This window comes from Lycium ferocissimum, chromosome 11 (assembly GCF_029784015.1).
Source record: "Lycium ferocissimum isolate CSIRO_LF1 chromosome 11, AGI_CSIRO_Lferr_CH_V1, whole genome shotgun sequence".
NCBI lineage: Eukaryota > Viridiplantae > Streptophyta > Magnoliopsida > Solanales > Solanaceae > Lycium > Lycium ferocissimum.
The window spans coordinates 28256986-28329074 of NC_081352.1; the positions used below are offsets into that span (position 1 = coordinate 28256986).

General features: G+C 33.5%; 5 protein-coding genes, 1 non-coding gene and 1 pseudogene across 7 annotated transcripts in view; 5 read left to right on the forward strand and 2 right to left on the reverse strand.

Annotated features, from left to right (window-relative positions):
• Positions 1 to 381: 381 nt before the first annotated feature.
• Positions 382 to 5817, reverse strand: LOC132036851 (putative disease resistance protein RGA3). Of its 2 annotated transcripts, none has more exons than XM_059427248.1 (3): positions 5541 to 5817; positions 2110 to 4310; positions 382 to 1658 (listed from the first exon to the last, which is right to left on the reverse strand). In XM_059427248.1, exon 2 carries the CDS (start codon positions 4303 to 4305, stop codon positions 2953 to 2955), a length of 1353 nt encoding a protein of 450 aa, XP_059283231.1. In that variant the 5' UTR covers positions 4306 to 4310; positions 5541 to 5817; the 3' UTR covers positions 382 to 1658; positions 2110 to 2952. The 2 variants fall into 2 exon arrangements, with proteins under 2 accessions (XP_059283231.1, XP_059283232.1); XM_059427249.1 differs by having other exon boundaries at positions 5530 to 5817.
• Positions 5818 to 16315: 10498 nt separating this feature from the next.
• On the forward strand, positions 16316 to 18150 carry LOC132037150 (protein S40-6-like). Its single transcript, XM_059427614.1, has 2 exons — positions 16316 to 16692; positions 17411 to 18150. The coding sequence occupies exon 2, from the start codon at positions 17436 to 17438 to the stop codon at positions 17823 to 17825; it is 390 nt and encodes a 129-aa protein (XP_059283597.1). The 5' UTR covers positions 16316 to 16692; positions 17411 to 17435; the 3' UTR covers positions 17826 to 18150.
• Positions 18151 to 22053: 3903 nt separating this feature from the next.
• LOC132037118 (autophagy-related protein 8C-like) lies at positions 22054 to 25792 on the forward strand. The gene is made up of 5 exons (XM_059427579.1): positions 22054 to 22172; positions 24079 to 24134; positions 24216 to 24268; positions 25078 to 25196; positions 25523 to 25792. Exons 1-5 carry the CDS (start codon positions 22082 to 22084, stop codon positions 25627 to 25629), a joined length of 426 nt encoding a protein of 141 aa, XP_059283562.1. The 5' UTR covers positions 22054 to 22081; the 3' UTR covers positions 25630 to 25792.
• Positions 25793 to 27125: 1333 nt separating this feature from the next.
• Positions 27126 to 27197, forward strand: TRNAG-UCC (transfer RNA glycine (anticodon UCC)). Its single transcript has one exon. It is a non-coding gene; the product is annotated as a tRNA-Gly (tRNA).
• Positions 27198 to 41080: 13883 nt separating this feature from the next.
• LOC132038196 (uncharacterized) lies at positions 41081 to 42293 on the reverse strand. Its single transcript, XM_059428905.1, has 2 exons — positions 42144 to 42293; positions 41081 to 41353 (listed from the first exon to the last, which is right to left on the reverse strand). Exons 1-2 carry the CDS (start codon positions 42291 to 42293, stop codon positions 41081 to 41083), a joined length of 423 nt encoding a protein of 140 aa, XP_059284888.1.
• A 7286-nt stretch (positions 42294 to 49579) lies between these two features.
• LOC132037008 (5'-adenylylsulfate reductase 3, chloroplastic-like) lies at positions 49580 to 55611 on the forward strand (annotated as a pseudogene).
• Positions 55612 to 68580: 12969 nt separating this feature from the next.
• The window catches only part of LOC132036196 (peroxisomal membrane protein PMP22-like), a 6505-nt gene continuing 2996 nt past the window's right edge, over positions 68581 to 72089 (forward strand). The window contains 2 exon segments of the mRNA XM_059426464.1: positions 68581 to 68662; positions 71994 to 72089. The exon segment at positions 71994 to 72089 is cut by the window's right edge and continues 3 nt beyond it. Of these exon segments, the coding sequence (XP_059282447.1) occupies positions 68591 to 68662; positions 71994 to 72089 (168 nt within the window). The 5' untranslated portion in view covers positions 68581 to 68590.

The following is a 72089-nucleotide window of genomic DNA, read 5'->3' on the forward strand; positions in this document are numbered from 1 at the left end:
TCAAACCTCTCTATAACAACATCGTTTGTCCCGATAGTTTTTGGGCTGTAGCGAAATGCTGTTATAGAGAACATATAATATAACATAACATGAAAGATTGGTTCCAGAGAAAACATGGTCGTTCTAGTGAAATATTGTTATAGAAGATGACTATTATAGAGAGGTCTGACGGTATTACTACTCTAGTGAAAGGAGAAGCGTTTCAGCTCTTGTTTATTTAAAAGCAGGGTGCATTATTGACTTGAAAGGACTTGCGAATCGAGGTAAAGCTAGTGCACAATTTCAAGCAAATTGCAGTAGCGCATTGCACGATATTAAAGTAGAGTGCTTGTGTTTGAGCAAGGAGTAGAATAACACACCAATAGTACCATTACGAAATTCAAAATATAACTTTATCATCTCAGCAATGATGCCTTCTATAAGTGAAATTGCCCTAGACCAATGAACTTGTCTAATGACAACTTGAAACCAACAAGAGCACAATGCTGACTGACTTTCACTTTTGGAATGTGCGCAATCTTATACCAGTCTTCTCCTTGTCCTGGCTCGCAACGCTTCTCCAATATTGCACAACCCAAAATGTTCAAGGACTGAAGGTTCATTCTCTCCATACACTCTGGCAGTGAGGCAAGATTATCACACTGTAATATGTTCAGTTCCTTGAGAGACGTAAGTTCTCCTAACCACTCGGGCAATAAAATCAAACTTGGGAATCTACATACAGAAAGCGATTGCAGATTCTGGACATTTCGTAAATCCTCAGGCAATTGCCACAAAGCCTGAGGAACAGTGTCATCTCGAGGTTGGAACATTGGCAGGCCGTCATCTCGCGATTGGAACATTGGCAGGCCATCAAGGTGAACACGATGAAGGGAATTCAGGTGTTTAATCTCGTGTGGAAAAGAAATCAACTTTGGACACCCAAAAATTTCCAGTTCCTCCAGGGAAGCTAGGTGCCGGAATCCTCTAGACAAATATCTCAATCTATTAGAGCAGTTGATTGACAATTTACGGACTGAGGTGAGGCCTTGCAATCCCTGCTCTGGTAGAGACTCTAGTTGGTTGCAGTAACCAATATGCAAGGACTTCAATGCAATGAGGCTTGCCAGGCTGTTCGGCAGTACTTCCAGCTTTGTGAAACCCCCTATTGACAATATTTCAAGATTGGTGAGGTTTGTTAGCACCTCTTCAGGGAAAGAAGTTAGTTCCTTGTTGTTAGTAATTTCTAAGCAAGTAAGATTGCAAAGATTAGAGATAGAGGCTAGAGTCATGTTTGAGCATTTCCTATTTCTCAATTTTCTGAGTGATAGAAGACGCGGAAATGTCAGCAAAGGGCAATCTTCGATCCATAATTCATGAAGACTTGGAAAATGTTCTTCACCTTCTTCGATTGAAACTCCTTTTAAATTCGGGAGGTTGCACATCTCAAGTGATTCCAAGGATGGGAACTTTCTTAATCAGGATATTCCGCTTTCACGGTCACTGTCAATGTACTCCGCATGACTTCCCCTCAGTGAAAGAAATTTCAAACAAGGAAGTTGAGCTAGTGGAGAGAGATGTGAGCAGTATTTACAATCATGAAGATAAATGGTAATGATGGTTTCCAAAACTGAAGCCCTCATCCAACTTGCCAAGGATGTACTTCTGAAACCGGATACCTGTTAGGACCGAAACAAGCAGATGTCATGCTAAAGCTAACAAAGAAAATCTCCAAAGACGATAAATCAGACAACAAAAGAGACACAATAGTTTAGCGTGGTTCGGTCAAACGACCTACATCCACAGGCAGAGATGAGCAATCCACTATATAAAAGAGTACAAAATATCGAGAGAAATATAACCTCACAAAATTCACTCAGAAAAAATAGGTTAACACAAGTGGCAGAGTGACATATTGTGTCTCACAAGTTCTCCCCTAAACAAGACTCCCAAAGCACTTAAGCTACATTGTGGATGCTGCCAAGTGAGAAGGAAGGGGCCTCAATTTATAGAAGTCCAAACCTTTTTCTCCAAGAAAAAGGATTAGTCAAATATGAAAAATCTATATTTCCTTTTAGGAAAAAGAAGACCCAATTATGTTAAGAAAATCAGGGAAAACACCTACAATACCTTCAAATGCTGAAGGTTGGAATGAGGCTCTAGCGCTTCGAGCACCTGCAGATCAACATCCTTTGATGACTCACACCCATTGGAATGGTTCCAGTACAGAGCTAAACTTTGGAGGTTTTGCTTTGAACTTAGAGCTTCTTTCGCCTCCATATGATTTTCAACCCTCTCAAGGTGTTCAATAACTAGTTCTCCCTGAAGATTCAAGTCTCGCAATTCACTAAGCTTGGAACATCCTTTCTTCCCTACAACAAACTTGTTTAAAGTCTTGAGGTGTGTCAATTGTCCTATATTAGGAGGCATGTGACTCAATGGACAGTCTCTTAGCCGAAGATGTCGAAGATTTCTCAGATATTTCAGATCTTTTGGTAAAAGACGAAGTAAGCAACAATCTTCTACACTTAGCATCTGCAAGTTCTGAAGAGAACATATACTGTGAGGAAGACTCTCAATACATGTACTGAAAAGGTCCAAATACCTTAAATGTATTAGATTTCCGATTGCAGATGGCAATTCCTTTAACTGGACAGAGCAAAAAATCAACACCCTTAAAGAACCATACATTGTGATTGTTGAAGGGTTGTAAGGCATAGTACTTTTAGGAAAAGCAAGAAATGACTTATCTTCTGCATGTATTGTTGCATGGCGAATTCTGCTCGCCGATATCTTTTCCCCTCCTTCAAGTTTTGTTGCATGAATTCCATCATCCATTATAGATTGGGCCAGGTCATGAACAAGATCGTTTATCTTAAACAACATCCTCCCATCTGAATTTTGTTGAACCTCATGGAACAAAGATCTCCAGTATAATTCATTCCATACTTCATTACCCCTATCCTCAGGTTCCTAGTTTCCCTTGGATGAGATAAATCCGTTGGCCATCCAGAAATAAATTAGCTCTTCTTTGTCAATTTTGGAGCCCTTCTCAAATATAGCACAATAAGAAAAACAGTATCTCAAATATTGAGGAAGGTGAAAATAGCTCAACCTTAGAGCAGGCAAGATTGAACTTTCGTCTTGTGGCAAATTCCAAAAATCGCTATCTCTGACAAACAACCATTCTTTTTCATCACTCTTAAAGCGCAAAAGACTTCCTAGAGCTTTAGCAGCCAAAGGCACCCCACAACACCTTCTTACAATCTCTTTTCCAATATCGACAAGTTTGGGGCTTTCTTTTCTATCGAGGCCAAATGCACGTTGCCTGAACAACAACCAACAGTCGTACTCCGACAAGCAGGATAAACGATGTGGCTGTACTGTTCCCATAATTGAAGCAACCTTTTCTAGGCGAGTAGTGGTAATAACTGAAGTACCTCTAGATCCAATTGTTAGTAAGGCTTTTAATTTATCCCACTTCTCTTGATCTTCATTCCAAACATCATCCAAAATGAGTAAATATCTTTTCCCTCTCAACAAGGTTATGAGGTGACTTTGTAAAGAAGCTAACTCAGAATCATTTATATCTTTCCCAACTATGGCTTCTAGGATTGCTCTTATCAACCTCTTCTCGTCAAAATTATATGACACACAAACCCAAATTTTCAAATCGAAATGTTCGTGTACCCACACATCATTGAATATTAATTGAGCAAGAGTCGTCTTTCCAAGACCCCCCATTCCAACTATAGGGAGAACCAAAAGCTCTTGAAAATCATCGACGTGCTTCATTAAGATTTCAACAATCTTCCTTTTGTCATCGTCCCTTCCATAGACTTCTGCCAGAGTTAAAACAAAGCCACTTTCACGTACTTCGTCTGTGGTGGATTGTTTCTTCGCGGTCACAACTTCAGACAAATGGAATTTAATACGTTCCTCAGCAATTCCATCTAGTTTCCTGATGGCATCTTTAACCTTTTGCCCTATCTGACGACGAAACAAAATATTCTCCAAGGAAAAACCAGATGGCATGGAAATGCATCCAATGCTTCGGCCTTTTTCCTGCAACCTGATGGCTTTCGCTGCACATTCATCCAAGACATCATCAACTTCATAAGCAGCACAGTTTAACTTCTGCAACCAGTTTCTTATTGCCTTTTCTTTCAGTTGCTCCTGATCAGCATCCTGGAGGACAGCATTGATTGTCGATAGCAAGCTTGAAAGCTTTCTTAATTCTTCATCGACGCCATAAAGCAATCCTAGCTCCTTTTGAATAAAATAGCTCAGATTTTGTAATAAGACTTCTATGAAAGCTTCTGCCATGTTGCCTTGCAAATCAAACCAAGGGAATTTTTAGTAGTTCAAATATCAGTAGGAGAGCTTTCAGAATTGTTCAATTAAACAGAGAATTAATTTTTTGTGTTTTACACCTGCCATAAGAGGAAATATTGAGGAATTTGCACATACCAGTAATCACAGTATCTCATGATTCAATAATAATCATGATATACTACACTATATACCAAGAATAGTGTGGATACCATCTAACATACCTGGTCACAGTATACTATGATTCAACAATAATCATGGTATACTACACAGTATTCCAAGAACATTGTGAATATTATAGAACCTAAGAGTATGAGGATAGTGTGTCGTTCATAATTTTAATTATTAAACGACGACAATAATGCGGGAAAAAAAGGTTGACAATAATGTAAAATATTAGCTGAAGCAAGTGATATAGAGTAGGAATTGGTATATTTACAAAGGAAAAAATGATTTCCACTCATAAGTTAAGAAGGTCATTTACTCTTTTTGTTGGAAAATTCTTTCATGGAGAAAATATATTTTGTCATTCAATGCAACCACTGTAAATGAGTTCTTAATGAAAAACATTTCCTGGGAAATACTTTTTCTCTTACTTAACACACTTAGCTTCCTTTTTCTTCCTAACAAATTCTTCACGACTCAATAGAGCAAACCTAATTTTGATTTTGTTTTTTTTAAAAAAAATATAGGTTCTCTTCCATTGTTTTCCTGAAAAAACAAGTTCAATTTTGACTGGCAGCTTGCATGTACCTCAACTAATCTATCACACCACATACTATTACTCACAAGCACAGTACTTGATGAGCTCACAGCAGAGTAATTCAAGATAAAAAACAACAACATACCCAATGTAACCCACAAGTGGGGTCTGGGGAGAGTGTACGCTGACCTTACCCCTACCTTGGGAGTTAGAGGGGTTGTTTCCAATAGACGCTCGGCTCAAGGAAAAGCATATCAAAGCAGGTCGAAAAAAGAAATAACGGTATTGATCAAATCATGACAAAATACTATAGAAAGCACGACAAAATATTCTGAAAAAAGGAATCAGTAACTTTAAGATATTAACATAATTTAATCAGGGGAAAGAAATCAGAAATGAAAAAAGTAAAGAACTAAATCACAGATAAACACCTTCTAGTATCACCTCAAATTTCATAAAGTCGAAACTAAAATTTCAAATATTCATGAATTATAAAGTAACTTTCTTGAACTTACCAGAGAATTACCTATTTATTATGCTTCAGATATAGCAAATATGTTTAGCTTCTTGAATTGAAACTCTTAAAAGTGAAGTAGGATTTTTAGCAAGTACTAAAAATCCTTTTTTTCTCCTCCACCTATAATAAATTATGATTTATTTGCTCAAAGGTCAAATAAACATAATAGTACTATTTTGGATTGATCTTGGATCTTCTGCCAAGTATTCTATGATATTTTTAGAGGATTTGAAAAACAGTTGATTTGGTCAATTTTCCAAAGTAGAGTAACAGCCGGTTCTGTTTGAAAAGTATTTTTTGACATTTGTAATTGAGAAAATTACAGTGAAATATCATTTCGCCGTCTAGTTTACAAAATATGTATAAAATGTATAAGTAGTATATAGTTTATACTAAATATACATATATTATACATACCTATACATATAATATACATACCTATAACATATAATATACATACTTATACACAACATATACAACTGAAGCGTCTAGGCGGTGTATACTTCAGCCATACTTTGGTAAACTAGTTGGCCAAATGGTATATTTACATAAGTTTTTCATAGTAATTTGTGTTTGGCTAAGCAATTTAAAAAAAAAAATTGTTAATATTAAAATAATAATTTATGTTTGGCCAAGATTCCAAAAGTGAGAAAATTCACAAATAATCATTTTTATAGCCTATGATTGAAAAATAACAGCATATTCAAAAGTCGTTGAAAAATACTAAATTTTTTAACATGGAAACAAAATCCTTTAATTGCCAACATTTTTTTAAAAAAAGTACCAAGCAATTTAATCGACTATCATGTTTGTTACTCTATTTTTAAAGTTACTATATCAAACTTACAATGAATAATTACTTATCATTATAAATCAATTTCACCTAATGGTATGAAAGATTTTATACACTATTAGTACATAGAATTTAAACTCGTGCTTATTTACCAAGAAATTAGTTGAATCTTCCAACCAAAAGGATTTAAAAGTTCAATCATTAGTAAATGTCGCAATCAATGATCTATAACCTTTATTATAGAAATTACATACTAGTAATTAAAAGACCACATTCTATAATAACCACTAATTAACAAGTTGAACATTTCCTAATGAAAGGGGAAAAGAAAGATTTGTGTAAGTGGTGGATGAGTGAGACTTGATGGGATCGGGAACATTTTCAATGAAGACAATGGCCATCTGCATTGAGTCCCCACTTATCTTCACAAGGCAAAGACAAGAAGAAAAGTACAAAAAGATGAAGAAAAAGAAAATCTCTCATATTGTGCCTCATTTTCACTCAATCAATCAATCAGTTCCACAGCCAAGAAGTGTGGTGAGACAGATATTATCCATTTCTTTATCTTTAATTAGAAGTTTTGGGCGAGTGTCACGGATATGAAAAAAATCTTGACAGAAAACACTTCTTCCTTTAATAAACTTTATACGACATAAATCAATATTCATCGAGATCTGTTGAGAATATAATTACGTAAATAAAAGTGTGCTCTTTCTAATAACTTAAGTTTTTAGATGAGATGTCATACTCTTCAACACGATACCAGAGCAGTAAGAGGTCCTAGAATTGATTCTCACCGCCACCCATTATCAAAAAGAATTTCAACATTTTTGGCCATACTCTGCACGTAAGGGGCATGTTGAGAATATAGTCTTAAATAAATAAAAGTGTGTTCTCTCTAACAGTTTAGCTTTTAGATGAGATAATCATACACTTCAACAAGATCCAATGCAATTACCCTGTACCGGCGGAAAACAAAAAAATCAATCAATCAATTCAACTACATAGGTGAGAAAGAAAAGTGATCATGTTCCTCCACTTACAGTTTTACAATTATGTTAAAGTTGATGACAATTTCCTAGTTGTGGTGCTTTTCCTATCCAAGATGGCATATTGTATCACATTCATTAGCTTAGTTGAATGTTGTCGTGAACTTGGACATGTAATCAAATTGGTCAAAATCCCTTATTATCTTGTTTATGAATCTGCTAATCTATTGTCTGTTGAAAAAGCTGATGAAAGGAATTAATATGACTCATCTATGTATCACTTTAACTATATACATCAGTGTTAATATTGAGGCTAATTCTGATAGACTATGTAAATATTCATTAGAAGATTTTGTAGTCTACTATTTTAGGTTAGCACATTTTGTATATTGTGTAATCTCCTATTTTAGGTTAGAATATTATTCTCCTATTTTGTATATAAACCAATTCAAGTAATGAAAGGAGACAAAGGAAAATATTTAACTACGTGGTATCGAATAGGGTTTTAACTTTTCTTCTTCCTCCTTCCGCTACACCCTAAATCCCTATTTTTTTTTTCCTCCCTAAGCGTCGCCCCCTCTTCCTTTTTTTTTCCATGGCCGACGCAGCAACCACCCCGGCTTAAGCCCACGTTCCACCGGCCTCGCGGTCTCGATATCAAGAATCACATCTCTCGTTACTGCGAGATGGAAAACTCACGATATGGTACATGGGCGAGCTTTTTTCAAAATTCATGCTCGTTCTCGGTGGTCCTTCATCACATCATTCCTCGCCACGGGTAAGGAGAAGCCGCCCAAAAGCGATGAGGAAATTGACATGGACCACACGTTGGCCTTGGCAGGTGATGGATTTATTCGACGATTTCGAATGATGCGTTAAACACTATCCTCGAGCCGGATGCCTCTTGCCATGGAGGCTTGGGACCGGCACGTGATATCTTCCAAGATCATCAAACTTCTCGTGCGGTGACTCTTGAACAGAATTCACGGCCGCTCGTATGGAGGGATTTTCCCGATGCGCCTCCGCACATTGTCAACGTCTCGAGCACTTGCCGATCGACGGAAGAACGTTGGGGCTCCCGTGACGAATAGCCGCCTTGTCCTTATTTGGTCTCGGGTCCCCACTGCGGCACAAAGGGGTTGGGACCTGGGTCGCCATGCAAAGCCGCTTCCACCATTCACCGAGGCTCGGTGCTTCTTTGTTTTGGAAGAACGTGAACTTGCGGCCATGGTTTCTCACGGGTCCGGCTCGGTACATGGTGGCCTCGGTCGACGACACGCCACCCCCTCGATAACTCGAAGCTCGCGACGAGGGAAATCAAAAAATTCCCGCGGCCACCTCCGGAAGCCCGGCCGTAGGGGCTCGGGCCGCGGCTCGGCCCGGCGGCCAAATCACCCGATGGCGGCGGTGACCGCCCGGCCGGCGGCGGTCGGCGGCGGCGACGGTGGACTACGGCGGTGGCGGTCGACGACGGTTGTGCCGCCGGCGAGGGGTCCCCCGGCCCGGCGGCCCTCCTCCCCTCCCCCGCGCCCGCGGCCTCTTGGGCTCGTCCGCCGCCCGATCCCGCCGCGCCGCGGGGTATTTTGGGCCTCGCTTCCGGCTCGGCCGGCTAACGGCGGCGGTGGCTTCTCCCGGGTCGTATGTGCCAGCCGACATTGAGTCGCAATGCACGCCATGACCTTGAACCGCCGACCAAAATTGGTACATGACATAGGCGCCTACTTCTCATATGACATCCTCGAACGGTAATCTCTCGTCTTATTTTAATTTGAGCAATCAAAATAATGGTATTGTTATGGGAAATGGTCATTCGATCCCAATTCGTGGTTGTGGTCACACTAGTTTGCCTCCCCCGAACCCCCCTTTATCCTTACGAAATGCCTTACATGCTCCTAAACTCATTAAAAATTTAATCTCGATCCAGGAAGTTTACTACGATAATTACGTGTCCGTTGATTTTGATCCATATGGGTTTTACGTGAAGGATTTTCAGACGGGGATGCCACTAATGCGGTGTGATAGTCGGGGAGATCTTTATCCGGTTACCACCATCAAATATCCAACCACTTGCTCCATCAAACTTTGGCGTTGTCTTCTCCTTTTTGGTACTCGTTTGGGTCATCGGAATTCTATCTTAGATTGTCTTAGGGTTCGTGAAAAGCATTGAATGTAATAAATCTAGTATTTCTAGTATTTGTCGTTCTTGTGTTCTTGGTAAACACATTAGGTTGCCGTTTGATTCATCTATTTCCGAAACTTTGATGCCATTTGATATTATTCATAGTGATTTGTGGACCTCTCTAGTGTTAAGTTCATTGGGTCATCGATATTATGTTTGTTTATGGATGATTTTTCGAAATTTTTATGGACTTTTTCCGTTGGCTAAGAAATCCGATGTTTATCCGAAATTCTTAGCTTTGAAAACCCACATTCACACTCAATTTGAACGTCATATTAAAAATGTCCAATGTGATAATGGGAGGGAATATGATAATGATCACTTCGGAAAATTTTGTGAGTCTAATGGGATGTCATTTCGTCTTTCTTGTCCACATACGTCTTTACAAAATGGGAAAGCCGAAAGAAAAATCCGTTCTATCAATAATATCACTCGGACTCTTCTTGCACATGCTTCTCTCCCTCCTTCGTTCTAGCATCACGCCTTACAAATGGCAACATATCTTCTTAATATTTTACCAAGTAAATTATTAGGTAACGTTTCTCCTCTTCAAGTGCTCTACCAACGAACGCCATCTTACTCTCATCTTCGGGTTTTGGATTTTTATGCTATCCCTATTTTCTTCTCCAACTATCCACAAATTGCAAGCCCGATCTACACCGTGTGTGTCTTTTGGGGTATCCGCGAATCATAGAGGGTATAAGTGTTATGATTTATCGTCCCATAAAATCATTATTTCTCGTCACGTGATTTTTGATGAGAATGTCTTCCCCTTTTCCAAATTACATTCTCCCACTTCTATTAATTATGAGTTTTTGGACGATGGCATTTCCTCATTGTGGTTGCATCACTTGGCTTCTCCTACCCCCCCCCCTCCCACCGTGACCCGGCCGGCCCCTCCGTCCGCCCCGGCGCCGGCCCGGCCCCGTCCACTCCGCCGGCCCGGGCCACCGCCCATATCCCCTCCGCGGTCCCCCTCCCCCACCGTCACCCTAGCCTTCCCCTTCTCCCAATCCGTCCCGAATGGTGACCCGGAGTCAGCATGGTATTTTTAAGCCAAAAAGCCTTTTTAACTTAAATACCATGGTTATGAAATCCCCTCTTCCTCGTAACCCTCCGACCGCCCCGCGACCCGAATTGGAAAATGGCTATGAATGATGAATTTGATGCTCTTATTAAAAATAAGACGTGGGAGTTAGTTATCCGTCCACCTAATGTGAATGTTATTCGTTCTATGTGGATTTTCACTCATAAAGAAAAATCTAATGGTGACTTTGAGAGGCATAAAGCCCGTCTTGTAGGTGATGGTAAGACTCGACGGGTTGGCATTGATTGTGGTGAGACCTTGGTCCAAAGTGGTCAAGCGGCTATGATCCGTACAGTTCTCGGTCTTTCCCTATCAAAGAGGTGGCCTATTCGTGACTTGATGTCAAGAATGCTTTCTTACACGGTGAGCTCCAGAAACGGTTGTATATGCATCAACCTCTCGGGGTTTCGTAGATCCCGCTCATCCGGATTATGTATGTTTACTCCGTAAGTCCTTATATGGGCTTAAAGCGAGCCCCGAGAGCATGGTACAAGCGTTTTGCGCATTATGTCTCTTCTCTTGGTTTTTCAAACAACAGATACGACAATTCTTTGTTCATCTACAAGAAGGGGTCCGAGATGGCATATTTGCTACTTTATGTTGATGATATTATTCTTACTGCTTCCTCAGATTCTCTCCGATGCTCCATTATGGCTCTTGTTGCCTCGGAATTTGCTATGAAGGATCTGGGTCCTTTGAATTATTTCCTTGGCATTCATGTCACTCGACATAAGGATGAAATTTCATTTTACTGCCGCAACGCAAGTATGCCACGAAAATCATTGATACGGGGATGTCTTCGTGTAAGGCTACTTCTACTCGGTTGATACTAAACCGAAGGTGAGCGGCACGTCGGTGCTCCTTATGATGACGACTCACTATCGCGGTCTCGCGGTGCCCCCGCATCTTACTTTCACGAGGCCGGATATCTCTTATCTCGTTCGGTATGCTTACACGTACATGCGCGCGACGGGTTCATACGCATGCACTTAAGCGTATCATCCGATACATTCGGTGGTACAACGACTATGGTTTGCATCTTTATCCGTCCTCGATTCTGCATCTTCTTTCTTACAACCGTGCGGATTGGGGGCCGCCCGACACGCGTCGGTCAACGTCCGGTTCTTGTGTTTTTCTTGGGGATAACTTGATATCGTGGTCTTCGAAACGCCAACCTACCCTCTCTCGCTCGAGTCTTTGAGGCGGAGTATGGGGGTTGCTAATGTTGTCTCCGAGTCCTGGCCGGCTTCGCAATCTTCTGTTGGAATTACATTGTCCTATTCATAAGGCTACTATGGTGTATTGTGACAATGTGAGTGCCATTTATCTTTCAGGAAAACCAATGCAACATCAGCGCACCAAGCATATTGAAATGGACATTCACTTTGTTCATGAGAAGGTTGCGCGAGGACAGGTTCGTGTCCTTCATGTTCCATCCCATTAACAGATTGCCGATATTTTCACCAATGGACTACCACGAGTCTTATTTGAAGATTTTCGGGCGTTTCAACGTTCGTAAGCCTCCCGTTTATTGCGGGGGGTGTGATAGACTATGTAAATATTCATTAGAAGATTTTGTAGTCACTCTTTTAGGTTAGCATATTTTGTATATTGTGTAATCTCTATTTTAGGTTAGAATATTATTCTCCTATTTTGTATATAAACCAATTCAAGTAATGAAAGGAGACAAGGAAAATATTTCTTACAAATTCGTATAATTAAAAGTGATTATATATTTTAAGTGATTAACTTATCTACATAATGAACGTGATAACACGCGCAGAAGCTTTTCCAAAACTTAAGCCGTCGAAGTGTCTAGAATTACTTTATCATATATTCGGATATTTAATGAAAACATGACATAATTCAAATATCTAAATAAAATTTAATATAACAAATTTAAGAGGTTGTCTATAATATTCCACCTTAAAATATTCACCACATGATGGGACATAAAATTGGACCATGAGAGAGCACCTTGTTTACATAGAAATTTTGTTTGGTAGGCCTCCATTTATGCTATGCAAATGAAAACCTGACACTACTGGCATAAATTAGAAATACATCTTATACATATCTAGTTGCCTTTTTGTCAGAGTAGTAGGTCAAAAAAGAAAAGTAAATTCTGAAAGGATTATGAAATGATTTTGAAGTAGACTATAGATGTAGAGCCCGTTTGGATTGGCTTATAAGTTGCTAAAAATAGCTGTTTTCAGCTTTTTTGAGTGTTTGGTTAAGCGAACAAAAAATGCCCATTTTATGTTTAAAATAAGCCTAAAAAAAAAATAATTGAGTGTTTGGGCTTTTAACTAAAAACGTTTATAATGTTGAAAACAACTTATAAAAAAAAAATAAGTTTGGCTACCCCAACTTTTTTTTTTTTGACTTATAAGCTGTTTTTTTTAAGCTCATCCAAACAGGCTCGTAGACTGCGACCTACATTTTTTACTTTCGTTATATTCCCTCCGTCCCATAATAAGTGTCGCCTTAATAAAAAACACGCATATTAAGAAACCAATAATGCAATATGAAGTTTACCAAATTACCCCTATATAATAAAAATAAATTACTTTTACCTTTTGATTAAAGTATGCACAAGAAGTAAACCTTTTGATATTGGGAATCCAACAATACCAAGTTACTATGTGGCTTTTTCAATCATTATTTAGATGTTACTTTATTGTCTAAGGGTAGAATTGAAAAAAATTTGTCAATTTATGCCTTGGTTTCCTAAGGTGACACTTATTATGGGATAATTTTTTTTGCTAAGGTGACACTTATTATGGGACGGAGGGAGTATATAACTGAATATAAATTATAATCATGAGGGACATGAAACATTTGAGAAAAATGTAAATCGATGAGTCTACATTTAAGTACACGCAGTTGTGCTAAATTCTTTTAACGCAGAATACTTACACAAACTTAATGATTATTTTAAATCAAGAAATTTAATCGTCGTTAAACTTATATTAAGATAAAAATGTAATCACTTAACTATAATTAAGTGAACAAATTTACTTGATATGTATGCGCTGAAAAGACTCCATCCCACAACCATTGACATATCTATGCTTATTGCGTCTAGACATATACGTTCAATAAATATACTTACTTGCATTTAATGTTTATATGCAATTTAACAGTTAAACTTCAAGTCTTAAGAGCTATAAATAAGCTAACATATATTATATTTTAAGTGGGGTACAAATTACGTATAATTATTTACTTGTATTCGGTGTTTATACTAAATCTAATAATTGAATTTTAAGAGCTATAGATAAAGTGAAAACACATAATTTAGTGCCATAAAATACATATAAAGTGAAAATACATAATTTATGGACATATTATTACAGTTCGTCTTGTATATGTGTTTGGACATGGGACTTCGGAAATTTTAAGACTTCACTTCATGTTTCAACTTTCAAACTGATGTTTGCTTTGGACCATTTCCAAGCAGTGTTGGCATATTATATGGGTACGTATTATTTCTTTTGCAAATATTATTTATACATATATTTAATAAAAAAGTCGATGAGATAATACTCCCTCTGTTTCTAAATAAATGGTGTTTTAGGTTTTTCTTTTTGTTTCAAAATAAGTGGTGCTTTAGGAATTCAAGAAGAAATTGATCTTATTCTTTCAAAATTACCTTTACTTACATAATCAAGAATCATTAAATAGTCTTTCTTTTCTTGGCATATAATTAGGGGTAAGTAAAAACACTCTTAATTTTTTAGGAGTAAACACTTTCTTAAAGGGTGTGCATCATTAAAAAACACTTTCTTAAAAGGTGTGCATAATTAAAAAAAAAAAAAAAAAAAGAGTTGCTAAATTGCCACACCAATTTGATCCAAATTTGGCCACACTTATATAAAAACCACCATAACTTCTATTGTACAATTTTAAATTAAGATAAACTTTGAGAAGAAAAGATATAAATGACATTAAGTAAGCATAAATTATTAAATTTGACCTAAATAGTCATATGAATTTACTTCATTTGGGCCATTATGACCAAAATAGTGTGACAAAAAGACCTTATCGTAAAAAAATCACTTACTATAAAACATGGAGTATCAATAATCCGGAATCTCATGACACTTGTTATTGTCTTTCCAGAGTCAATATTTGAGCAAAAACTGAAAACAAGCAGCAGTGAAAGTTGAGAAACAAAGAGTTAGGACTTAGGAATTAGCAATGACTAAAAAGAGATGAAAGAAAGTTCAAGTCACAGTGTCACACTTTAAAGGCCATGGGAAAAAAATGTTAATGGCCAAAAATAAACTTCAACTATCATTTTTTGCTAGTTTTAAGTCAATTATCAGTTGTTCATTTTTATTATCTGAATTATTATTATTATATATGTATTAAAACACACCTCAAAGTTGATTAGGTCAATTGTCAGTTGTTCTTTTTTTCTACATAAACTATTAACTAAAGTGTGCTTTAATACATAGATGTTTAATACATAGATGATAATAGTTCAGGTAGAAAAAGGAGAACAACTGATAGTTGGTATATGAAATTTGCGAAAAAATAATATTTCATGTGTGTTTTTACCATTATTTCAAAAAAAAGAACACCACAATTGATATGACCAGATTCCGAATTTGAACTTTATGAGTTTGAATTTAGAATTTCAGCACATTCCATGGGACTTTTAAGCTTGAAATCCGTTATTTATATTTATTCACTAAATACTTTACACAATATTAACGTTTAAGTTAAAACTATTAAATCGGACAAATCCAAAATTTATTCACTAGATCCAACCTGCACAAATCCCTATGCATCAGCTGACTAGGTGTTTAGCATATTACAAAAATATTTTTTATTGGTGTTTATCTTTTTCACCGTCGCTGACCATTTTCCCCTGGTTTTTTGTGCAAAGCTTAGTTGTTTCATGAGTTGATAAGGGTAACCTAAATCAGTGAAAGTTTCCCAAATCCTATTGTTTCTCTCCATTTTTCCAAATCTAATTTCATCAGACTCCATTGTGCACCAAGTACATTTAAATGTTTTACCCCCCCCCTCGCCCCCGCCTACCCTGCCAACAAACAAGATTTTTACGCAAAGCATCACACGTTCACACAAGATTTTGGAGAAAGCCGTATTCAAAAAACGTGTGATGTAGGTATAGCTCACTCTGACACAAGCATTAGTCATTACTTCTACGCATCCAACATGTGAATTATAAGATGCAGAGGGACAAATTAATTTAAAGCTTCTCCAAAGCTCTGAATATTGACAAGAAGAAATAAAATATACATAAATTCTTTTTATATTTTCTACTAAAATATAAGTTACTAATGATAAAATTAAAAGACTTGAACATTACTAGGCCTAAAGTAAACGTGCCAAAATGACCAAAAAAAAAAAACACTTAATCTCACTTATTGATCTCACTCATATAACAAAGTTTACTCCTTATTTTTTCGCCAGATAGAAAAATCCTACTTCAATATTTTTTTTTATATATATATATAGTACTAAAGTTTTCACTGAAATTGACAAATTTATCGTCTTGTGAGATTTCCATGGGCCCCTTAATTTACAACTTATATTAAACGGTGGGCGCTTTTGGATTTTCATGTTCCAAAATATTCCAAATATTCCTTCCAGCATTTCAGTTATAAACCATTTTTAGAAGAGAAATGTAATTGAGAACACATAGTGGAAACTGAAAACTTTTTGAAAAACATCATTGTCTTTTTAGTTTCCAGTTTTATTCTCTCTCTTTTTGCCTTTTTTCTTTTTGATATAAGCACTTGAAAATCTGTGTACCTTGTTTGGAATTTTGTAAAAGCCATAGTAAAATAGCTTCTGAGGTTTTTTGGAAGTTGCTCTTCAATTCTGATTTCCCTTTTTTAGCAAAAAAGTTTCCCTTTTTTGGGAGTTATTTGGCCAAAAGTAAAGAAGGTTCTTGATCTTTGATGATTTCCTTGAAAACCAACTTTTTTCATCAGAAAGAGAACTAGGCCTTTACCTATAAAATATTTGGGAAATTTGCTAGCTTGTTCTTGGTATTCAAAGAGGGACTAAAGTTATATACATCGTCAGTGAAAACATCTTTTATAGTATCGGCGCAGTTCAACTTATTATACCAGGTTGGTTACTAGCATTTTTATATGGTTATTAGTCCATGTTCAATATAATAATCTATCTGTATTGTATAGTAAATGACTTGATTGTTATTTTGCTCGGGCTGTTTAAATGTCGCTGCATTTGTGTTGGATCCTCAAAAAATTGAATATTTTTGGAGTGATTCGGCACGCGCGTCGTGGCATTATATGAGATGTTGATCTCTTGAATGAGTCTTTAAGTTCTATGTATAGTCGGTGTGATAATATTTACACTATCAGAATATGTTATTCGAATTCTTCAAAAATGTTGTCGCAATCGTATCTGGTCCTAGAAATAGAAATGCACTATTTTTTAAGAGCCCGGTACACACTCGACAACATTTTAAAAGTCTGAGCAATATAACTTGATTGTGTAAATACACCAGCAATGCATAGCACTTAAGACACATTCAAGAAATCATTCTTTTTTCATACTCAATTCTTGAAACTTTTTCATAACTATTTTGATTTATTTCACTTGAGCTGAGGGTCTTCCGGAAACAACCTCTCTACCTTCACGAGGTAGGAATAAGGTCTGCGTACACTCTACCCTCTCTAGACCCCACTCGTGGGATTACACTGGTTATGTTGTTATTGTAATTCTTGAAATATTGGGAGATTTAACTCATGATGATAGTCTCTTTTTCTTTTAAATTTCTCCTAGTGGCAACAACATGACAGAGTTTTATTATGTTGGCTCCAGAACAATACAAAACAGGGCGTAAAATATGGATGGAGATTTTCAAGAAGAAGATATATGGAGTCATCATGTTATGAAGAGGAAATTATCCACTGCTCCAAAGGTGATTCCAAGAGCTAAAAGTGCAATTAGCAACCATGAATCCAAAGTGCCACAACAATCATCAGTTCCTGTTGAAATCCCTGATTGGTCCAAAATTTATAACAAGAAATCAAGTAGTTATAATGGAAGTGTTGATGAAGATTGTGGTGATTTTGGTGATGGAATGGTACCACCACATGAATATATAGCTAGGAGGGTTGCTAGAAGTCAAATTGTTCCTTCTTCTATGTGTGAAGGTGTTGGGAGGACGCTTAAGGGAAGAGATCTTAGTAAAGTGAGGAATGCCATTTTAACCAAGACTGGTTTCTTGGAATAAAATTATCATCAACATCAAAATCATTATAGTAAATTTTAGTAGCATTCAACCAACAACAATAGGAGGCAACCCATCTTCATCTTGTGTCATTGTCATTTTTAGTATCGCCAGAGTTGTCTTCGTGTAACCTATAGGTTATAGGTTCGAGCCATGGCATTAGTCACTAGTGATTGCATCAGAGTAGGTTGTGTACATCATACTCCCTTGCCCTTGTGGTTCAGCCCTTCGCCGGATCCATATGAACGTGGGATGCTTCGTGTACCAAATTGTCCCTTTTTATAATATTTCTTATTAGCAAGGCAAGAGGTTGTCCCTAATTGAGCTAGTGATTTTCGAATACTGAATAGTTTAAAATTCATTTTTTTCCTTCTTATTTTGGTTCTCTTCTACTTTTTCTTTCTTTCCCAATTTTAATTTGTATATGCCATAGTAGCCACAAAGATTCTTGAAGAATAGTTACTATACGGAAGGGTTGATGATATTGTAGAAGATGAAGATTGTGATCATGATTATGGTGATGGAATGGTACCACCATATGAATATACAACTAGGAGGTTTTCTAGAAGTCAAATTTCTCCATTTTCTCTGTGTGAAGGTGTTGGGAGGACACTTAAGGGAAGAGATCTAAGCAAATTGAGGAATACCATTTTAACCAAGACTGTGTTTTTAGAATAAAATACCATCACCATTACGGTAGATTTTAGTAGAATTCAACCAACAATAACATGAGGCAATCCATCTTCATCATGTGTCATTGTCATTTTTAGCAATATGATCTTCTTTATTAGAGAAATTTGAGTCTTGAAGCAACGATAAAATTATCTTCATCTGACTTATAGCCTTATAGGTTATAGGTTTAAGCCATGAAATATGCTTGCGTCAGGTAGACTGCTTATATCACACCCGTTAGATGCAAGCCTTCCTCGAATGCGGGATACTTTATGTACATAGTTGTTTTTTTTATTATTTTTCTTGTTAGCAAGGTAAGAGGTCAGTGTCCGCATTAGAATAAACTGTCTACATCGGGTGCAACCTTTTCCTTGGACTCCGTGTGAATCCGAAATGCTTTGTGTCGCCAGGCTATCCTTTTTATGATTTTTCTTATTAGCAGAGCAAGATGTCACCTCATTAGCCGGGCAAGTGGATTTCGAATATTGAATAGTTAAACTCCAACTATGTCATTTTTTCTTTCTTTATTTTGGTTAACTTCTCCTTTTTCTTATTTTCTCGATTTTAATTTGTATATGCCATAGCGGCACAGAAGCAATTTTGGGTCTTATAATTTTAGTGGAAGACAAATGGCTAGAGTCTTGAATTTTATCAGGAGACCGGAGGAAGTTTCTTGTTATGTATGTTAGGAAAAAGGCCTTTTATATATCTTTGGCTTAATGCAAATGCGGCTCTCTAAACTTGCCTTTTTTTTTTTTTCCTTTTTGACACCTCAACTAAGTGTTATTCCTATTTAATCCCTGAACTCGTCCTCAAGTGGGTCTATCGAACCCCCTAAATCTGATTTTTGTTAGAAGCAGAAATTAATTTGGGGAAACAAAGGTGGAATAATATTTAGACATGTGGTAAGCTATTCTTTAGGTCCATGGATATGTCTGTTTCTGCTGGTTCTATTCTTTCACTGTCAGCTTAATTAAGAGCTACTCTTTTTTCCCCTCTCAATTGTTGTTAATCTTAGTTAAAAAATGGCATAATGAAATTAGAATATATATTAGCACGTTGCTACATTGAAGATGGAATACTATGTAAATTGGATTGCGTTTGATAGATACACTTGAGGACGAGGGGTTTAATAGGAACAACACTTAGTTGAGGTGCCAAAATAATAAAAAGAGGCAAGTTTAGGGAGCTGCATATGCATTAGGCCTATATCTTTCTGTTTGTTGCGTTATTACTTAGGGAGTACATATTAAGGATGAGGACGCTTGGCAGGCGGTTGATCATGAAAATCAAATATTATTCACTTTATTTGAAATTCTGAAGTGGGAGTTGAAGATAGAGTTGTGTTTGATTATAGCTTTTGCAAAAAATATTTGGTTGTTTGAATGTACTGAAAGTGAAAAAAGTGAAAACATAGTTTTAGGTGTTTTCCAAATTTTAAATATAACTTTAAGTTGTATTTGGAATTTTCATGGCCAAAGGCTGATTTTCAAATACAATGAAAAAAAATCCGAAAAATTTGAATTACTCTTACATAAAATGCTAAATGCCAAATGTGTAACACATCATTTTTTGATACCAAGAAGGGTTGTGGTGTGATGGGTAGGATTCCTCCACCTTTAATCAGATGGGTATGAAAAAAATTAGCTCCCCTCCCCCCACCCCTCTTAAATGGGTCTTACGTTGTGGAAATCTGGATTATTTTGGGTCGCAATACGATTATCAGACAATGGGTGGTAAACAAAAAAAACACCATTTATGATCAGTGGAGAAGCCAGATTTTCACTATGGGGGTTCAAAATATGAAAAAGTAAATACAGGAATAAGTCAAAGGGGGTTTAACGTTTAATGTATATAAATAAAAAATAATTCTAACCATATATAAACACTTTAATTTTCCATGGAACGGGTTCAAATGAACCCCCTCGACCCTTCCTCCCTCCGCCCCAGTTCATGACACTAACCTATATGTTTTTGATTGACCAAAAAATTGATTCTAAAAAACAGTGTGAAAACTACTTTATTCGTTTCAATTTATGTAATAGCATTTGACATGAAATTTAAGTGAAAAAGAAAATTTTCTAAAATCTTTGGTCTAAAAGAAATCATAGACGTTCATGTGATTATAAATTACTCCCTCCGTCTTAATTTAAGTGTCTCACTTTCATTTTTTATATGTCCCAAAAAAATGTTTCTTTCCTTTTTAGCAAGTTTTTCAATTTCAACATTATACATGGTAAGCTTCAGACCACAAGATTTAAAAGACTATACACATTTTTTTAAGAACATAAGATTCAAAAGTCTCATTTTATTTCTTAAATTCCGTGTTCAGTCAAATTAAGACACTTGAATTGAGACGGAGGTGTATTTTATTAATGAGTAAAAGTCCATTTTAATAACTTTTTTTCAAAAAAGTGGAGTAGTTCTTTATTCAGCATTATTTGCCTTTAAATTCAACTCTTCTTTTTCTCCTTTTTTTAATTGACTAAGGAATTCATTAAAATAGACTAAAATAGATTCTTTCCTTGGACATTTTAATGAAGGAATGCTAAATCAAATCGGTTTGGTCCATCAGATACGCAACCGCCACTGCACGCAAATCAAACATTGTCGTTCCACCTTTTAAGATATCTCTACGACGTCGTTTAAGGTCTCACTGAGCCCTATAAATAAGGTTTAATAGTATCTTTGGTCCTTGAATTATTGATTAATTCTAAGTTTGATTCTTGTGATATCTGACTAAGTATGTTTAACCTTCAATTAATTAAAGTATACGCTTTTGATCCCTTTGCCTGTAGATATTCATAATTTTTTTCACAATTATTAGTCGTTCTATCACTTAGGACCCATTCGGCCATGAGAATTATTCACTTTTACGAATTTATTTTAATTTATTCGAAATTTGAAAAACCAGCTAAAACATTATTTTCACTTTCAGAACACTCAAACAAACAAATGATGTAGTCTTTTGCAAAAATTATAACAAAACACAACTCCAACTTCAAAAATTCCCAAAAGAGTGAAAAATATTTTAGTTTCTATGGCGAAACGCCTACTTAATTACCCATTTATTTTATTAAATATATTGTTACTCCATATTTGACGGTAATATAATTCAAGGCTAAAAACACACTTTTTAATTTAATTAATTGAAGGTTACAAAAAATAACAAAACAAAAAAATGAAGAAAAAAAGGTTAAATGTGCTTAATTAAATATTACAAGGACCAAATTTATAATTTATGAATAACCGAGGGACCAAAAATGCAACTCCATTATCCCTATAAATAATTGCATTAAAATTCGTAGTTGAAACAAAATCATTCCTTTACGTGTACGTATCAAAAAAACCTAATTTTGTTCTCTGTTGAATAAAGTTGGTAATCATCGGTTCTTGATGATTTTGTTCATAATTATCGGTTCTTGATTTTGATGTGAAAAAAGTTCCAATTTGTTTTGAAAGATACCCTTTTGCGTGAATTGCTGTTTTGCTGCTTATATAAGTGTGTGTGTGTGTGTATATATATATATGTATGTATGTGTATGTGTATGAGTTTCTATGTTTTTAATTATTTTGGTGTGATTGTGATGTTTTTTAGATGTCTGAAATTTGCAGAAAGAGATCAAAGTTTGAGTATTGCAATGGCTAAGAGTTCTTTCAAGATTGAACACCCTTTGGGTATGTTTCATATTTGGCTTTTGTATATGTTGATTGTTTTGATATTACAAGTAGGTGTATGTATATATGTGTATACTTAGAGCCAGGATTTTTGATCTAGCATTGTCACTAATCACATAAGGGTGCTCAATCAATCTATTTGTATTATACTACTAATAATTTTGATATATAAAATTATAGTGCTTCGTTAGGTCCCGCCGTTGTATACATATATGTGTGTGTTTTGAGTGTGCCTGCACCTCCAAATACCATATCCGCATATGTTGGCAGGTCCTAGGATATGGGCAGTCTAGTGATGTGAATGTGTTGTAGTCTCCTAGTAAAGTAGTATCTATTTGGATATTTTTAGATGCTTTTTTAAGGGCAAGTGTGTATGTGTTGTCGAAAAGCACATCTGGATTACCTGATTTTAGAAGTATCCTTGTGAAGAAAAAGAGCATCGATGGATACATAATGAAGAGTAAGTTAGGATTTTTTTTTGTGAAAGCACCTTCAAGCTAAATATTTGGAAAGGCAACAACCAGATGTCAATGAAGTTATGAGTTGTGTCTCCTGAACCTATGAATATATCTGGTCCATGAATTCTGAAGCAGCTCTATATGCATTAAATTAGCGTCTGTATGTTCTTCTCTGCCTTTGCATTATGAACGTTGAGATGCTTCTAGGATTTGTTCTTGAAATGTTTTCTATCTAAACCCCTGCTTGCAATAATATCTATTTGTTGAATATCTGAACTTTATTCCATTAGTGGGGCACTAATATTTTGCCTGACTACCCGCAAGGGTGGTTCAGCTGGTTGAGCATGGGGCTTCCATAATGGAGTTCTCAGGTTCGAAACCCCCTGCCTACGACAGCAGGGGATTTGCCTTTTGGGTCGAGCTCGTTGCACGGGTTTGACTAGTGCGGGTTATATCTCCTATGTGGTTTGCGCGCCTATTGCATAGGAGCGGGGTTTACCTTGTGAGCACCCGAAGAGTAGCGGCTGCGGGTTCCCTTGTCATAAAAAATGTGCCTGACTGCTTCTTTGTTTGTTTTGCATGTGGATATCTACACCGAAGAGGAAAAAACATAGTTTGGTTAAGACTAATTAGAATTAAGACTTATTTCATCGCCTTTCCAGAAAAAAAGACTTATTTCATCGTTGTTGGTACATTTACAACAAATGTGGTGTTTGCTCTAAGTCTTTTTAGTTTGGTTAGATATTTGTTTGCCAGTCTGGGATTAAAGAACAACTTGTTTTAGAGAACATCTAGTTTGTCTTAATAAACCAAATGGAGCGGAATGAATATAGATAATGTTTTAGCCAAAACCAATTATTTTGGGATTGTGTCATAATTGTTCCTTTGTAGTACTTACCTCATACTTGATGTCTTTACATTTCTTCTCCGTTTCTTTAAATTACTAAACTTTCACGGCATTTTTGCAGATTTAGCTAAAAATGTAACACAATAAAAGCAAATTATAGTTGAGATATGTGTGGCATTTAGAAAGTCTCTAATTAGCCTTAGACGGCAATATTTGTACAATGACTCGGAAGACCTTGGTAATAGGAGTAGGGTTCTACCTGCGTAGAGAGAACACCAGATCTCGGTTGTTCTTAACAGCAATGGCTATTCATTTAAGTCTTCGGGTAGCACTACTAGATCTTCGACAAGGTGGAAATTCTCGTATTCCGTATGTACATGTTCCTGTGATGCTTTTCTTTCCATATAGTTTCTAGAGATCAGGTCTGTTACCTGTTCTTATGATGTATTTTTCTTGGTCTTCCGAGCATATCCTTATTTAATTGAGTTGATAACTTTTCCAGTGCCCCTCTTCCTTAAAAAAGTCCGGGAATGAGACAAAAAAGGATGATTTTATTGTGTAATTTTGCTGATGTTTTCAAAATTTTATTCTCTTTTAATAGAGAGAAGGCAAGCAGAATCTTCTCGCATCAGGGAGAAGTATCCTGAAAGAATTCCGGTATGAAATCTGTTGTTAAAGGTCTTGCTCTTCACTTATATTTCAGTGTTCTTATTCCTCATTGTTCTCGTTCCTATCCAGGTGATTGTTGAGAGAGCAGAAAAGAGTGATATCTCAGACATTGATAAGAAGAAGTAAGTTACTTCTGCGCCTTTCCATTATGATGGTTGTTGAGAATCAAGTGCTCAGTTTTGATACATTTGTAACATCGTTTTTATGTTCAAAACCAACTATATATTGGTTTTTGCATGCAATTTGCTTGTAGTTTACTATTCCTTCCCACCCTACCCCCACCCCCTGACTCGACTGATGAGTGTTTGGATGTGTGGATATTAACATGGTAACTTAGGGAGATATATCGTGTGATTGCCGCTTGTAATAACAAAATATGGCAGAATTTGTGTCCAGGAATTGATTATAAAATCAGAGTTTTTTGTTGCCAGGAAAGTTAATAATATATGATATTCTAATGTAGTTTGTCATGGTTGAATTAAGATTATGAGTTATCATTATGATGGGTGGATTGCGGTTGTGCTGGACACAAATTTGAGAGACATATCTTGTGAATGCTGCAGTTTTCTGCGTTTATTGGCATGCATGTTTTTGTAGTACCAATTTAACAGAGTTTGTTGCCATTAAGGTTGATATTATAAATCATATGCTTCTCTGTTAAAATCAAAGTTTAAGTATGTTCTTTAAAGTAATTTCTAGTGTTCATGGTCCCAATATGAGGTTTCTTTTCCGTAGATACTATCTTTTCCTGACTCTATATCTCAATGCTTCAGTGTCATGATATTTCTGCAATAAGCTTCAACACGTTGACAGAATTAGTCTCATATGACATGATTGCATCGACTATTGTTCCTACATATAAGTAGATCCAATAGGACTATAGCTGCTTTAGTATTGTTTGTTTATTTATTTATCTTACATTGTAATGTAGGTACCTCGTCCCAGCTGATTTGACTGTTGGCCAATTTGTTTATGTGGTTCGAAAGAGGATCAGTCTCAGTGCTGAGAAGGCCATATTTGTCTTTGTCAAAAACATTCTTCCTCCAACTGGTAAGTAGATTATTAGCCTGTTTGGCCAAGCTACCAAAATTTGCTTATTTTGGAAAGTGTAGCCGTTAGCTTTTGGCTAATCAATTTTAAAAATACTTTTACTAATATTATACCAGTAACTTGTGCTTGGCCAAAGTTACTAGGTGCTTCGGGGGAAAATTTACTTTTTTAGCTGCTAAAAACAACTTTGCTACTACTAAACACCTCTAACTCTCTAAAATAAGCAACCCATCCAGAAGCTTTGACTAAACAAGCTATACGTGTCACTAAGGTCTCAATATTTGTCTGAGACGTTTGTCCTGATATATCTTCTTCCCCCATTGCAGCTGCTCTGATGTCTTCAATTTACGAGGAAAACAAGGATGAAGATGGATTCCTTTACATGACATACAGCGGCGAAAATACATTTGGGTTCCTCGAGCTTGGGAATTAATATTTGAAAAGTTTACCGTCTGAACTGTAAAGCTGCTATTTCTTTGATTAGTTCATGGATGTTTTAACTGGCTCCTGACTCTTGTTTTTGTTGATGGAAATACCCATAAAATGTACAGATGACAAGTCTTTTTTACTTTTATCCAATATCTCTTTTATCTTCAGTGGGATAGTTGTATGACTTCATGCTCTTTGATTTTATGAATCAGTCCAAGAAGAAATCCTCACTACTTACCCTCACAAATTCTTATTAATTGGCTTGTGAAAATGACTTTGATTGCGTTTACTCCTGTTTATTTTGCAACTCCATTTCTTTATTTGGGTTGAATCTATGGTTCATGTATCAAAAATTACCTTTCACCTCCTCTAGTTTTGAGAAGTGATCCAAGATCTCTAGCTTTGATATAGGAATTAGATTTAATAGTTGCATAAACATTGGCCAATATCTTCTGTTTTAAGTACCAATGATATGTTGGGGAAAAATAGATTTTGGGGCAATCAGATAACACCGGCTTTTTAAAGAGATCTCTGTCGTAGAGGAATTTAAGCTCCTTCAAGATGTTTACAAAGCCAACGGAATTTAAGTTTTAGCAAATTTGATATTTCCACAAGAATGACAATGTGAATCTTTTGAGAAGAGAAGTAATCAGTGTTAGACAAATATGTTGTACTTAGGAGGCAAAAGACAGGTATTTAATATTTATAAAACCTTTTGGGTATATGTTAAGATAGTTTTCTTAACGAACAGACATGACCTTAAAAGACATCATTTAACTGAACTAAAAGTCAAACTTGCCTTCTGTTCTGTGTCAACTCTTAATAACTATCTCCACTAGCATGGTACTCACATATACGTTTTCCTTTAAGAAGTACGGTATGAGAAATGCTTAGGTAGCTTACAAACTTCCAATATAATAGAATTTCTTTTATTAAAAAGAAAAACAGAAAAGGACTATATAAGCAAATTGATAAATTTCACACAGAAGACTATAATTAAAGACAAGATCTTCAACTAGAGGAGTTCTTTTGGCATTTGTTCTTGACTCATTTGATGCCCATCAGCCCATGGAAGTGCTATTCTACTTCACCTTTTGTGCTCCAGCCAATGCTAGTGCTTTGGCCAGGGCCGGATCCAGCTTATCGGGTGCCGGTTTACAAGAATCCAATAGCTTTTGCTCAAATCTTACATATGTATTAAAATATTCACTAAATACTTATAAATGTTTGAATGTAAACTCAGTTATTATCATATATTAACTTAAAATTGTTGTAGGAACCCATAAACTTTAAATCTTGAATCTGCCTCTGAAAGTTGGCTTTCAAGTTCTTTTGATGATGAATTGATAAGGTGAAACTCCACCTTTCCCCTAGAATCCACTCTGAGCCGGAGGAGTGACTAGTCAAACGTCTTTAGTAGCTGAGATATTGAACGAACATTTTCTTCTTACTCTCGTTTTATTACTCTATATTGACTCCTAATAAACAAGTGTCATCAAAGCGTTTGTAGTCCAACGGTTAGGATAATTGCCTTCCAAGCAATAGACCCGGGTTCGACTCCCGGCAGACGCAGTTCCCCACTTTTTTTAATAGTCAAAAACTCAAAAATAATCATCTAGTAGTATTATTTTTGGACTGAACTAATTTTTCAAAACCAGGGGATATTATAAAGAACCATTACTACTCTGTTGTGGGATGATTCGAACTCAAGGAGTAAAGTGCATAGTTTGTGTCCGCTTTAAATTTTTGCATGTGTACCTCTTTCGGGACAACTTTACATTCGGTGTCTGAATTCAGGGTTAACAAAGTCTAACTTTGGACAGAAATGGCCAAAGTGCAGCAAGAATAACTTTAATCCAATCATTTTTAGCTGAACTTCCGTAAAATATGATTAAACTTCAGTTATATGTAACTCAGACACTATGTTTGAAGTTTGGTTTTGTCAAACCTAACTTCAGGTACCACATATTTTAAATGATGGTCTCAAAACAAGCTCCCTATGAAATTTCTACAAACTCAAGTATCTGGTCCTTCTGAAGTTCGTTGGGCACTACTATTCTATGTTCTTATTTTGGGACTTTTACAGAAGTATACGAAATAAAACTCATATTTATAAATAACTATTCATATATATAAGATTTATATGAATACCCTTAGTCCCTGCAACCAGTGATGGCGAAACAAAAAGAATCTTAGTAAGATTGTAATTTAATAGGCGTTTGAACATAAAAAATATGTATATTGAAAGAAAGAAAATAGGAGTAGTATTTAGAAAGAAGTTAAAAAGTGTATTTGAAAATCGAGTTATGTTTAAACATACATTTAACTTGAAAATTCTTTGAAATTTTGGAGCGGAAGAGAGTTAACTTGAAAAACTGGTCAAAGTAACTTTTTCAAACTTAAACTCATCTTCAAAAGAATTTGAAGACACCAGTCCAACATAGAACTGAATGTTGTTCTATTCTTTTTTCTAACAAAAAGTAAAATAAATTTTATGGACGCGTAAACTTTATATATATATTTACAAAAAGTTATTTTTTGACCTCTATATATCATATAATTTTTTATATATATAGCATAATCTTACGACTAAGGATGTTTCACTGATCATTCTTCAATCTATATAGCTCCACCAGTACTATGTACCTGCAGCTCTTTCAGCATTTCCGGATAAGAAAGTATGCCATCATGGTCTTTATCGAGGTTGTTGAAGCGCTCCGCGATGAATTTGCCAAATACTTCTTCATCTTCGACGAATCTAAGGATTGTGGCACCGTCCAAAACCTCTACACTCATATTTTTGTGGAGTTAATTTATAGGTTGAAACACAATGAATATAATGAGTTGTTTGTTGTCTTGTGCTGATATGGAGAAGACTCATGCTTCATGATTCTATTTATAGGATGGTAAAAGAAGCTTCGAAGATCCTAAATAGTTTTATGTTAATAGTTTGAAGGGAAGACTACCAATTTTGAGTTGCTAGTTTCCACAATGCACTAGTAAATCTTATTTTATATGGGAGTGAACCAAACTCGTAAAGTAGGATAATTTGTGTATTTTGAATTCTTGTGACTATAAGGTGCCATTTGGACATGGTTTGAAATCCCAACTCATGCCTTTTTGGATGATTTGGAATTTCATCCCATAATTTGAAACCATGAGATGAAATCGCATGTCCAAATGCTGATTTCAAACCATGATTTCACATCGCATTGTAGTTAATCGGTGGCCAAGGAATGAGCTGAATTTACCGCCGAGGGGTTCAAAATATAAAAAAAGTAAACATACGAAGAAGCCGGGAGTTCAACATCTATTATATATACATAAAAAATAATTTTAACTTTGTAAAAACTAGTTTTTAGGGGTTCGGATGAACACCCTCGGCATAGGTGGTCCTGGCTCGCTTATTGTATTTTTCTAAATTACGTTATCGTTATAGTGACTTATCATTTGTTCAAATGGCTCAAGGGGAAAGACTAGTGAAGTCTTCACACAGGCCTCTAAAAAATTAAGGCTCCCAATTTTTTAATTAAGTGTCAATTTCATGATTTGAGCTTTGCTTAAACAATATTGTAGTTTGTAGAAATATATATATATAAAAAAAAAGTAAACAATAAAAAGAAAAACTGTTTACTTTGATTGTAAAAATATTTTAGAATTTTGCATTAGCCTACTCATATCTTCATATTAGTAAATAAATTTTATACAACAATATCCTACAGATTGTATTGCTAACGCATGGTTAACATCTTATTAACTTAAATTAATACTTACTAATATAAATGATAGCAATAATTTTATTAAGTGAAATTAAAGACTTTATGTTGTTAAGGATATACACTATAAACAAAAGTATGAAAAAACGTATAGGCTTATTAAAAGTACCTTTTTTTTCCTCTTTATATGGTTGTTTACTTGTGTTTGTGATTTTGTATGAATATTTCTCCAGATTACCTTAGTCCTCCTGCCTAACGTGCATAATTTGTTTGTTTTGGAAAAGGAGATGAATACTCTACAGCTCACTATTTCACAATTTCATAAAGAAGTAGCTGAGATTTATAATGCATTTGTTGGCCAAGTTTGTTTCGCCTTTACGCTGTCCAGGGGAGGAATGTGTCTCGTGAGCCCCGTGTTGAGTTGTGATCTCGCATTTGGATTTACGTGTGTGACAATTGTCGGACTTTTTTTTTTTGCCTTCTATAGTGAGGTTTTCCTCGTTTGTATGTTGGCATCGATGCTGCGCCTAACATCGATATTTGGAGAGATAGAAAAGGAAATAGCAAAGAAGGCTATTCAAATTTTGGAATCGAAGAATGATCATCAAAGTCAAGAAGTACACAAACAATTAATTTTTTGTATTTTATGTTAGAGAGGTCTTAAGAAAAAACAATATACTTGTAAATTTAAAATATGTATGGTGATTACATCGCTTATCATTCATAAGTATTAAAAATTGATAAATTTAGTTGTCTTTAAATTTCAATTGCTAATTGATTTTCCTTTTTGTGTAGATCGTGACTAGTTGCACATGACGCCAAGCGGTGACCGCTTGGTCGAAAATATTTTTTATTTATATATACATAAATAATGGAACCAAAAGATATGTTATTTATAAAAAAAATGAGAATTTAAATGCTTTCCAAGTTTGACGTAGGCCTTTAGTTTTACTATTGAGGTCGAGTGTTCAAATACGTCAAATTCTTAAACTTTTAAAAATAAAAAATTAGCATTGTTTAGATAATATAACGTCTTGATCATTTGAAGCCTACCCAAAAATAAAATTTCTGTAAACCAACATTCAAATTCATATTGGTGCAAAAAATAAGTTATTGTCTTTGATGAGCTTATGAGTGGTTGTTTTATGACTTGCATAAAAAAAATTATTTAATAATATTTTCAATGAGTGTATTATAGATACGTTTCAAAAATGGAAGCTCATCGAGGAGAGTTGTATTTTATACTTGAATTGTGTTTTTCTAAACTATGATGTCATTATAGCGATTTATAAGTTATTGTCTTTGTTGAGCAAAAATAGTTATTTTGTGACTTGTAAAAAAATAAAAAAAATCAGTAATATTTGTAATGAGTTTATTACGGCTACGTTTCAAAAATAGAAGAGAGTTGTAGTTTAACATTTACGAGCGGGTGAGGGGATTCAAAATATACAAAAGTAGACATAGGAAGAAGCCTAAGGGGTTCAACATCTATTATATATACATAAAAAATAATTTTAACCTTGTAAAAACAGTAGTTTTTTTTTTTCCGTGTCGGATTGAACACTTTATAGTGAAAAGACTGTAAATTTATCTACATGTCTCCACCATCAACGCGGATGTCGACTTTCTTTTTATATTTTCTTATATAGTTGAGAAATCATGACAACACCAAATAAATATTATGACATATTTAAAATAACAATACTCAGAAGTTTTATAATCACAAATATTGTGACTAGGGGTGTACAAATAAAAGGAAACTACCAATTTTGAGTGGTTTGTTTGTAGTATGGTTTTAAAAAGAAAAACCCCACCATCATTGGTTTGATTTGATTTTAAATGTAAGTCAACCAAACTAGTAAAGTAGAAAAATTAAAAAATTTTTGTACATAAGAATATTTATTAATAATGTAATTTATAAATATTTCTTAAAACTTTTTCATATCTTTTTTTAACATATTATTTCAATGGATTTTTGCATTTATCTAAATGTTTGTCATGTTAGTAACTCCTCAACAAAAATCAAATCAATAGTAATGCTAACAAAAGATATCTAAAACTAGAATTCTTAGATTTATATTTTCTTATATAAGTGTGAAAATACATAACTTAATTTTTTTTTTTTTTAATATTTAGTCATATAATTAATACTTATTAGCCGTACTTATTTTAGCATGACTTAGCACTTTTAGATTATGATCGTTTTCTATATGCATTATACATAGCCGTATTTATTATAGCAATGACTAAGTACTTTTAGATTAGAATTTTATTTTATGCAATTTTGGTTACTTTTTTCTTTGATTATTTTTGTGCAATGTCATTTCTCATCTCACATTTTAGATAGTCGTAACAAGAACTAAATACATTAGGTTAATATTTATGAAGTTTAATTTAAGTGTTGTTTGGTTTATAGGTTTTGCAATTTTTGGTTTGAAATTTGAAAAAAAAAGTATCTCTTTTAATTGTTAAGTATGTCAAATAATTTAAACTACATGCAAATCAAAGTACAACATATTATAGGTAATATTTTTGATTTAAGTGACATTTTTAAAATAAGTACACATATTTAGTCTTTTATTTAAATACATTACATACATCTTTATTTAGGACCACAAGATTCAAAAACCTCTCGTTATTTCTTAAATTCCGTACTTAAAAATAAGATATTTAAATTGGAACAGAGAGATCGATGTCTTTTGTTTATAGCAATGGAAGACTATCAATTTATTACTACCTAATAAAATCTTTTCGTAAGAGACAACACAACTCATCAATGCGGATGTTGACTTCTTTTTTATTTTTTTTTTTTATAATTGAGAAATTCGGAGAGGCTGAAACTCGGAAATTTTATAAAGTAATGAGTGTATTTCTTTTTCTTTATTTTTTTTTTGTTGGAGTTGCCTCTTTTTTTATTTTTTTAAAAAATGTTTTTATTATCATTTTTTTTTTTGTTTGTAATTCATTCGATACACTCATATACAATATTATACAACATTATCCATATACTCATGAAAGAAAAATACTAATTAACAAAGAATAAAACAATTCATATACACCTATATACAAATACTATACACCCATATACAACATTATAACCCTTATATCCATATACTATACATATACCCCGTGTGCAATATTTATCACATATACATTCATATTCAATCTATGATTATATACAATATGATACAATATTATAACTCTATCCGTATACATATATACAATATTATACAATATAATACACCCATATACAATATTATATAACATATATCCATATACACCCATATACAATATTATACCCCTATATGTTTATATACCGACATACAATATTATACACTCATATACCATCAAATCGTTTAAAAAAGAGGGGAAATAAAAAAAATAAATAAAAAAAAATTAAAAGATCTTTTGGGAAATTAAAAAAAATAATAAAAAAAAAATTAAAAAAAAGAAGAAAAGAGCTGGCGAACTCCCTAAAAAAAAAATTAAAATTAAAATTGAATAGAACTCCAAAAAAAAAGAAATAACTCCAAAAAAAAAAAAAAGGAAAAAGAAAGGAGGCAGTGGAGAGAGAGGGGGAGGAAGAGGGGAATGAGTCATTTTTTGAAAAGTAACTCTTCCACCACCAATGTGAGAGAGTACTTATATACTCATGAAAAAAAAAACTAAAGCGGATTTGATATAGTCTTTAAAACTATCTTAACAACTCAAGCATACTTGCAAATTTTCATTTATATATATCTTTGTTTATATAGGCAACCATCATACCCTTTCAAAAAAGGCACCTTATCGTCGGCGAAAGACACCTTATTTCGTGAATAGACAAATAACTCTTCCTCCACCAATGTGGTACTTATATACCCAATTTGATATAGCAAACTATCTTAACAACTCAAACATCAGAAGGTGCATTTATATATATCCTCCAAAGTACAAGAAAACAACATGAGATGATCATCTAATTAACCTTTTAGGTAGCATAATTTTGTTAATTAAATCACCAAGGAGTGTGGTGAGATGAATGAACTCCTTCACGGTTAACAGGCAACAGAGCCACAACCATAATAGGTTTGAATCTCCTTTAGTGAAAAATTTAATATGTAAATAGAGCAAAAAAATAGTGATAAGGTTTTCAAACATTGCTTTAGGTTGTCGGTTTGAACCTTTTAATTCTCCTTCTTATCTTAGTGATAACATGAGATCTCAAATTCAAATAATTTACATATCAGATAAGTAAATTTCAAATATCGTATGGTTAAACAAAAAGAGTCATTTTGGAAACAAGAAAGCTACAAAAGCATTATCTGGTACACATTAGTATTGCAAAGGAATCTTTAGGGTATGTGTTACCGTTTCAATTCTTTAACCAAAATCATCAATAAATTATATAAGCTTTTACACATTCGTTATTCTTTAACTAGCAGAAAATATAGAACAATTAGGTATCAATGGAGAGAGAAGTGAATACTCTCTTAATTGTTTTTTTACATTTGTAGTCAAAACTAAGAGTAAGTTGAAATTAATTAACATTTATATGCAGATATACTCGAATAATAAACTTTTTTGCTTCACCGTGGAGGCCAAAATATCATAAGATTATGTATAGTTAAATCAAAAGATTATTTGTATATGCGAAGTAACTATATAGGCGGAGTTCGTAATTTGAAATTCAACGGTTCTAAATTTTAGAATGGCGATATTACTTATTAATAAGTGAAGTCCGAATTTATTTTTTATACATATTTACAACTTGTTTGGATGGTTAATGTTACCTATTGTATTATATTGTCACGTTATACAATGTTTGTTTTCATCATTGTTTAAAACTTCATTGTATCATATTGTCAAATTTGTTTTTAAATAACGACCGATTTGATATGATAACGCCTTTAAATTTTTTTCTTCTCATCTTGCCCTTACTTACTACTCCTAATAATCCTATTTTACCCCGTACCCAACTAACTCTACCCCGTACACTATTTTTTCTTTATAATATTGTGACCTTATTCTTCATAATGATGTTATGTGACCTTATGATGTATTTTGTCAAAACAACACAGTATAATTAATACAATACAATACGATACAATATATGAGAATTTGTATAATGACCATCCAAAGTTCCAAAGAAGCTAATAGTGTAATCTTGATACAAGTACCAGATTCATAACAACTATCGTAACGTTACGTTCTAGGCTGGGGTAAGGGCTGCAGGTCCAAATAATCTTGACAAAGCTTCTTTCTTTATTTTCTTGACCTGTCCATTAAGTTCATCAATTTCTCCTCTCTCAACCAGCAGGTCTTCTGTGTCGAATTCTATACATTCATTTATCTGCTTTAGGGTAACATTAATATATTTGATGAAATCTTTGAATTGGCCATTTTTGTAACTCTTAATAGCCTGTTCAAGACGATAAGCCGTATCGTTGATTTTTGTGGCACAAGTTTGATAACCGTCGTACTCATCTCAAAATAACTCATTTGCTGTCTTTTTGGCGACATTTTGGGCTGTTTGAAGGGAGCTTTCTAAATCATAATCACCCAAAGTTATTTGAGGAATAATGGATATTAGGAAAATGCATATGAGCAGTGAACTAATGGTACCAAAAAGACTCACCATATTTTAATTTTAGCTTCTCTTTTTGTTTTTTGCATTTTTGGATTTGATGAAGCTATTGTTATTTCTCATATTTACTTATAGGAGTAGTACTTACTGTTTAATAAATGCTGCATTTAATAATAGTAATTAAATTTCATCTAACCCCAACCTATTATAAATTAAATGACTTTTTCCGTTACAAAATATGCATGTCTCTCCTAATTGAAGTAGGATTGAAGAATTTAAGTTTTTGGTTACAAGTGATAAGTAAATGCATTATTAATATACTAGTCAATTTATCCGCGCTTGATTAGAGATTAGAAAAATCATGAAACATTAGAGATTAGAAAAATCATGAAACAATCTTCTATAAAATTTAGTCGAGCTATAAAAGATAAAAACAACTATAGTGGAAGAGGAAATGTTTAAGTAGGTGTATATTAGAATGTGCTATAGTGGAAGAGGAAAAGTTAAGTAGGTATATTTAAAGACTAAATTGTGCAAAATATTTGTGGCTATGTATTTAGAGACTTTTCGAATAAAATTAAACAACCAAAAGTGGAGGCTTTTATTTAAATACATTTTACTGTTTTATTATATATATATATATATATATATATATATATATATATATATATATATATATATAAATATCTTCTTTGGGTTCCCTATCGATGCGTGTATGCCTTCGCTTGCAAGCAAGCGAAGTGGAATCACAAGAAATTTTCATACACCTAGGCCTAATTCCATCGATGAATCATTCGAGAAGGAATTTTTGCGAGACTTTGGTCGAGAGGCGCGGCACCCCTTTCAGTTCATTGCCGCGCAAAAGGCGCTGGTAAAAAAGAAAATAGAGGGGTTCCCAGTTACCAAAGACGCGTCCGCGAGTGCTTTCCAGATTATGAGCTATATATATATATATATATATATATATATATATATATTTACCGTTATTAATTATCAATAGCATTTACTATAAGTAATTAATACTCTTAATATTTATGGACATTTTTTTTTTTTTTTTGGATGTACCTTATTTCAAAGAGCCTAAAAGTCTTTAAATGTAGCTATTCAGCTTTTTTTCTTCTTCCACTATAATATTATTTATTAGATACTAAAAAATCATTTTGATCTTTTTATGACATCAAACCTTTTCATTCTCCTATAATTATGTATTTATTACTACTATTTTACGTTTTCTAAGCGCAGTATATAACAAAAATGTTTTCTTACTTCTACGCAACGAAGGAGAAGACAATTGTGTTCACATTTGTTTTAGTAAAAGCAACTTTGTAGAGAAGCAACTTTTAAGTCTTAATATATTCAGTTGTGAAGCAACTTTTAAGTCCTAACCAATGTATAATGTAGCTACTACAAAACATATTCATATCTCTAGCTAAAAATGGTGAATTGGTGTTTATCTAATTATTTATATTATAAAATTTCCATAATATTAGATATCTGAGAAACTACATAGGTGCATGAACTTATAGCTTCAAGTCGTACCATCTTAGTTATTGAATGGAATGTAGGTAGTTTAAATAATGTCAGATCCCTTGTTGGAACCGTCTGACTTAAGAGAATTTACTGAAGTTTGAATATCTTCGACAACCTTTTGTCCTCCATCAAATATGCTTACAAAGCATCTACCAAAAAGAAAATCAAAGTATAACCAGAAATCACAAAAAGAAAAAAAAAAAACTTTTAAATCAACTACTTTATGCGAGATCCGACATTTGTCAGGTCTAAGTTCATGTGAGAAAAAAGTGTCTTACTCAAGGATAAATGATTTGTAGACCGAATCAAAATGGCTCCTCTGAGCATAGTCTTTTCTGTCAAAATCAACAACCGACTCTAAACACATGCTACATCACCTTTCTAATGACCACATCACATGAAATGTAAATTGTAGAATTAAAAAGACGCCAGCACGAATATATCCATACTTGCACCTATTAAAAAATAGGAGATTACTATTATTTCTAATGAAAAAGGAACAGAAATATCTATGCATATATAATAAGCATTTAGCTGAAAATAATAAAGCATGAAATCCACTTACACTCCGAGTGGTAACAAAATACTAATGTTTCCAACGAATCCTTTTCGCACTACTAATATAATTCAAATGACGCAATTCACTGAACCTTTTTTTTCACATTATAGCAACTCTAAATAGCTATTTGTGTTATTCATCTGTTTAATTCTTTGTCATTCTTATCAAAGAGCTTAAATTTTAGTTTTTCATTTGGAAAGAAGAAAAGTTAAAAGTACAATAAAAGATGAAAAGTCAACAAAATCAAATTGTATCCGTTACCTCCGTAAGTAAATGATGCATGGATTTTGTATCCTTCTTTCTTCTTGCCATGTTTCCTTTTTCCTTGAACATGCAGTAAATTTGTACATACTGTATAACATCTCACCACATAAAAGTTGAACCATATCACCCGGTGCTAATATATTCTGAATATTATTGTGCTATCGCTCCTTCTTCCCTTTTTTGTTTTCTTTCCTCCCTCATATTCTTCCTCACACCATCATAGGCAGTATTACGAAGAGAATAGTTATAAACATTTGGGCATGACCATATTTCTTTGTAGAGGAATTTGTTGAATTGGCTTAATCCTCACCGAATGCCATATACAGTAGTTGATGACATTTCATTTCTTTTTTCAATTAAATTGTGGATCATTTACATTCTAAATGAATATCACATTTATTGTATGTTGAATTCAATCAAATAAATACCAAATTCATCCACGTTCTTTATACATTTATTTCATTTAGCAGGTAAAATGGTAGGTTAATGACTTTTGAGCTTTCTAATGGAGGATATATAAATCGGTTGTTTTTATTTTTCCAGTTCAGAAAGTTAAGGAGAGGACTTTTCAGTTTTTTTTAAACATGGCACATTTAATAGAATTAAGAGAAAAGGTCATAAAGATCATCCTTGATTATTGCTACGTGGGATTAATTGCTATATTTATTCTATGAGAAATTTATAATCCATTAAGTTAGTAAATTATGTACAAAAATGAATTAAAAAATGCAAAAAAACCACAAAAAAAGATAAATAGGAATGGAGGCCATATAGAGGTGCCACATCACCTTGTCTATGCATAGCTTTATATTATATATAGATAAGTAAAAATTTAATAAACCTCGTTCACACGTACCATTTAGAACTTTTCTCCATCCAAATGTAAATCATCTTATATATTACTACTATTTATTTAAAACAATAGAAGTCTAGGACATTGAATTAGGCTAGCATTTTGAAGGGCATTTTCAAGGGTCATTTGCACTTTTGCCCTACTTTCAATGAATGGCTAGGCCAACCCATCTTGGTGGCTCTGCTGACTAATATTACAACAACTATGTGAACTCTAATCCATTCACACACCCTTTTTTTGTTCTCTTAAACTCATATAACATTACAAAAAGAAACTTGAGTTAGCTACGAACTTTGGTCTATATGTCGCTAAGTCGCTCGTAGATAACAATTATCTCTGTCGCTACTAATATGTTGTTAAATAAAATTAGCTACGAGTTTTGCTGTTTAACTACAGAATTTACCCGTCGCTATTCCTATTTTTTTTAGTAGTGTTATTTCTTTCATATATCATGTAACCAAAGATGAAAACAACACAAACATTCTTCTTTAGCTCTCTCTCGGTCTTCTTTTCTAACTCGTCCTTTCTTAGTCCATATCTTCCCAACTCTCTACCAGAAGAAAATGTGAAATCTAGCAGAGAATAAAAGACATTCAGAGCAACATTTCCCTATAGTGAATAATTAAAAAGCATATGATGAAAGCACAAGGTCATAAAGTGAAATGTTGATTGACTTTTTACTTTTTCAAAATATGTAGTTATATACCACGTTCGGTTAGATTATGATTACGATTATCAATATACTTATTTTATAAGAATTTAAGTTAGGAATTGTTAGAAAAGACTTTATACATTAAGGAAATTTAATTCCTTACTGAAAAATTTCCTTTTCAATTTATATGCAAAAGTAAAACTTTAGGAATGGAAGATAATTTGATTCCTTTGAAAACGTATTTTCCTCTTTTATTTGTGTTACGATTTTGTGAAATTAAAAACAATTTATTCCTTTTTGAAAGGCATTATCTTTTCCAAGTTTGTCAGTTTTGTTTTAAGTTACTATGTTTTTATCGATAGAAATTTTCCTAATTTTTAGGATGTTCTATTATATTTACTTAAATCTATATATTTTTCAATAAGGTTTTTGACAACAAGAACCAAAGTAGTGTATTGCAAACACATGCCTGACATTTTGTTTACTTGAAGTATCCCTTTTTATAAAAACAATCAGTGCACAATTATTTTAACCTGCTTCACTCTGAAACAAAAGTGGACACTTTTTTTTATCCGGAAGGGTATTTGACTAACTATACTCTTATTTATGTCTAAGTTATAATTTCTCTTCATTAAATGTTTACTTTATTTATGTGTCATTTTCATTAATGACAAAATTCTAGTAAGGGCAAAATGGGGGTAAAGGCATGAACAAGAATACAAAAAACTTCATAGCTATTGTTAAAAAAAAAAGGATAATCAACAACTTACCTGAATTGCTCAAGTAGGTTGTCTAGCATTGCTCTTTGTTGATGTATAGTGTCTTCTCTGTCTTCTATATGTAAATACTCTCTTGTAATCTTGCAATATTTTGCCTAATGACACTAGCACACCCACCATAGGATCTCCTCTAATCAAAATTGATTCATAGATTCGGTTATCCAGAAAGTTCCTTTTTTCTTGATCATTTTCGTATAAATTCAACCAATCTATGATTTCTTGTCTCTCATACATTCTTGAAATTCCACCAAATCTCCCATATTCATTATATGGAACAAGTTATCGAAACACACAATCATGTCTGCACATTGATTTTCGCCTGGATTTGCAAGCCCCGCATATTTGCTCCCCTTCAAAATTTTCTCCTAAATCTTGCTTTACATTATCTTCCTGATTTTCGGGTTCTTTGTATAATTTGATCAACATCAACCATTATTCCTTCAAAATCAAACAAGTCCATCATTGGATCTTCTTTTTGTTAATCATTTCGAACATTGCATTCAAATCATTATCATTGAACTGGGGGAATCAGGGAGATCCATTGCGATGGATCTGTTTAAGCTAATTGGATTCTAAGAACAGGAGGTTATGTCTGTTGGGCTTTGTAAAGTTCACTTTGGTTTAAATAAAATCATTTATTTACAAAAAAAAAATTGATATACAATAATAACCGGAAGAAAGAATGATTATCGATATTTAAGCTTGCGGCAATTTTGCAAGAACAACTAGAACAAACGACTAAAGCAAACAACAATGTGGGACACACATCTGTTTAAAGCACTGGCATCCTTTATCTAGTAAATACAATAAGAGATAATTTTTCTAAAAAATGTCATCACATTAAAATTTTCTAAACTGCTTCCCATAACTTTTCAAATAGGAAACAAGTCATCTCTACTCTATGGAAATCATACTATATGCCATAGATGTCTAATGTTTGAAGTACAATATGAGAGAGTAGTTTAATTCTTCTAAAATGTCTGACTTTATCATTATGGAAAACATATAATAATCTATAATTCTTCAAAATGTCATCACAATTAATTTTCTAAACTTACTTTCTATACATTTTTTCTTTTAACACAGGCCTAGCTCTTAGTGAATAAACAAGTGTTTGAGGGCATGTTTATGTATTATGCCAATTCATTAACATGTCTTGTTTAGATCTGGTGTTATTACTTCTAGAAAAAAAAACAATAGCATGTGGTAGTTAATTCTCGAATTACCCCAACTTTTCTTACACACTACTAGTGTTATTTTGTTTTGGACATATAAAATTTGTATATGACCTATGAAAGCATTCTCCGGTGTAAACTTAAGTGCTTATTCGACATACTTTTGCATCAATATAGCTGCAAATATTTATAATTGTGTATTTTCAAGCACCTACCATTTTAAAATGTAAAATGTTGGGCCTTGAGCACGGGCCATGTTCCACTAGTCTAAAGAGAAAAAAAAAAACACAAGTAACTGATGTACATACGACACGATACAACATAAATTAAAGCATGTTTAATCAATTACGTATTATTTAGTTTAAGCAGCAACACGAGTGATTATCATCAATTCCCTATCAACAGCTTTCTTCAAGAAACTGTCCTCCTCAAGTACCATTTGAACTGGCAAGAACCCCAAACCGTTAGCCATCGCCACCATCATCTCCTTCGTCTCTTGTTTAAATTCCTCCAAATCCACTGTCCCGTTTGAGTCATGATCGAATTGAACAAAGATTGAGGTATAAACTCGTGAAACCTCGATTGGATCCGTTTTCACGTCGATACCGAAATGAGTATCGAAGATCCTCAGCCCCTGCAACCAGTGGCGAAATAAAAAATCTTGTTAAGAATATCCAAGATTTATACTCACTCTGTCCCAATTTACATGACACACTTTCCTTTTTAGTCAGTCCCAAAAAGAATGACACATTTCCTTATCTGACAACAATTTAACTTTAAACTTTATCTTTTACGCTTAATGAGATGATTGATAACCATACAAATATCTTTGGCTTGTTTTAAACCACAAGATTCAAAAGTTTTCCTTTATTTTTTAAACTTTATTTTGATAGGTACTTCTTTTTAAAAGTGTTTTTAAAAAAAGTGATATAAGAGGGTATCTGTTTGTGTTTGATGATTATATTATTTGAGAAGTGTCTTTCCGCCAATATTTTTGGAAGAGCTTTTAAGTTTCAAATTACGAAAAATAAATTTTATTTTGATAAATTTGAAATTTTGATAGTAATCCTGTCCTAAAAAAGACAAAAGCATTTTTTTTTTTTTTTTGGAGAAACTACTTTTTCAATAACTTATGCCTAAAAGCTATTTTTTCAACTTTTGCTACACTCAAAAACATTTCTTTCTTCTCAAAAGCTTGATCCAACACCTTTCCTTCTCTAAATAAGTGCCTTCTTAAGTAAGTATTTCTGGTCTTTTAAAAGCATGGCCAAATAGACTATTAATATATATCTACATAAAAAATAATTCCGACCTATATAGGCAGCATAATTAATTTTCTATATACATGCACAATAAAAGTTTTTCTACAAAGGGTGTTCAGCTGATCACCCTTCAGTTTATGTAACTCCAACAGTAGTACGTACCTGCAACTCTTTCAGCATTTCTGGATAAGAAAGTAGGCCATCATGGTCTCTGTCGAGGTTGCTGAAGCGCTCTACGATAAATTCGCCAAACGCTTCTTCGTCTTCCACGAAGCTACGAATGGTGGGACCGTCCAAAACTTCTACACTCATTTTGTGGTGTTATAACTTATATTATATAGTAGCTATTGAAACACAATGATGAATATAATGAGTAGTTTGTTGTGCTGATGAGAATATTCATGCTTTGAGATTTCTATTTATAGGCTGGTAAAAGAAGCTACTAATTTAGTACTTTTTGTCAAAGTATTGGAAGACCACCAATTTTGAGTTGATAGTTTTGGCAGTGCACTAGTATATTTTATTGTAGGAGTCTACAAGACTCTAATTAAGTGCCAGTGTATTTTGAATTCTCGCACACAGACTAATAATAAAATGTTTGTTTTCCTGTAGGAGTCAACCAGTGCTTTTATAATCGTGTTTGTCACCAGTGAGTCTCCTAGTAGTCAACGCGGATGTCGACTTTTTTTTTTTTTTTAATAATAATAATTGAGAATTTTCGAGAGTCTGCAGTATACGGTTCAAAACTGGTGGATAATGAGTCCGTTACTCTATCATTAGTTTCCTACTTAAATACTAAATTTTTGTTTGCGGCAAAATTCAAACTTAACATACGCTAATATATCTTATCACGAGACTAAAGCCCTATTACAAGCGGATGTCGACTTGACATGAGATCATCTATTAGCCTATAAACCAACATATTTAGGTAGTCTCTATAATTGAGTAAACTAAATCACCAAAGGTATGTGTTGGGATTAGGGGTGTACAAAGTAAACCGATAAACCGCACCAAACCGACAAACCGAGTCAAACCGAGAAAAAAACCCGACTAGTGGTTTGGTTTGATTTGGTTTGGTGTTGAAAAAAAAATCGGACTATAATTGGTTTGGTTTGGTTTTAGCTAAAAAAAGTCAATTCGAACCAAACCGACCCGACATTACGTGTATTCGATCTTTAAAATATTTTATACATAAAAATATTTATTTGTAATGTAATTTATAAATATTTCTTAATTTTTTTTCATAGTTTTTCATCTATTATCATATTATTCAAGCTTGAACTTAGGATTTTGAATGTGAATAAGTTTTATATCCTATGGATGTTAGTAACTCATATAAAGTCCAAACCAAAACCAACTCAACACTAAGACTAACAAAAGAATTTCAATATACCCATAGGAATGACAATAATGTTGGATATCTATTCTTTAGTTTTGCATAATTGGTTTAGAGAGAGTGAAAATACATAACTTAAGTTTTTTTTCTTGTCATGTAATTAATACTTATTAGCGTACTTATTTTACTATGACTTAGTATTTTTAGATTATGGTCACTTTCTTTATGGCTTATTAATTAGCAATATTTATTTTAACCGATTTTATTATCTTTTGTTGAATATTTTAATACAATGTCATCACTCTTCTCACATTTTGTGTTATTTTCTTATGAAACACCTTAATTATATAGTTGTATCTTACTAGGATTGAAGAAATATTTGAAGTAAAAGTCATACAAACATATTCCGAAAAAAATCCGAAAAATCCAAAAAAAATGAATAACCCGAGAAAACCTGAGGTTGATAAACCCAAATTTTCTTTGGTTTGGTTTGGTGTATAAATTTAAAACCCGACGCAATTGGTTTGGTTTGGTGTTTAAAAAATCCGAACCAACCCGGTCCATGTACATCCCACCCCTACTTTCCAATATTAAGAGGTGTAGTTTCAAAAATTAGAAAAATAACACGGTTATGCTAAATGAATAAAATAAAAAATAAAAAAATAATCAAAAAATAAAAAAATAAAAATAAAAAAGAAATTAAAATAATAGAAATAAAAAATAAATTAAAAATCAAAAGAAATTAAAATAATAGAAATAAAAATAAATTAAAAAAAAAAAACAAAAAATAAACAAACCAAAAAAGTAACCTTGTAATTACAGAGCGTAATTACACCCAATTCTCAATCCCTCGAGAATTGGAGAGTGTAATTACACTCTCTCAATTACACCCAATTCTCACCTGCTTGCAGAAAACTCTGATCAAACAAATGCAGCCAAATTACGTGAATTACACTCCAATTCCAATTGATAAAGGTGGCTTTCCAAACAGGCCCTAAAGTACATGGATAATACTGTACCCGATGGTCTTCATTAATCTTTGGTGGATCGGTGAAAATCACTCGTTCTACGCGTCTACCTAGTTTTTGAAAATTATGAAAATCTTAATATCCCTATCTTACCTAATTAATGACATGATTTGTCGAGACCCTGCTGACAACCACTTAATTATAATATGGGCAGCAGTTCATTGTTGGATCTCCTCAATACAACCCCTTATAGTTTTCATTACCGACATATCTTTTTTTTTCTATTGCTTTAGTTTGGTCTTTAAGATTTTCATTTTAATGGCTAGTTTGACTTTTCTACAAAAGAAATCAGTTCACTATTGTTGAAATATTTAAGCGATCACTTCAAACAACCGATGAACGGTTTCAATTGAATTCCCTTCATCAAAAAGTTACCGAGGCAAATAAGGTAAAATAATTTTGTCATCTATATAAACATTTGAATACCTAAACATAAAATCCATTGTAGTGATAAAGATAGTTCAAAAACAGCTTTATACTGCAAGATTGAATCTTTTTAAATTCCCTTATTCAAATTTCTGCTGATAACATGAGGTCTCTAATTTGAAGTTAAAAAAAAAATAGAGCAAGCAAGTCAATTTCAAAAGAATCGTCTGTTATTTTAGACGCTAGTATTTCAAAGCCATCAGATTATTAGCAAGCTATTTTCCATGGGGCCAGTTGTAAAGCGCTTTAATTTTTATATTGTATGTACTAAGTTATTTTTTTTCCCCAAATTATTTTAATAACAAGTGGGATTTATTACTATTTACTACTAGCAAAAGAAGGAAATAAAATGTTGTACTATAATTTTAATTGATGGGCAAAATGTAGGAAAATATGCTTCATTCTATACTTTGTTTTATTATTTTTTATCCCCCATTATACTTTCTCAATTTAGGCATATATCCTTCATCTGATCCATCAAAGTTCTATAATATATACTATTTTTGTTATTTATGACATGTGGCATCCTCTAATCAAAAGACCAAATCGAGAAACTAAGTATCCCAGTCGGACCTCTTCTTCTTCAAGTTGTACATCATCAGTTTGTTCCATCGCGTTTCAAAATCAATTGTTTGATTCCAATGGCCCTTTCAAGTTCCAAGACTATCCCTTAATTAGTAGCAAATTACAATTTTTTGAAGATCTTAAATTTAGATGTTTTAAAGAAACCCAATGAATGAGAAGGTAATTTGGATGATTTTTAAACCCAACGAACTATATCCTATAAGGTAAGTAATGCTTTAACTTTCTATACAACAATTTTTTCTTCCTTGTTCTATAAATAAAATAATGGTGATTTTCGAAGTTCCACCTCAATCAACCTCAAAACTCCATTCAAGATAGTGTAGAACAAGCCAAAAATGTGTAATTGATGAAAATTGAAGTGGAAGAGACGAGTAACTATTCTTTGAGAGCGAAGGAAGTTGAAACATCGTCGTTCGATGATTGGATATGTTATTGGAGAATTTCGAGGATCTTATAGTGTAAGAGTAGGTGTTACACGATGCATGTTTTGGGTGTTCTTTGAAGATGACTAAGTGAGTTTGAATGAAAAAAAAAAAAAAAGAGGGGGGGGGGGTCCGATGGGTTATGGGGCGGGTATGGGTATTTTTGTTGGGTTAGTTCTTTTTGATGATGAAGCCACTTGTTGATATTTAACGGGGCATATTTAATACTTTGATGGATTCTGGGAAAAATGACCAAATAGAGAGGGGACAAAGTTTAACAATAAAACAAATTAGAGGGGTATATCTGACCCTTTTTCGATTTGATTGTACGATGTACATCCTTATGCATATTAATTTTTGAAGTTAAATATTTAAGGAGATTCTGCTGTCAAGTCGTTATGTTATATATATTTCTTTGAAAGATTGATTGTCATAGTTGTACCTAGTTGAGATTAATTTATTAGCATAGGTGATGGTATCTCTTTTCATGTTTCTTTCCTAATGCAATGTGAAATGTGTCTAGTGTGTTATGGCACTGCCTTCTTAACAATAGTGACTGCATCTGTGGATAATGTCTCTCTCTAAAAATGCTCGTCAATTCGACCTATCATGAGCTTCGAATTCAAATATACCCCCTGGGGGACTCAATATCCTCAGTGAAGTTTGCCCCACCAAAGACGCAAAGACACTAGTCCATTTTTAAGAGTAGAACCCAATACACATCAAAATAAGTTTTTTGAAATAGCTATATTTTTCCAACAGTCTAGTGTTCTTTGGAACTAGATCTCAGCGTAAGAGCCCGTAATATAGCCTTGTATGTTCGCTTAGTGGAGAAAATGTTACTTCAAATTTTGTAACATATGGGATGTATGTAAATGCTCAGCCGTTGTCCTATTAATTTAGTCTTGTATCACCCAAAACATTTGATACGAACAGGAATTTAAAAGAAAAATTTAAAAGGCTTATGACTTATTGACTTTGAGTAAAAATAGAACAATATTGATCAGTAACAAGCAAAATAAGAAAACAAGTTAATCGAATATATGAATGATTTGAATAAAACATGTCAAAACAAGGTCAAACACTTACACTAGTAGCTAGAAGTTTGGAGGGGCAAATTCTGATGTGTGCAAGACGCCGGGACTGGGTTCGGCTCTCTTTTCTGCCCAATAATACACAATTCAATATAAAGAGGAAGAAAGTTCTTTCAAACACTAATGTAGGAGAAAGTATATTTCACATAAGACAAGAATAAATAAAAGGAAAAGGACCCACAAGAACAAAGAGTGGAAATATAATTTCTTTATTCCCTGCAATACTAATAAGTTTATTTCCAATAATGACAATGAATCATGCTATTGTGTTGGGATTATTTTCACAGAAGGTCAAAATCAAAGAACTAAAGAATCTCAAATTTGGATAATTAAGTGAATGTGAAAATTTAAAGTTTTTGAATGTACAGATTAAATAAAACCATAAATAAAATTATGAATGCTCGTGTTTTGAAGAGAATTGTAAATCAAATTCTCTAGGACTTTCATGTTTATGTTCTTGTTATATATCCATATGAGACCATATCTTTGATTCTTCTTTCGCTTTTCCGTTTTTCTGGTCAATCCCTTTTTTTTTTTTTTTTTTTTTTTTTTTTTTTGAATCTTTGTATGTGACTAATTAAAATTCTCTGCCTCTACATTAGATAAAGAGAGTGTCTATTTTCTTTACGTATCCGAAAATATCTTAAACCTTAACTGAAAATTTCTGTAAAAAAAAAACAAATCTGAAATTTTTAGAAGAAGCATAAAAAATGTATAAGAATTAAATCTCTTACTGCAATACACAAATTATTTCTCTCAATGTACCCGAGGTTGTGGAATATATTTTCCCAGGATAGAACGATTTACTCACAGTTGTAGCGGTACTGCAAACTCCCAAACTCCGGTGACAACGAACTCACTCGAAGGCTGTAGATCACACGAAAATTTAATGTGCAAGAAAAAGAAGAGAGGAGATGATCAGAAAATTCGTAAGGAATATCTGAAGATCAGTAGGCTATATATAGCCATGGAAGCGTTGGTTCAGAAAGGTTTACACCCTTCCAGAAAAGTTATTCTAATTAATCCGAAAACCCGGATCATGATTTGGATAATTAATTAATAATTAAACAATTAAAAAATTAAATTTTGGTCCAAAAAAATTAATCAATCAATTATCCAAAATCGAAGCCGAGCGAGTGACGACGGCGGCGCAAGGCTTGTGTTCTTCTCAACCCTTTAGCAACTAGAAGGAATGCTTATATATTTAAGCACATGAACTTTTCTTTCCACCACCAATGTGGGAGAAATGCTTCATCCAAAAAAGCAAATAGGAAAAAATTCAAAATTTTCATTTTCCTCCATATTTCTTCTCTCTATTTTCCATCCAACAGAGTGAACTTTTATATTTTTGTGAAAGGAAAACTGTGATATTTTTATTTTAAATAGTTCATTTATAGAACGTTAGAAGGTCGAGCCTAGTCATGTGTAGTTCACTTGGATGAGAGTTTTTTTTTTAATTAAAATAAGAACTTCCAACCAATTTTAATTAGAAAATGGCAAAAACGACTTTTTATAAAAATAAGTGAAAGTTGCATGATTTAATGATTAGAAAAATTAGTTTGACGACTTTCCTGTATTATTAATACTATAAGCTCAATGACCTTTTGTGAAATTAACCCTGCTTTAATGTGGAAAAAAAAAAGATTCGGAATGAGAATTATAAGGATGAAAATTGTTAACATCCTCAAGTTCGTCTTAAAAATTATTTTTTCCCTCCATTTTTATAAATTATAAATACAGTTAAGAAAAGATTTGGTGTGTAAAAAATTTGTCCGTAAAGTAAGGATATGCATTAAGCCTAATTTATATACCAAGTGCATGACCAAAACGACCAAGTGTCCTAAGATTTAGGAAATTACAAGGACAACCATTATGCAACCATTATGCAACATGCATTGTACAATTTTTAAGAAGAAGCTGTTTGTCTACAAAATTACTCTCCACCTTATTTGTAGTAGAAAAAGGTTCTGAGGGACCTCAAGTGTATTTTTATCATTTTTATTACTTTATCTAGGGGTAATTAATCCTGGTACTATTATACACCATTTGCTAGTGATAATTTATTCCTGTACTATTTCTAATCCTGCTCTAACTTATCCCAAACAAAGAATAAGTCTGTACTAAATTTTTATGGCATAATACATAAATAGGCCCTCAAATTAGGCCTCAGTTAACAAGTAATGTCCTTCAACTTTGAGTGTGCACAACTAGGCACATCAACTTGTCTTCACTTTGTCAGTTGAATACTCCAACTTACAAAATGATTATCTAGACACCTCCAAAATTTATGTGTCACGTCAGCATTTGTATTTACGTGTTCAACCTTATATAAGTTAAGTTGCCTACTTATGCACACCCAAAGTTGGAGAGCATACTTTTCAACTGAAGCTAAATTTAAGGACCTATTTATGTATTATGTCAATTTTTATCGCAGGACTATTTATGATTATCCTACATATCAAACAACCCTTTATATTTGACCAAATAAAATTCCAAAAGCACGTCCAGGTACAATGAAGTCACCTTCTTCAGGTCCTTTTTTTGTCTTTTATAAAATCAGATAAAAAAAAAAAAAGCACTATGCAAAATCATAATATTAGCATTAGCAAAATTTGACAAATTCAACAAAAACCCATAAAGCAAAATCCTCTATTTTTTGTTTGTAAAATCTTCAAATTAAATATTTTGTGTTTGCTAATTTGAGAAAATGGCTTTGGCTTTCAGTTCTTCAACTGTAATTCATGGCTCTCTTTTTTCATCTTCTTATGAACAACAACAACAACCCAAAGGTACCAATTACTTTTTGTTCTCTCAAATTTTCAATTTTTGCACTTAAAACTATAAATGTGATCAAGATTATAGAATTTGATCACCTGGGTTCGGTTTTTCTTTTTTCCTTTTTTGGATTTATACCCTTTTTTGTCCCTTAATTATTAGTAATATTTGAGTAAGCACATTTAACCTTCAATTAATTGATTTATGCGCTTTTGATTCTTTTACTTGTGAATATTCATAAATGTACTATAATTATTATCTACATCAGTGTTTTAAAAGACGTTTTTGGGGCGGGCCCCGGGGCGAGGCGTACCAAAAATGCACCGAAGCGTACAGGCGGGCCGTAAGCCCCAACCTTCGGGGCGTTCGCCTAGGCGTAAGCCCCAACATTTGGGGCGTTCATTTGGGGCGTAAGCCCCGGGAACTTTTACAAATTTGAGCCAAAATTGCTTAATATTTAAAAAAAGAAGAAGTTAAATATCCAGTAATTAACTCATAGTAAATTCTCAAACTAAATATCTCAAAAAGTCAAAAGTTTTTTCTAATCGTTTATCCTAATTTCATAAGCTTTTCTCATTGTTGTTTACGGAATAACATATACACTTTACACCTTTGTATGCAAAGTAAACTACAAAGCAAATAGTTTTGTCCTCTAATTCTTACTATCTTTTTCCTTCTTTATGCTTTATTTTCTTCAAGATTTTCTTAGCATTCTTCAATTTATCTTTTTCAAGATAGTTTTTAGTTTTAAAATTTATTTTGATATCACTCTAGTTTAGATAATGTTTTGAAGACTCTACTCTGACTATTTGTATTATAATGAGTATTGATTTGTATCTAGTTTTAGGTTTTAAAATAATAACTTTATATTATTGTCAATTTTATCTTTGAATTATTAGGATAGAGTATCATTTTGTCAACTCTAATTATGTTTCATCATAGTCATGTTATTGTGTAATGCATCTTTACATTCACTTTTTCAAGATTTTTTTAATAGTTCATGCATATGTTAGCATGTTAATAATAAATATATACATTTTTATACCAATTCTTTTTGATTTATATAATTTTAATATATTTTTTACTTATATTTTTATTTCATTAATTTAGAAAATATTAAAAATTAAGTACCCATGGGGATTACGCCCAATGCCTCAGGGCTTACGCTTGGGCGAGGCATATGTAAAACGCCTCGCCTTACGGCCGCGCCTTTTAAAACACTGATCTACGTAGAGGGACCCAAAACACACTTTTTAATTAATTGAAGGGTAAATATCTTGAGTCATATATCACAAGGACCAAAGAAGAGAATGTACCAATAACTTAGGGGCTAAATGTACTAATCCACACACCCCCCTCAAAGTTTCAATATTTGCACTTTACTGATTTTTTATTTTATTTTTTTACAGTGTCTCAAATGGGTATTATACAGACTATGGATGGGCCTCAAATTCCACTGAAAGCAGTGAATTTTACTCAAAGGCGTTTTGCTATGAAGCCATTAGTTCCATTAGCAACAACTATCATTGCTCCGGGTGAGTTAATTAAATTTTAGTAATTTGTCTGAATTTGTGTGATTTACTGCTGAGGGAAAATAACACTCTATGTCTATTTGGAGAAAATATTTATCCGAAATGACCCTTTTATACATTATTATACACTTTTATACAAGGCTGATACATTGTCTACAGTAAGTGTATATTGTTGTATATTGTGTGTATAAACACTGTTGCAAAAAAAAAAAAGTTGGCTATGCGCAGAGGCGGATTTAGGATTTGAAGGTGGTGGGTGCCACAATTTTCTTCAACATACATCTTGTTAGGATGTGTATTTGGGTCGGGTCCATCTCTTTTTAGTTTATTCGGGTCAACTTAATAGGCTTTTTTTATTTGTAAATATGAAATTACATCTCAAAAATCAAGAAACGAACATAATTAGCATCTTAAACAAGGAAGCATACCCATTAACAACAGAAGTAAAATCAACATTTTCACCAAGGGACTTGCATCTCTTATGTATATTAAAAAATGAATTTGCACAAGTAAAATAACATCTTCAATAAGAGAATTACACCAATCAAAATAAGAAAAATAATCGAAAAACTCTTCAATAGGTAAATACACCCCATAAGTAAATGTAAAATTAGGGAAACTACAAGTTCTAAAAAATAAATCATAAATTTCATGTTTTTTCTAACTAGTGCTTACGAAATTTTTATCATAATTTAAGTAGTAAAGTGATTTAAATTTAATTTAACAATTGTAGAATAGCATAAATTTTTATAATACACTCCCTCCGTCCATTTTTATTTGTCCATTATACTAAAAATATATGTCCACTTTTACTTGTAAGTTATATAGTTTGAAAAACCAAGACATAATTTATCATTTTACACCTATTTTACCCTTATTATTAAGTACTCCAATTTATTTTTCATTTTATTTATTGCTTAGTAAGAGTTTTCCAAGTCAAATAAAGACAAGTAAACATGGGCGGAGGGAGTAATAAACAAAAGAAATTATAAAAAAAAAAAAAATTGAATTTTGATCTCAATCCAAAATTCCCATTGAGACCCAAGTTTTTCGATTTAAATACTCACAGATTTGAGATTAAGAGAAATGCTTAATTTAAGGGATTTTGAAGTTTCTATTTGTGTGTTCTCGCTAGAGATCACAGATAAAATAATATAAAAGAGGAAAGGCAATATAAATAATAAAAAGATAAATAGAAAATTGGGAGAGCCGAAAAGGGAATTACTGGTACAAAGAAATTAAAATGCACAAAGAAAAACGGGAGTCGAAAAATATTCAAGATAGATTCAAACTTGTGTCTACCAGCCGTGGCTCCTTTGTCTAATTTAAGACTGGGGGTAGCAGGATCAAATATTTAACCTAATTTAAGCAAATTACAACATAAGTATATAAAACTATTATTAATCTAGGGGTGCCATGCCACCCCCACCCTAAAGGGTGGATCCGCCCCTGGCTATGCGGATGTAGATTAAAAATATGGCTACGTGGATTGTGTATTATTAAAATTATCCTTAATACTAGATATATTTTAAGAAAGGGAAAATAACACTCTATGTCTGTTTAGAGAAAATATTTATCCGAAACGGTCCATATTTCTAATATTAACCGAAATGACCCTTTTATATATTATTATTATACACTTTTATACAAGGTTGATACATTGTCTACAGTAAGTGTATAATGTTGTATATCGTGTGTATAAACACTGTTGCAAAAAAAAAAAAAAGGCTATGCGGATGTAAATTAAAAATATGGCTACGTGGATGTAATATTTTATGCTTGGTTGTATATTATTGAAATTATCCCTATGTTGTAATGGAAATTTGGAAATGACTGGAATATTTTTTGGGGGTGTAGAGATGGAAGAGAAAGCAGAGGCAGAGGATTTTGAGAAATTGGCAAAGAAGTTAACAAATGCTTCCCCTTTGTATATAATGGATAAGGCTCTTGAGAAATTTGGAAATGATATTGCCATTTCTTTCAGGTATATTTGCCATTTCTTTCAGGTATACTTTTTGGTTTCACATTCTGTATTTATATTGGGCATGACACATAGATAAACAACTTAACTTGACCTCAACTGACAAGTAAACTCCGTAACTTTGAGAATAAGTAAACTCCGTAACTTTGAGAATGCACAGCTATACGCCTCAACTTGGTTTAAGTTGGCCCTGTAAACACCTCAACTTTGAAAATGCACATCTAGACACAGCTAAGTTCAAGTTGTCTAGATGTGCATTTTCAAAGTTGGAGTGTTTACAGGGCCATCTTAAACCAAATTGAGGTGTCTAGACGTGCATTCTCAAAGTTGGGGTGTTTACTTGCCAAATGATGCCAAGTTGAAGTGTTTATATTGTTCTTCTCTTGATTATTCGGCTGTATTGTGCTGATTTTTTATGCTGAAGATGCTTGTACTATTTTGTATCCAAAGTAATTTAGCCTCCAATTGATTGTTCTTTGGCCAAATAATTGTCAAATAGAATACCTATGGATGTGTAAAACCACTTTAATTTGGGAAATTAATGTAAAAGAGGAGTAGTAGCTACTTATAATTGGAAATGAGGAATGATAAAAGCCCATAGAAGTATGATGAGTGAGCAGTAGAAGTTTAGTATTGAAACCGAAATAACAATCTGGAAACTCCAATATTCAAGATTTTTGGTGAAGAGAAATGGCCTGGTTCTAAATGTCTACTAAATAATCTCTTAGTTACCGATTTTGGTTGCTATAAAATTTGAATGTTCTGAGCACTTTTATTGATGAATTACATTGCTTCAGGAATATATTCGACTGTTATGCATGCTTGAAGTGAATGAATTTAAGCGTTGTAGCATACAAAATTTTGGTTATATTCTTTTACTTCATAAAAAAAGGTATAGTTTTTATTGCATAGAACTTTTAGAAGCAGAGTACTCCTAAATGTGTATATGAACATGGCCAACTAGTTTCATTGATATGTTTCTCACTAAAGAGAACTCATGCTGCATTGCAACTTGTTAATTTTACCAAATCAATAATCAGTTAAAGCTTTGTGTGCTGGCAAATGCATGATGATTTTAGAGGTCATCATGCTATTTCGTTTTTTGGTCATTTTGGATGTTGAGTCCTGATATTGGATTTCCTTTAAGAGGTCTCACTCAAATGACTTTCTAGATTGGTTCTTCTCTCTCTCTCTCTCTCTCTCTCTATGATACTAAATAATATCCTTATTTTGCAGTGGTGCTGAAGATGTTGCTTTATTAGAGTATGGTCGTTTAACTGGTCGTCCATTTAGAGTATTCAGCCTTGATACTGGTCGATTAAATCCAGAAACCTACCAATTATTTGACGCAGTGGAAAAGCATTATGGCATTCACATCGAATATATGTTCCCTGATGCTGTTGAAGTTCAGGCCTTAGTAAGGAGCAAGGGCCTCTTCTCTTTCTATGAAGATGGCCACCAATACTGCTGCCGCATAAGGAAAGTTAGGCCCTTGAGGAGAGCTCTCAAAGGTTTACGGGCCTGGATTACCGGGCAACTTAAAGATCAATCCCCTGGGATCCGCTCTGGAATTCCCGTTGTTCAGGCGGACCCCACTTTCGAGGGATTGGACGGTGGAGCAGGCAGCTTGGTAAAGTGGAATCCAGTTGCTAATGTGGACGGCAATTTGGAATTTCCTTCGAGCCATGAACGTTCCGGTGAACGCATTGCATTCACAAGGTTACGTTTCTATTGGATGCGAACCTTGTACGAGGGCTGTCCTACCTGGCCAACACGAGCGAGAAGGAAGGTGGTGGTGGGAGGACGCCAAGGCCAAGGAGTGTGGTTTACATAAGGGAAACATTAAGGATGAAAGTGTGAACGGTAATGGAAATGGTGCTGCCCATGCAAACGGTAGTGCTGCTGTTGCTGATATTTCGACACCACGGACATTGTAAACTTGAGTAGGCCTGCAATTGAGAATCTATTGAAGTTGGAAAATAGAAGAGACCCTTGGCTTGTTCTTTATGCACCTTGGTGCCGCTTTTGCGAGGTAATTTATCTTCTCATCAACAACTTCTTTTTTCTCCTCTGAAGGTGATCCAAGATTTAAATTTGACGGGTTCAACCTTTGTAGTTCTTAGCACTGAATATACTGTACTTTTGAAATTATGGCTATTTGTTGAAGTTTTAGTAGTTTCACATATGTATCTTAATGTCCTTTCTTCTGAATTTATATAGGCAATGGAAGGATCCTATGTTGAATTGGCAGAGAAGTTGGCGAGTTCCGGTGTGAAAGTAGCGAAGTTCAAGGCAGATGGTGAGCAGAAAGCTTTTGCACAACAAGAATTGCAGCTTGGCAGCTTCCCTACAATACTCTTCTTTCCTAGGCATTCTTTATAGCCCATTAAGTACCCGTCGGAGAAGAGGGATGTTGACTCCTTGCTAGCTTTTGTGAATGCCCTCAGATGAAAGGTAGATAGTGTTTCTACCTATCTTGATGTGAAGCTATTCAGCAATACAAAAGTTGCACGTAAGCTGGTCTGGACACCACGGTTATCAAGAAAGAAAGAGACTCGTGGTTGTATAGAAGTTAGGTAGCAAAATATACTGTTGTCTTTGTCCTCTGCAATCTGCATTCTTCTTTTATTTTTAGCTTTTCTTATTATATCCATCTCTGGCTAGACTTAGATTTCTAGGGACTCAGTTTTTTGAATCAATATAAAGGGGCTTGTTGTGGTGAGCAATTTCTCTTTTCCTCAGTCTTCATGAATATACAAATAATTGTAGTGTGTTCGTTTGCTCCAAGTGGATAACATTGGCTTCAAATTGCAGTGTTCGCATTCGGTGTTTATATAGTTTCCAAATCAATGAAACCCATGCCATCGTTTTTCACTTTTTTCACTTAATCATAATTAATCATTACCAGTCAATAGCTATATGCCAAATCTCTTTATAACAGCGTTTGTCTGAATATTTGTTGGGTACGACTACCTCGTTATGCGCCTTCCGCATCCCCTCCTTGCGGTTAAGGTTATGGCTTTATAGAGGATGATTGTTATGCATCTCCTTCCTTGCTGTTAAAGAAATGACTTTATAGAGGATGATCGTTATGCATTGTATCAGCTCTAATCCATTCACACACTGTTTTCTTCTTCTCTTAAATTCAAATTACACTACAAAAGAAAGTTAAATTAGCTACGAACTTCGTGGCAATCTGTAGCTAAATCCCTCGTGGCTAACAATTTTTTTTGATAATCCGTCGTTACTAATTTGTTGCTTACTAGGATTAAGGACAAATTTTGCTGTTTAACTACAGAATTTCCGATTCTTTTATGTAGTGCTATTTCTTTCATATATGCTCTATCATTAGATGGAAGAGTGGAACCAAAGGAGAAAACAACACAAACATTTGCTTCCTAAAAAAACATAAAACAACACAAACATTTGCCTATAGTGAATAAAAGGCATCCAGAGCAACATTTACCTGTAGTGAATAAAAGGCATATGATGAAAGCACGGCGTCATAAAGTAAAATGTTGATCGACTCATTACTTTTTGAAAATATATACAATGTTAGAGAAAATTATAATTACAGTTAATATACTTGTTTTATATTTAAGTTATCAATTGTTAGAACACCTTTTTACATTGAAGACAATTTAATTCCTTACTGAAAAGATATTTTCCTTTTCAATTTATATGTTTAAGTAAAATTTAGGAATGAAAGATAATTTGATTCCTTTGGGAACGTATTTCCTCTTTTATAGGAATTTCTTAAATTAAAAACAGTTAATTCCTTTTTCCTTTCCAAGGTTGTTAGTTTTGTTTCAAGTTACTAGATTTTTATCAATAAAAAATTTCCTGATTTTTAGGACATAGTATTGAATTTACTCAAATTTTTATATTTTTCAATAATGTGTTTGACAACAAGAACCAAGGTAGTGTATTACAAACACATGGCTGCCATTTTGTTAACTTGAAGTATTATAACAACAATCATTGCAAAAAATTGCAAAAAAAAAAAATTGCAAAAAAATTGCAAAAAAAAAAAAAAATCAACATGCGTCACTTTGAAGCAAAAAATCTCTATCAACCTACTATATATAAATAAATATATTTCTTTTGTTCTATACTGAACATACATTCTTAGACATGCGCGAGAAAAACATACTCCTGAGCTGTTGATGCAATATGCACATATTTTGGTGATTTAGAAAAATTTAAGAACATTTTGCAGCCTTAATTTGTTTTTACAACTTCGATGATAAAACATTATTTATTTAAAATACTAGTAATATTTAACAAAAAGTTTAATCTCACTAATATATTGAGCAATTATTTGCAAATATTACTAAATTTTGAATTTTTGACAAAAAAGAGGAAGTTCACGGGGGTGACATGAGCCATGAGTTATTGTACCGATAAGCAATCTAGAAAGCATGTGATAGATAGGCAATTCCGATGAATCTTTTTAGATTTTCAAAAATACTCAGCATATCCCTCATGCTCCTAATTTTGCTCTCGCACCCCAAAATTAGAATAAAATAGTCCTGCCTCTTTTGTTTCCACTCACTCCATTATTCACACTCTTTTTCTAATATCTATCTTCAAATAGATGAAGGTAAAAGATATGATTTTCTTCTTGGCACATGTGATGAGCTATATGTTAGGAAAGTAGATGAGCTATGATTTGTTGTATTTCGGCCTCTTGTATCCTTATTACTCCTGCACATCCTCTCATACGATCTGCAGTATTTATCCTTGCCTCGTAAAGCCGATTTTCCAGTAGTTGTCTTTTCTGTTCATGCCCTTCATATTCCTCTAGCCACCGAATTAACTGTTTTCTCCTATAAATCCGAGAAACTATACCAAAAGTTTCATGTTGATCATTTGGAACTAAACCTCGAAATATACAGTCATGTTCACACATCAGTCCCCCACCAGACTTGCAAGCCCCACAGTGATCTGGATTTTGGATTTCTATTCCTTGCTCGCCAAACGGATTTGGTACATCGAATTGGTTTCCCAATTGTTGTGCTTGAATAGCTATTTGATTAACCATTTGTTCTGCTCCAAGTTGTGCTTCATTTGCAATTCCATGTGCTATTTGTTGTATCATATTTGCAATCTGATGGATCTGTATTGATTGGTTATTATTCCTGCATAAAGACATACAAAAGCTTAAACTTTAGTCAACAATCCATACCCCTTAATTCACTACAGTCCACTGTTAGTCAAATGTGCATTTTCTTTCCCTTAGAGATTCCTTCATTTGTTGCTTTATTGTTTTTCCTCCCTTAAATAGGTTAGGATTTGGTCTCTTTAACACTTGATAAGGGTAAATCTTGAAAAATAAAGTAAGTGGACCTAAACCAAAAAATAAAAGGCTAAGTGTACACTCTTTTCGAACGGAGGATGTAATTTTTCCACATCCCAATATTCACTATTTCAACATTTAAGAAAAATTAGGGGAAAGACATAGAGTAATTTAGTTAAATGACTCTTCAATTAATGTCATTAATAGATTTCTTAACGAGTGTACCACACCCCAACAATTCAATTATTTTAGAATAGAGGGAGTAAAGTTCTGTTCTTTTTTGTTTTTTTCCCAAGAAAATATTAGGAACTGAAACAAAACAGAGATTCTAGATAAGAAGTAGAGTAAAAAAGCAAACAGATTTACAAGTAGCTTTATGTTACAAGTATTCGCATTCGGTGTTTATATAGTTTCCAAATCAATGAAACCATGACATCGTTTTTCACTTTTTTCACTTAGAGCCTGTTTGGATTGGCTTATTTTAGGTGCTTTTAAGCCAAAATAGCTTTTAAGCACTTTTGGAGTGTTTGGGTAAAATAAAAAAGTATTTTTAAGCACTTGTTTTTAAGCCAAAACAACAAAAATAAGCCAAAAATCATAAGCTAGAATTCCTAACTTATGACTTTTGGCTTATAAGTCAAAAGCCATAAGCCCATCCAAACGGGCACTTAATCATAATTAATCATTACCAATCAATAGATATATGTTAAATCTCTTTATAACGGCGTTTGTCTGGATATTTGTTGGGTATGACTACCTCGTTACACTAGCCCCACCTTCCGCATCCCTCCTTGCGGTTAAGGTAATGACTTTGTAGAGGATGATTGTTATGCATCTCCTTTTTTGCGGTTAAAGAAATGACTTTATAGAGGATGATTGTCATGCATCGTATCAGCTCTAATCCATTCACACACCGTTTTCTTATTCTACATTCATATTACACTACAAAGAAAGTTAAATTAGCTACGAACTTCGAGGCAATCTGCAGCTAAATTGCTTGTAGCTAACAATTTTTTTTGATAATATGTCGTCACTACTCTGTTGCTAAATAGAATTAAGAACAAGTTTTGTTGTTTAACTACAAAATTTCCAATTCTTTTAAGTAGTGTTATTTCTTTCATATATGCTCTACCAACAGAAGGAAGAGTGGAACCAAAGGTAAAAACAACACAAACATTTGCTTGCTTGAAAACATTCTTCTTTTGCTCTCTCTCTCAATCTTCTTTTCTCAAGCAGAGTATAAAAGACATCCAGAGCAACATTTACCTATAGTGAATAAAAGGCATATGATGAAAGCACGAAGTCGTAAAGTGAAATGCTGATCGACTCCTTACTTTTTGAAAATATATACCATGTTAGAGAGAATTATAATTACAGTTAATATACTTGTTTTATGTTTAAGTTAGGAATTGTTAGAAACACCTTTATACATTGAAGACAATTTAATTCCTTACAGAAAAGATATATTCCTTTTCAATTTATACGTTTAAGTAAAATTTAGGAATGAAAGATAATTTGATTCCTTTGGGAACGTATTTTCCTCTTTTATTTGTGTTAGGAATTTCTGAAATTAAAAACAATTAATTCCTTTTTGACAGGCATTATCCTTTCCAAGTTTGTCAGTTTTGTTTCAAGTTACCAAATTCTCATCTGTAGAAACTTTCCTAATTTTAGGACGTTATGTTAACTTTACTCAAATCTTTATATTTTTCAATAATGTGTTTGACAACAAGAATCAAGGTAGTGTATTGTAAATACATGGCTGTCATTTTGTTAACTTGAAGTATTATAACAACATGAATCATTGCAGAATTTTTTTCAACATGCCTCACTTTGAAACATAAATATCAACCTCCTATATAAATAAATAGATTTCTTTTGTTCTATAGCAAACATACATTTTTAGACATGCCCGTGAAAAACATACTCTTGAGCTGTTGATGGTATACGCACATATTTTGGTGATTTAGAAAAATGTAAGAGCATATTGAGGCCTTAATTTGTTTTTACAACTACTATGATAAAACATTATTTATTTAAAACACCAGTAATGTTTAACAAAAAGTTTAATTTCACTAATATATTGAGCAATTATTTGCAAATACTACTAAATTTTGAATTTTTGACAAAACAAGAAAAAGAAAGTTCACGTGAAGGGGTGACATAAGCCAAGAGTTATTGTACCGATAAGTAATCTAGAAAGCATGTGGCAGACAGGCAATTTCGATGAATCTTTTTAGATTTTTAAAAATACTCAGCATATCCCACATGCTTCTAATTTTGCTCTCGCACCCCAAACTTAGAATAGAATAGTGCTACCTCTTCTGTTTCTACTCACTCCATTATTCACACTCTTTTTCTAAGATTTATTTTCAAATAGATGAAGATAAAAGATATGATTTTCTTCTTGGCACGTGTGATGAGATTTGTGTTAGGAAAGTAGATAAAGCTGGAAATGCTTTGAAACATGGTGAGGGCAAGATGGTGGAGGCTTAAAAATTTGGAGTCAAAGGGTAAGAGTAAAAACGGTGCAAGCATATGTTGATGGTAAAATGATGGACTTAAAGGGTAAGGGTATAATGGTGGAAGCATCTGCCGAGCCTCGTGTTGTTGATGAAGAGTTATGTTGTATCAAGAGGTTTTTGGTGATGCCCAACAGACTGGTCCATCCCTCCCGCAGCAGGATTTTGGAAAGTCAAAGTCATCCTCATTGGTTATATCACGACATTTTTCAAGCCCACACGACTCTGATTCAGCTCCATAGAAAATTGAAACTCTGGATGTTGTTGGACATTCAATTCCCTAGGGAAAGGGAAAAGTGAGGGGTTGGGGTAGAGGTGGATGTGGTATGGACTAGGGTAGGCTCTCTTTTTGGATATGCACATTTTTTTTTTGTTAGCAATGGCAGACACTGCCAAACATTACTAATCAAACTGATTTCATGTTGGCCTTTTTTTTGAGATGTTGTCCATTCCTTTTCCTATTGTCTTCTGGGCACAACTGTTCCATAAAAGAGCAAGTTTTAATGCAACGTTCAATTGTCAAAGTCTTATTTATGCAATTTATTAATCTGCAAGAAAAATAAGATGCAACAACAGTGGCAACAAGAACTAGCTCAAATACAACAAGAGATGCAACAACAATTTCAACACCAGCTAGCATAAACGCAGCTAGCTCAAAGGTTGCTCTTTTATACATGATTAAATTATGCTACATAAGAGGATTTTATTGAATTTGTGAAGCGATCATTGCTTGTAATGCCACAAATTATTTCAATTGGATCATGTTGTTTGCTTGGTACAATTTCTGAGAGTGATTTTTTTTTTATGTGGCTAATTTAGGGGAACCTAGGGTAGTTCTTGGACTTAGGGGTTTTGAAAGGAAGAGGGTAGAGAGAGGATTGTTTGAGTTGGAGCTCCAGGTCAGCCAAAATAATAATTTTTTAACTTGGTTAAATTGAGCTGAAGTTCTGTTAGTGAGAAGGGGCAAGTGTGGTTGAATTTTTAGACGACGAGGGTAATTTTGATACCAAAAGATAGCAGAGGGCAAAAATACCCTATTTCGGATAATTCAAAGATATTTTGGGCAGGTTTTCATTTATTAAATCTCACTAATAATCTGAAAAAGTAAATTGTAAAATAAGAATTGAACATCGAATTAATAGTAATTGATTTTGTTGTAAGATAGAATTAGGTTGATCATGAAATTGAGTAGGCGGAATCTTTGTAAGGACTTCATTAGTTGGGCTTTTATGTAGGAGTTATAGTTGATAACATGAAAGCATGATCATGAACTTAAGATCTTCCTAACTCCAACATAATTACAATTCTCAACACCTATATAATTTCAACATCCCAAACCAAAATTCTCACACACTCCAAAAAATCATTAATTTTGTCTTAATTCAACTCATGAAAATGGCAACGAAGATTATTTTCCTCCTCTTAGTTGCTAGTGCAATACTTTTTGTATCCACAAATGCAAGGAGCCTTAAAATTGAGGCAAAATCAGTTGATGAACAAATCAATTCATATTATCCACCCCCTCGACCACCTGGTTTAAGATTTGGTCATGATGGAAGTTTTGGTTCTTTTGGAAATAGCAATGCTAATGATGAAAGTGTGCTAATTGGAAGCGGCAAAGTTGAAGTAAGTGATGGAGCACTTGGGCGTAATTAATTTGAACTCTTACAATATTATCTGGCAATATGTACCAGATTCTATACAAATTATATAGTATATAGTAATCTAAAACTGAAATAAGGAGGATATGTGTATGAATGGAATCACTCCGAAGTGTATGTGTGTTACGATTTTCATGTTAAACATAAATTAAAGAAACATTTCTATGCATTGCTCATATTGTCTCAATCATTATCGGAAAATCGCTAATCTCCAAATTGGGCTCTTCTCCATTTCCCTTGTCTCCATTTTTCTCAAGTTCTACATTAGATTAGAGACACATGGCATCGGTTAGAATTAACGACTAAGATTTAATTAACTAAAGCAAGACTCTCTAACCATGATTTATATAATTAATAACTTATTCATAAATATATTAAATTATTCAATTGGTGATATTTCCCACTTCATTTTTTTCCCTACGCAAAAATAGACTCCATTATTCAATTGGTGATATTTTTCATTTTCTTCAATTATGATGCTTACTAATTCACATAATATAGACCCCATTATTCAATTGGTAATTATATTTTTTTGAAAGAGTCGTCTATATTCTAAAAAATATCACCATTAAAGAGTTGTCATAATTGAAAAAAAGGGAATATTAAAATACAAAGAGAGAAAAAATATTTTAATATATTTATGGATAAGTTATTAATTACATAAATAATGGTTAGAGAGCTTTGCTTTAGTCAATTAAATCTTAGCCATTAATTCTAATCCATGCCATGTGTCTCTAATCTAATGTAGAACTTGGGGAAAATGGAGAGGAGCCCAATCCCTAATCTCCTATGAATTTCATCGGAAATTAAGTAAAATGCATTTCTTCCCCTAATTAAAGCCATAAATACACGGCATGTTATGCATATATGTCATGCGTGGAGTTTAACATTGATCCCTATCTTGTATAATATAACAGCAAAAGCTGGCGAAACACATAAATAGTCCCTTTCGCTAACGTTCAATTGAACACCTTAATTTTTCAAGTGACCAAATACAACAAAAGTAATTCTTGAATTTAACTTTCATTTGCATGTAATTCCATTTAAACAAGGTTTGGTCACACTCAATTATAGGTCCAGCCACAACATGTTGCGCAACTGTTGGGGTATATACTATTAACCATGCATTTAGTCATGGTATATTCTAACAATTGTCATGGTTAAAAGTCTAAGTGGGAGATTGTTGGGATATATACTATTATTAATCATGTGTTTGGATATAGTATTTATTATACTACAATTATTTATTCAATTATTAATAAAGAGTTAAATAGATCATGTACTAGTATGTGTGTCCTTTACTTATATAGTAGATGACTTAGTGTATAGAGTTTAGCTTATACACCGAAGATTCAATCATCGGTTCTTATAAGTATAAAGTTTATGTTCACAATCTAAGATGCAAATTGGACAAAGCTATTGGTATGAATGTATCACAAATTAAATATAATTATCTTCCTTATGGGAACGGTATAGTTCCGACTTCTTGTGTTAGTACATTTTGTATGTATTGAACGGACCCAGTAAAGATAAGTATTTTTGTACTGAATATATAAAATATCTTCTCTAGTTCATTTAATGTACTTATACTCTTAATGTTGATATAATTATTACGATAAATGTGATTTGTTCATTATCTTGATTTATCAAAAGGTACGACTCTCTTGTGAGTCAAAGTATCTGATAGGCTGGATAGTAACAAATAACAATTGAGAAATAATAATTAGTTGATAGAATCCACGTTTCGACTTTGAGATTGATATTACCCCTTTATGGATTTTTGTATCCGTCACATGAAATAAGTTAAGCAGAAGTATAAATGATTTAACTAGTCAATGCATTAAATTGTCAGTAATTTAATTTAATTGATTGGTATTTGTAATCTTAACATGGGGAGTTAAATAAAATTTAATGAAAGATTTCGAAATTAAACTGAGGAGTGCAATAACAGTTTTTAGTGGAATAATCTATAATTTATTGTGGTAGGATTAATTCATTCATATTTCGAATTAATGCGGCAATTGGAAGCCTCGTTATTTATGATGTGGTCCCTGCTATGACTAATTAATTAATGGACTTGGAAAATAAGTTTCTTGGAGGAAAAGTAGTCTATACATTTTGGACTAGGGTTTACACCCTAAAACGTGATTATAAAAAGAATACTTTTCAGCCCTAAGAGGTATAGCTTTTTCTAAGCCGTAATACTTGCCCATATGAGTATTCTCTATCCAAAGTTTAGTTGAGTTGCATAGCAGAAGACTGCAGATCGTGGAACTGAAGGAAGATCGCATGGATGCTTGAAGGTTTGATTTGCGGTTGCGGTCATGCTTCAAGAGATAAATATTGATTTTATGTTTGATTAAAATCGGTGATTATGTTAGTCTATATTACATGCAATTAAGTTCGATCATGGCTATTTGCTTTCGCTGTTTATTCCTGTATTCCATCAATTGGCATCAAGAGCCTGCTTGCATCTATATAGATAACCTAAACAAGATATGTATATGTGGTATTATATATATGATTAATGATATATAGTTTATCACGAGAAAAATCATAAGAAACGTGAAGTTGTTGTGAACTGTTTTTGGCGGTTGTTGTACAGAAACTATTTTAGCGTTTTATGGAACTAGTCTCTATAAACGTGCAGTTGCACGTTATTCCCAAGCGATCTTAATCATAGTAGAAAATATTAGATAATATTATTTGTAATTATATGTATTTTTATTTTATGAGTTACAATAATATTACTATAGTATAGGATTGTATCTACTTAATACTTCTTTGAAATTGATGTTTTCGATATATTTTTTTTCCTTCTTTTTCTCCATATCAAAAACATGGTATGATTAAGATAATCTAATATTAGAGATTAAGTGACCATAAAATTCTTTATTGTCATTTACAGATACAAAAAGTGTTGAAAATTGTAAATATACAAAATTACATTATAAAAAATAACAATAAGTTTTAAGAATAAAAAAATATAAGTTGATCCCAAAAGTCAAATATAATAATATTTTCTATTAAAAATAAAAAGGATCATTAGAAGAAAAACACATGAACAAAGTTAGAGGCTAATCCATACTTTTCCTCATTGTTTTTTACTACTTGTTTCGGCTGTAGCTATTCTGATTACATACATGTTGTGTCTATTAATTAGAATTCTTGTTTACATGAACTTTGTAAGTCTTTATTACTACTATTTTAATTGGTTTCAAAGTCTTAAATATTATAATTTTATCTTTAAATTAAGAGCTTAAAAGTCGTTCAATATATGAAGGATATTTTGGTCAACCAACATTTATATTCTTAATATCTCAAATATACAGTTTCTGTTCGTTGGGTTCTTTCTCTTATTAATAAACAAGGTGTGCTCACACTCGATCATAGGTCCAGCCACAACATGTTGCGCAACGACATGAATTTTCTCAAACAAAACCTACGTATACTGCAATGGAAATACAAACCATACTTACATATTACATAAATTTTAAAAATCATATCCAAGGCCCTGTGTGTAACCAAAACCAAGATGCCAACTAGTAACAACTTACAAACAGCTAATACTGTACTAAAACCAAATCCAACTTGAATCATTCAACTCCAATCATAAAATTTAGAGCACTCGAATTTAAACCATTTCATTACAAATCATAATGGACAACAAGGGAAAAGCATATTCTTAATCTCCCCAAAGATGAATTTACCCAATCACTAATTCAAAAATCGCACATTCTTTTTATAAATCATGGGTTTCTCCGCTAATAAAAATTTAAACACATGGTCCAAATGGCTGTCATCTACAAGTCAAAATTTAATGTGTTTAGGTTCAATGTATGGTGCAAAAAATATTTAGGTGATCAAGTTTTTTTTTTTTTTTTTTTGGTTTCCCATCCGGTGTCCGGTACTTTCATTGGGGCCCGACTAATCCGGATTCGTGCCGGGTAGTCCCACATTGACACAATTCAGATTTCAAGAGTCAAACTTTTCAATTTTGATCGTAAATTTGAACATGAAATCTTTATTTTAAAAAAAAATTAATTTGCAAAAAACAATAACTAACAATACAAAGTATTTATAAGGCATATCAAAAAATTGCATTAAAAAACAACTCGTTTGACTCTCAAAATCGGAAAGATATCAATAAATTGAGATGAAGAGAAATCCAAGTTGAAATTACATGGTCCAAATAGGTCCCACATAATATAACAAACTATTCTTCCTTCTAAATATTTAGCTGAAACCAAACCGTGGAAAACTGAAACTCAACAAATGAGATCAATTGTTTCTTCTTTCTCACAGTTGATTTAACTGAAGAAGAACAGCAAAAAAGAGAAAAAGATGGGGTCAATTGCGAAAAATGGGTTGCAAAAATACTTGGTACAACTTCAACAATACCCTTTAAGAACAAAGGTGTCTTCTTTTTTTTTTTTTTTTTAATCACTTTCTACATTTTTTTTAATAATCTTTCTTTCTATGTTTAATTTTGTCTGATTTGTGAAGTGGTTTGAATATTTCGAGCTGTTAGTTCAATTTATGATGTGGGTAATTTGAGAAAATTCCGTAACTAACTATAGTTTAGAGCGTAATTACGAAACGTAGCTACAATTGTTGTATCAAGCGGAAGAGCTATATTAGGCAGGTATCAACTGTATCAGGCGGGTATAAGCTGTATCAACACTATTGTATCAGCTGAAATCACAAAAGAGTATCTGCATACTGTTACGCATGTGTATTACGTATTTGCTACAAAACTCAAAATATAGCTATGTTCCTAATTTTTAAAATGATAGAGATATATCATAAATATAGTTTAAATGTTTGCTTCATAGCGTAATTTTTACTTAATCTTTCCCCGAGCATATTACATACATCCAATTTGAAATTACGTGGTCCAAATGGGTCCCACATACTATAACACACTATTCTTCCCACTAGATATTTAGCTGAAACCAAACCGTAGAAGCCTGAAAATTTCATAAGAAGAGTACAAAAAACATCAAGTTTTCTTCTTTCTTACAATTGATGAACTTCAAAAGACAAAAAAAAAAAAAAAAAAAAAAAGGGGTTGCAAAAATACTTGATACAACTTCAGCAACACCCTCGGCAAAAAGTTACAGTGTATATATAAGGTAGGTTTTTTGTGTTTATATCGATATATTAACTTTTGAACATCCTGAATAAATGCAAAAGGTTAGCTCAAGCGGTCTAGGGTGTTCAAAATTGTCATTGCGTCCTAGGTTTGCTTCCCATTGACAACATTATTTTTATATTTAGCTTTTGTTGTTTTTTCGAATCCCCTGAGTGAAAATCCTGGATCCAAACCCTTTTACAGGACAAAAGTCTCACCTTTTTCTTAATCTCTAACATTTTTTTTACTAGTCTTTCTTCTGATGCTTAATTTTGTCTGATTTGTGAAGTGGGTTTTGATTATTTCGAGCTTTTAGTTCAATTCATGATGTGGTTAATTTGAGAAAATTTCGTAAATAGCTATAGTTTAGAGTGTAATTATGAAACGTAAGCTACGTTTGCGTATTTACAAAACGTAACTAAAGTTGTTGTATCAGGCCGTTGGTATCAGCTACACAAGGCGGGTATTAGCTGTATCAGCTAAAATTACTAAAGAGTTGTATCAGCACGTACTGTATTAGCGCATGCATTACATATTGCGTATTTGCTACAAAACCCCAAAATGTAACTACATTTCATAATTTCTTGAAGCTATTACTGTATATCATAAATACAACCTAAATATTTGTCGCATCGCATACCCGTGCATATTACTTGCATCCAAATTGAAATTAATTACATGATCCAAATTGGTCCCACATACTATAAGTCCTTCTAGATATTTAGCTGAAACCAAACCGTGGAAGACTGAAATTCATACGAACAGTCAAACAAAAAAGATCAAATCTTTCTTCTTTCTCACAAAAAAGAACAAAATGGGGTCAATTGCTAAAAAGGGGTTGCAAAAATACTTGATACAACTTCAGCAACACCCTTTAAGAACAAAGGTATCACCTTTTTTCTCACTTTCTACATTTTTTTTAACTAAATCTTTCTTTCTATGTTTCAATTCTGAAGTGGTTTTGATTAGTTCAATTTATGATGTGGGTGTTCTTTTATATCTCGAGAAGCTTCCATTTAAGAATTGATAGTTGTCTCAAAAGTAGTTTTCTTAGTGGCGGAAGTTTAAATTTTAGTAATGAGGTTCAAAATATGAAAAAAATACATACGAAGAAACTAAGGGGATTCAACATCTCTTATATATACATAACAAATAATTTTAACCTTGAATATATAGTGTAATTTGTCGTCGAAGGGGTTCGGGTGAACCCCCTTTCTCCCACTTGGCTCCACCCATGGTTGTTACTTTTCGCGTTCTTGAGAGTCAATTTGACTAATCTTCGGAGCTAAACGGAATTAGATCAATTTAATATTTTAAAATTAAAATTTAGATATTCAATAACTATAAATAAAGTAATATAAGTTGCATTTTTTTGTACTTATTTGAATTGCTTGTCCTTATGCGGAGGGTTTATCGGAAACAACCTCTCTACCTACCAAGGTAGGGGTAAGGTCTGCGTACACTCTACCCTCCCTGACCTCCCTTTGTGGGATTTCTCTGGGTATGTTGTTGTATTAATATGGTGAAAAATACATCTCAAATTGTGGGTAAAAGTGTTGGGCTAAAACGGCCTAAAGATACTCTGAACATGATGTGATATTGTCGCTTTGGTAAGTCAAGACGGTTTTCCCAAAAGGCCTCACATCGTTAAGAGTATCCAACTCCTTATTTGGCTCTTTTTTCTTTTCAGCTACCAATGTGGTACTTTGTTCGCACACCCAACAATCTCCCCCTCGAACTAAGTTCCACATGACTCATTACGGGTCAGAGATTCAACGTGTCAATGTGCCACCCACATCGTCAGAGTATTTACGGTCACCGAATCCCAAAGGCTGTGTATGCGTCTTCAAAGCTACGGGTAAAGGTTGTAAACCGATCCATAGACAGGCAAAGGCACTAAGCCGGGCCCCGCGCCACACTCCGCCATCTTCATACTCGTCCCGCCAAACCATTGGCTCTGATACCAGTTGTTGGGCTAAAACGGCCCAAAGATACTCTGAACATGATGTGATATTGTCCGCTTTGGGCCAAGCCCGCACGGTTTTCCCCAAAAGGCCTTACAATTATTGCCCATTCGTAAATTTTCAAAATTACCCGGAGTATAAGAAGAAAATAATTCCTTCTTTGGCGTGACATGAGAAGTGGCACCTGAATCCACAAACCAGGTAGACTCATCACAAACAAGATTGATATCATTTTTACCACAAGCAACAAGAAGATCATTTTCAAAGAACAACAACAACACAATTTTCATTATCGCCTTCTTTCTTTTGCCTTTTCTGGTCTCTCTTAAACTTGTAGCAATGTTTCTTGATGTGCCCTCTCAAGTGACAATAGTCACATGTAAGATTCTTGTACCTAGAGGATCTTGACTTGCTTCTACTTTTGCCTCTGTCATTCTGACCTCTGAAGTTACTTCTCCCCCTGTGTTCAGTAACTAAAACATCGGAGTGTGAAGTTGAAGAAGACGACGCTTGAGATTTTCTTCTCATCTCTTCATTCAAAACACCACTCTTAGCATATTCCATGGTTACACCATCACTGGGAGCAGAATTAGTCAAAGAAACTCGAAGAGTTTCCCAAGAATCTGGCAGTATTAAGAAGCCAAAGTCCCGTATTTCTTCATCAAACTTGACACCCATACCGGATACCGATCAAGGACACCCCGAAAATCATTGATATGATCATAAATAGATTTGCCCTCTTTGTATCTAATATTCATCAATTGTTTCGGTAGGAACAACTTATTATTGCCGATCTTGAAGCATAAAGTGCCTCGAGCTTTTCCCACAAGCTTTTAGCATTTTTCTCATTCACAATATGATTTCGAACATTATCTTCAACCCATTGCCTAATATAGCCACAAACCTGTAAGTGCTCAAATTCCCAATCCTCATCTTCAATAGACTCGGGTTTCTTAGAAGCAAACACAGGTAAGTGCGATTTCTTGACAAATAGAAGATCTTTCATCTTGCTTTTCCAAATATGGTAATTAATGCCATTTAAACAAACCATCTTGCTCATATTTGCCTCCATCATTCAAATAGACAATTAACACAACCAAATACAACCACAAGCTCTGATACCAGTTGTTGGGCTAAAACGGCCCAAAGATACTCTGAACATGATGTGATATTGTCCGCTTTGGGCCAAGCCCGCACGGTTTTTCCCAAAAGGCCTCACATCATTAAGAGTATCCAACTCCTTATAAGTAGCTCTTTTTTCTTTCCAGCTACCAATGTGGTACTTTGTTCGCACATCCAACAAAAAGTTCATATAGTTTGACTTTGGAGAAGCTAAACCGACATATAGTTTGGGACAGAGGGAGTATTTTTTAGAAACCCTAGTGGGTATAGGTTTTAACTCTGCTTATATAAGCTCGGCAAATTCATACTCCCTCCATTTCAATTTATGAGAACCTATTTCTTTATTAGTCCGTGCCAAAAAAATAACCCTTTCTATATTTGGAAACAATTTACCTTTATGCAATGATTTATAGCCACACAAAATATATGTGACTCATTTAACACAAAAAGTTTAAAAGTCTTTCTCTTCTTTCTTAAACTTCGTGCCCAGTCAAATGGGTTCACATAAACTGAAACGAAGGGAGTAGTTGATTTCAAGTTTGGATAAAGAAGAGTTGCTAGGGTGACAACCTGTGACTAGCTTAAATAAAGTTTGACTATAATGGCATCATGGCACCCAATGGTGTGGCCGAGCAGTCAACAGAAGTTGGAATTCATCATGGTAAACGACAGTTCAAATCGTAGTGGACACAAAAGAAATAGGTGATTTCGTTCTATTGGTCTAAATCTTGGTGGACAGAGTTGCCTGATATGTGTACTAATGAGGAAGTGGCAAGTACCCGATTGATTAGTTGAAGTGTGCATAAATTGGTCTGGATGCCACCTTTATAAAATATAGATTGTTTACCTATGATGAATTCGGATGCCTTATATTGGCGTTAGGCATAATGAATAAGAGGTTCATCGCATCACCGGCTATGTTTGGGGTGGGAGGGGGGGGGGGGGGTAGAGGTTAATGGACCGAATTGAACGAACGAATATAGCAAGTTTCACTAGTTGACTTTAACTAGTTGGGGACTGAGAAGTAGTTGATCCAAGTTGATGCGGGTGTGTTGTGTTTAAAGCTTTTAGCTTGATTGGTACAATGGTTTTAATTTTGTAGTTTCTAAATTTTGCTATTTATAATTGCAGGCGATAACAGCTGCATTTTTGTCAGCGGTCAGTGATATAGTGTCTCAGAAGATTACTGGCATTAAGAGACTTCAAATTAGACGCCTTCTTCTGAAA

What these genes read in the sequence shown, in the direction of transcription:
- LOC132036851 (XM_059427248.1), bottom strand. Translation starts at nt 4,305, where the DNA reads ATGGCAGAAGCTTTCATAGAAGTCTTATTACAAAATCTGAGCTATTTT.
- LOC132038196 (XM_059428905.1), bottom strand. Translation starts at nt 42,293, where the DNA reads ATGAGTGTAGAAGTTTTGGACGGTCCCACCATTCGTAGCTTCGTGGAA. An exon ending in AAATGCTGAAAGAGTTGCAG is followed by an intron (nt 41,354 to 42,143) that starts GTACGTACTACT and finishes CACTGGTTGCAG; the next exon opens with GGGCTGAGGATCTTCGATAC.
- LOC132037150 (XM_059427614.1), top strand. Translation starts at nt 17,436, where the DNA reads ATGGATGGAGATTTTCAAGAAGAAGATATATGGAGTCATCATGTTATG.
- LOC132037118 (XM_059427579.1), top strand. Translation starts at nt 22,082, where the DNA reads ATGTTTTTTAGATGTCTGAAATTTGCAGAAAGAGATCAAAGTTTGAGT. An exon ending in CAAGATTGAACACCCTTTGG is followed by an intron (nt 22,173 to 24,078) that starts GTATGTTTCATA and finishes CTCTTTTAATAG; the next exon opens with AGAGAAGGCAAGCAGAATCT. An exon ending in AAACATTCTTCCTCCAACTG is followed by an intron (nt 25,197 to 25,522) that starts GTAAGTAGATTA and finishes CCCCCATTGCAG; the next exon opens with CTGCTCTGATGTCTTCAATT.